The sequence below is a fragment of the Triturus cristatus genome, chromosome 10, assembly GCF_964204655.1.
Source record: "Triturus cristatus chromosome 10, aTriCri1.1, whole genome shotgun sequence".
NCBI classification, from domain to species: Eukaryota; Metazoa; Chordata; class Amphibia; order Caudata; family Salamandridae; genus Triturus; species Triturus cristatus.
In genome coordinates this window covers 1,153,304,552-1,153,376,640 of record NC_140593.1, presented here as the reverse complement: position 1 = coordinate 1,153,376,640, position 72,089 = coordinate 1,153,304,552, and positions in this window count along the sequence as shown.

Here is a 72,089-nt window from a genome sequence, read left to right as displayed (position 1 = left end):
TGCACAATGTCTACCACAGATGAAACAATATTATCTAAGGTATAAATTCTGGAAGACTGGGTGTTAATGCTATTATCTATTACAGCCAATACCTTTTCCATATTGGCTTGGTCAATAGCTCGTAATCTGGATGCAGCTTCAATCTGTGACAGCTTCCAAACTTCGTTGTAAATAGCCTATACCCATATTTTGGACCTGCCAACCGCAGGACCCTTAACAAAATCATTCAAATCTATTTTGTCGTTCAATTGTGATAAATGAAGTTTAACAGATGCTAAGGTGGAATGTTGCAGCCAAGACTGGCATAACTTTCTTACTGAGTAGGTAGTTACAGTGTGAGAAGATTCAAAATGGGGGTCTACACGAACTTGTGTATACCCCGGTGCTAAATCCAGAAACCGATGTTGACAGGAATCTGAGCTTGTTTGCCATACTAACCACCCTTCCGGATTCAATTCAGAAATATTGAAGGATGTGATGGAAATGTATGATTGCAACGTAGCAAGGGACAGATCCGTATGATTATCCCAACTAGGATAAGCACCCAGACCCGGAATGGAGGGAGAATTTAATTTTTTAGAAGTAGCCAATCCAAAACAGGTGGTCTGAAAAATTGACGAATTCAAAAATAACATGTGGTTCGGGATGAGGCAGGCACGATGCAAAGCTTCTGTTCCCTGTACCTGCCACGGTTTAGAACCCCAAACCGATTTTAGATCGATAGTAGCTTTACACAGATCATATCCTCCAATTGCCAACTTGTCCATAAAGGACTTGGAATACAACAATTTGGTGTGTGTCAGTCTAACTTTAGAAGCAGACCCAGCCGCAACCTTAAAATAAAAGGAGGCCGGATTCGACACACTGAAATCAGAAAAATATGTGAATTTGTCCACTAACGTGGTGGAGCTACCCTGCCTAGGGGCCGGACAGTGTTCCCGTTGTGTAAAATGTACAAAATTTCTAAACGTATTTGCTTTGTGTAGGAAATGCGTGCCATAATGTTAATAGCAAAATTGCTCATCATAATTAGCAGTATCTAAATACAAATCTTCAGCATCAAATGCAGCATAATATTTCAAATCAGAAAACAGTGCTTCTATTGCTTGTACATCCCAATCATCCGAGTGGATGTTCTGCTTAACTACATCACCCATAGAAACATGAAATACATTTGGCTCATTGATTACTTCAGTGGGGCCATGAATTCGAAATTTTACAGCATCCCAAGCGATCCCATCACGTACAGGCCAGGCAGTAATGTTCACAAAAGTCTGGTCCCTTTTCATGATATGTGATGAGGAGTGGGGGGCCAAAGTTCCATCAATTAGTCGAATTTCAGGTAGTGTCCATTGATAAGTCTAAAAAACACTACCACAAAGCCAATGGTCATAAACAAAAAAATACATATGAGCACCAGCCAAATGTAAGTCTAAGCGGGAATCAAAAAATGTCTTTTGAACCAGGCAACAAAAATTTAAACTTTTGACGGGGCAATGGAGCTCATGGAATTAGTGTCAAAGGAGTATCGTGACTGGGTAACTGTGGTGGATTGTAAAACAGGCAACGGGACATCCGCAGGATAAGCATACTCAATATCTTCAGGTAGACCACCAAGTGTCGGTGGCAATAAAGGACCAGTTACTGTATGCATCTCGACGGCAACATTAGGCAATGTGTTAGAAGCTGGGGCCACAACAGAATTTCTCAGCATCGAAGGGCAAGAAACTGCTGGTGTCATACTAAGAAGAATCGGCCACTCGCTGTAGCTTGACATTGTCAATAGAGATGTACCTGTTATCCTTGCGACCAGGAGGTGGAGGTAAAATGACTGTACGTGTACCCTGTACTCCAAGCACCGGAACTGGTGCACGATAAGAGGCGCCGAACTCCTTCTTGTTCTCCACCTTCTCACGGACCAGATAACCAACTCGAGGTAGCCAGCCGACTACCGGAATCTGAAGCGCAGCATCAGATGTGGAGGGTACGTGTTCCTTCGCTAGACTGTCTCTGGCTTCTTGAAGATTCTGCAATACAGCACAGTGATCATCTACGTTAAAGGGTGCGGCCGACGCCGACATATCTAGACCATCAAGGTCCGGGACAAACATTCGTATGCCAAAGAGCATCATGTATGGGGTCCGCCCACCCAGAGACCTTCTAGGGAGATTATTAAGTGCACGTTGCACGTCACATAAGTGGGCTAGCCAGTTCCGGCCAGTACCTAAAACCCTGGCTGTCAAAGATTGCTTTAAGTCACGGTTCATTCGCTCCACCACACTATTACCCTCAGGTCGGTATGGAGACAAAAATTTGACTTGGACCCCCAAATTTCTCATGGTTTCTTTGTACGCCTTAGAGGCGAACGCAGGGCCCTGATCAGAATGAAAGGTACCACATGCAAAACTTCCAACAAAAACACACAAATCCTTGATGACAGTACGGGCATCAGCACTCCTTTGTGGCCACACCCACAGAAAACGTGTGCACGAATCTACTGCAACCAAGATGTATTTGTACGCAGTATCAGAGGTAAATAGACCGCAATGATCTAAATAAACACAACCCAGTGGTTTATTGGATATGTACAAATGAGTTTGTGGTGTGCGAGCCACAATTGAAGGTTTTATCTGCTGGCAAATGTCACAATTAAGAACATTAGCGCGAGCTTGTTTATATAAACCGCACCACCAGTAACGTTGTTGCAACAGAGAAACAGTCGCTGCAACGCCGGCATGCGCGGACGCCATGCCCTCGTGAGCTGCTAATATCAAAGATGGTCAGCAGTCCGCGTTGGGAATCAATCTGTCACCAACGTCGTTAATCCTCACTAATGGGACGTTATCAGGACTTAAGCGATAATGGTAACGAGAAGGGAAACCTCTAGGATATTTTGTTCCCTTCTCTGTAGCAGCAATAGCTGCCAAGATGTCATCATCGATCTTACTTTGTGATCTTGTAACTGCTGCTACTAAGTATGTCGCCACTGCTGTTTTTGCTGCCTTCTCAGCTAGGCTGTTGCCGACAGCATGGGCACTAACTCGTTGGTGACCAAGAGTGTGAATAACATTCATGAGAGGCAGATGTTCTTTAAGTTCTGCCACTCAAACCCAAAGTGTTTTATGCTTAATTGTGCTACCTTTGGAGTCATGATAGTCATTTCGAGACCAAAAATGTAGATTGTCGTTGTAAGATTGAACACAATAAAACGAGTCACTCACTCGACTGTGAGGTACAATCACCCAATGACTGCGTATGCACGACATCAGATTGGAATTCACCATTCACGAAAGTACCCACCACAATTGCGCAGGCCGCTGAATAGTCATGCTTCGATCCAGTCGCCGGTTGCGCAGAACCGTCAGTGTAAATGACACAATGGTAATCCTCGAGCGGGCGCAAAGACAGAGGAGGTGGATGAACAAATTCATACTGCAAGAACTCCTGAGTCTGCAGAGCCGCGTCAAAGATATATGTGACGTCGGGCGATGTCAAGGAAGAGGCCCATTGTATCCACCTTGGATGCAAAGCCTTAGAATTAGGTACACTTGCTTTCGTCACCGCCTCAAGGGCAGGATATGGTGTTACCACCAACATGCATTTACCTTGCGATAGCGCTCGTTCTTTCAGAATCGCCATCTGCACTGCCGTCAGAACTTTCTTGACAGCGGAAAATCGCAGTTCAGCCGAAGTGTACAGGTGTGATTTGTAGGCAATGGGGACGGTGTCGCCCTCATTGAACGTTAAGTATGTGAAACCCACTGCGCCCGGCACAATTCTAATGACCAGGTTAGTGTGGTTATCATGCGTCAGTAAGTATTTTGAAGCAAGAAGGTCAGCTTGCAAAGATTGCAATATAGCTGAATGCTCTGGCAGCCAACATGATTTGGAAAAAGTAGGTTGTACCAAGGCATAAAGCGGCTTGATATGCTGGGCATAATCAGGAATGTACGTTCGACCGAAATTCAGAAAGCCCAGCGGAGATTGTAATTTCTTCAGTGTCGTAGGAGCACGCAGGCATGCGCATTTCTCTAGGAAGTGCGGAGCCAATCCTCGACCTTCATTGTTGAGTTCGTATCCCAAAAACAACACTGTATATTCCGCAATGTGAGACTTCGCAAAGTTGAATTTTAAACCGAAGTCTGCAAACAAAACAATAATGCGATCGACGCGACACAGATGCGGTTCTAACTCGTCATCTGTGAGATAAATATCATCCACGTACGAGTACGCATCAGGGTCTATGCTCTCTAACAGAGAGACTACGCGAGCGGCAAAGACACCAGGGCTGTTTTTATAGCCCATCGGTAATCTTTTGAAATGTTTTTGCTTGCCACCCGAGGTAAATGCCGTCCACTCACTACTGAGAGAGGACAGGTTATGGCTGTAAAAGCCGTTGGAAATGTCAAGTGTCGTTTTAAACCGTTTTCTCACGAGACTATCGACGAGAGCCGAACTGTGGGTATTTTGTACTGCGCATGTCCGGCAATATGAGTTTAAATGCCGGTAATCCAAAACCAGGCGGTACGACCCATCAGGCTTCGTCACAGTGAACAAAGGATTATTCATTGGTGACACACATGTTTCAATTACACCTTGATATTCCAATTGTTCAAGGATAGCCGCGACGTGAGGTCTTGCTTCGCGACGCATGGGATATTGGGGTTGTGGCTGGGGCGTGGACCGCAACGGAATTTCATGGCTGGGGAACAATTTATCCCAGTCTACCTGATTACGATACAACGCAGGTGCAAGCACCAGAGCCCACTCCTCGGTGAACGTTTTAGCTTGGTCCTTTGGCACTGTGTGCGCAAAGGACGGGAGGATCACCCCCTCCCCTCTAGGAGCATCTAAAACGAAAGCCGGGGGCCAATCAGCCTCTACCAATAGAATATCATATGAAGAGGTCAGATTATCCCAAAAGATCCCTTTAATCGTGCGCTGTATGTCACCTTCAATTAAAAGGACTATATTATATAGTCTGTCAGGGGGAGCCACTCTAGTGTCAGCACTTCCTACAGTTATGAATGTATCAGTTGCTGTCGCCAGCAGATATGGACGCAGTGCTTGTCGCACTACTGTAACTTCCGCCGCGCTGTCGAGCAGCGTTAGTGCCCATGTCAGGTTCTGAAGCTGCGTCCGCACCATCTGTGGCATACCTCGCTGTTAGCGCAGCAACTTTCTTCTTCTGAAACGGGGGTCTTTGACGTGCAGACTTGTCCTGCTTGCCTTTGCCGTCAGTCTGACGGGGTTGCTCACGACTTTGGGCACCCCTTCCTTTCCCACGGTCTCCGCCACCGGATTGTTAAGCCGATGTTTCCTGTGAAGAACGATGAGAGCGTTGTTCAGAAACCTGTAATCTATCAGGTGACTTAATATGAGATCGATCGCACAGATCATATGTGCGTTCGCTAGATGACTGCACGGGCGAGGCAGGACGAGACCCCTGTTTCTGTTGTTGAAACTTTTTTTATTGTTTTCCAAATCAACAACTCAACAAACATCCCCCTGCCTCCACCCGTCCAAGAAGTACCGCACATTTATCATCAGGACCAATTATCCAGGAGGGGGAACATCCGTCCCACCTAGTCCCCTTCCCCCCCCTCCCCCACCCCATGTCAGTGTGCCCCCGTCCCCTACCCCTCTTCCGATGTGCCCCTCCTCCCTAAGAAATAACATACAGGAGCCCAACCTCTCCCTAAGCAAACAGAGCCTTCCCTCATGCCGAGCCAAGGTGCGGGCGGCCAGGGCCTACCGCCATTCCTCTTCTACTCCCCGCTCCCCGCTACCTCCTGCCTGTCAGATGTGCTCTCCCCTTCCCCAGCATCAGACATCAACCCCTGAAGTTCCACCACCAACGCTTCCCATGCCCGGGCCGTCGCCAGTGCCTTCTCATCGTCCCTCCGAAGGGCCAATTGCACCCGGAGCGTACCCTCAACCCCCGCCCATCGCGCCAACGCCGCCCTCCATCGCAGGAAGCTAGGCCCCCCCGGGATTTCCAGTGCATAGTCAGTTCCCTCTTGGCCATTATCAACCCCAGATCATAAAACTTGCTAGTAACCTTCGTACGGCGAGTGTGGGGAAACCAAAGCAACAAACAAGCCCCCATGTCCGGGGCAATGGAGCGGTCCATCACCTGGTTCAAACAATCCACAACATCACCCCAGTAGTCACCCAACTGCGTACAGGACCAAAACATGTGCCGAAAGTCCGCACCCTCTCCCCCACACCGCGGACACTGAGAGTGTACCCCCCCGAAATAGCGCAAGATCTTGGCCGGCGTCAGATATGCCCTGTGTAACGTAAAAAACTGGACTAACTGAAACCGGGCATTCCTCGTTCCCTTCCAGGCCCTCCGCACCAGCGTGGACCACGTGGACTCGGGGATCGCCTTCTCAAGGTCCGTTTCCCACTTCTCCCTCAGGGCGCCCAGAGGGTGCAAGCCCTCCATCGACAGCCGGCGATAGAGGCAAGTAATGGCCTTAGTCATCCCCACCGCCATCACTACATATTGGCAACCTGCGGCGGTCTGCGGCTCCGAAAGCCCCATATTCCAATGTTTCTGGAGGCTCACCACAAGGGCCGCATGAAGCAGGAAGTCCCCCCGCGGGAGCCCATAAGAGTCCTGCAAGTCCTGGAAAGGCAACAGCACTCCCTCTCTAAATAAGTCCCCCACCATCTGCACGCCCAGCTCCTCCCAAACCGCTAGCCCAGACCAATCTCCCCCATGCGGGAACGCCGTACACATCCCCAGGGGGATCTCCGGGGCATAGGGGTGGACTATGGCGGCCCTCCTCTGACACCTGTTCCAGCACAACCGGAGGGTACGTTCCTCCAAGGTAAGCTGGGCCAGGTCTAACCGCTGGTGGAGGACTATAAAGGCCAGCACATGCCGCGGAATCAACCTGCCCTGTGGGCCCTCCGGGCCTCTATACTCCCTGACCACCGCCTGCGTAAGCCATTGGAGCTGGGCCGCCAAGTAGTACCACTCAAAATCCGGGGCTGCCAGGCCCCCCTCTGCTCTCGGCCGCTGCAACGTGGTCAGCGCCACTCGCCGCCTTCGCGAGCCCCAAATGAAGCCCGTAGACAGTGCTCGCAGCCGCGCGAAAAACGACGCCGGGATCCATATAGGAAGGGTGCGAAAAAAGTAAAGAAGGCGTGGCAGCGCCACCATTTTCAACAGCGCCACCCTCCCGGCACACGAGAGTGGGAGCGTGCTCCAAAACCCCATGCTACCCCGCAAGCCGCGAAGGGCCCTGCCAACATTCCCCTCCAACAAATCAGTCTGGGTATGATAAATGTTAACCCCCAGATACCGTAGGCAGCTGCCTTCCCACCGGATCTGTCCCAACGCCCGCGGGGTCCGACCTCCCCGCGACAACGGGAACAAGCATGTCTTGCCCCAGTTGACCTTAAGCCCGGACAGACGACCATACTCCTCCAAGAGGGCAATCGCTCCGTCCAACGCGCTCTCCGCATCCGCCAAGAACATCAGCAGATCATCTGCATATAGGGAGATATAGTGGGTATCCTCCCGCAGAGAAACTCCAACATAGGCGCACCCTCGTCGGGCATGAGCCGCCAGCGGTTCAATGGCCATAGCGAACAACAGGGGGGAGAGGGAGCAGCCCTGCCTCGTCCCCCTCCGCACGCGGTAGGGGACCGATATGGTAGCCCCCGTCTTCACTCGGGCCGTGACATCGCTATAGAGCAAGGTGGTCCTCCCCCAATCCAAACTCCCGCAGACGAGACCCCTGTTTCTGTTGCTGCTTCCCCTGTTTCTTTGCTCGCCAACTTTGTTTAGGAAAATTTGGGCATTCGTCTTTAGTAGACGAGCTCACCTTAGTTTGCTGTACTATATCAGGAATTACCACGGTTGGTTTAACACCCAAGGCACTACGGCCCACAGTCCTATAGGCTTGCGCAATTATTTTTGCGAACTCCTTAGGCCTGTCGAGTGCATCCACGCGGTCCAGCTTATTAGCTACTTGGAACTGCATGGCATCGCCTTTGAGGTTGCCCATTACCACGGAAGCCACCACATCGAACACTCCGACAAGCCTCATTCCTAATTCAACAGCAGCCTCCGCACCGTGATTCTCTTGAACACATTTAATGACGGAGGGTAGTACAGACATAGACGGAGTGCCGAAGCACTTCGAGTAGGTCGCGGCAAAGACCTTGCCCCAGTTTGTGCAATCAGCCATATCTGGGACCAAGTCTTTCGGCAAACTAATGGTGAGAATCCTGTATTTCTCCACAGGAGTGGTATGCGGAAAAACCGCCTCCAGTTGGTTAAATTTCTCAGCAAGCCAATAAGGAAAATCATCCTTATTTTGGGGGCGCTTGCCCATCACCGAATTAACCATAACAGGACTAATAACCACCGCATGGTGGTCTGTTGGTTGTCCCGCAACAGCAGGTGCACCCACCTGCACTTTGCGTGACACGTACTGCACTAAAGCCCTATGAACTGTAATCAGGGCTGTGTGTAGCACCCGCAACTCAGCCACCGCCACCGTGAGATAGCGGAGATGAGGCGTAAAGCCGGCCAGCACCGGCCATGTGGCCCCTGCAATAGACAACGGGCCCATTCTAGCCGGTGCAACCGCATGGGGAAGGGCACCATTAAACCAAATGGTATGCTGCCAGGCAGAGATAGAAATTTCTTGTGTCCTATAAGGGGTATAGACCGCAGGTAGCTGCGTGGGAGTAAAGGAATTAAACGTATCATCGTCATCCACCGCCGGAAAAGTCACCCAAGAGTAAAACAACTCATATGGGTAAGACGCATCAGCGCTCACCCCAAAAATAACAGCCATCCCATCATCTGGCACCCCCTACATCGTCAAATGACGGCGCAGAGGTGTACGACTATGTGCGGCAATATCAACCGCCATAGGGGCACACTAAAGAGTAACAACGATATCAACAGTAGCACTAGGGTTCAGTAAAAATTAACCTTTTTAATGATCAAGCTTGAAAGAACCTATTAGTCGAAACCCAGGTAGGTTAAACCGTCACTCCTGTTAACCGGAAACCAGAGTGAGGGTGTTGTGGACTAATATAAGCACTACTAAGGCGTTTCAAATCAATAGACCAAACGTTAGGTGCGCCATGTTGCAGGGATTCTGCTTATGCACAGAACTATGCACAGGAAACCAGGACCTCAATGAATTGTGGTGTACCAAAAACTCACCTCAGAACCCAGAACCCCTTATCCGACCAGCATCAGTGTCCCATTCGTTATCCGAGTTTTATCTCGGCGGTCCCAATGTATAGACAACCCAGAACAAGCGACTTAGGGTATTCTCAGGAATGGTGGGAATCAGAAAGACCTGTTCGTAATTATTCTCATATCAGTCCACAACAGAATAAACAGAGACACGGTAAAGTTTAAAGAGTTTATTTTATAAACCTCGTGTCCTAAGACGCAGTACTTTGGCTAACATAAGCAGACAAATGATTAAGATCAAAACCATCAGCATAGTTACAATACTATAGAAAATGAAAGGAGTAATCATACTAAAATGACAGTGGATATCAGCCACCTTCCTTTCGCTAGTAAACTAATATTATTATTATTAGACTAATAAAAGGTCTTTAGGCTTGAATGGGGAACCCCATACCGTAAAGATCATCTTAGTGGAATCACATCACAGGATCAGCTAGACTCTGCTCCTGGGAAAGCTCTTCTTCCGAATGAATAAAAACATGCAGCACTGCAATATTAAAAGCACCGACTTTCAGGTATTTGCAGCTGCGTGCGTGTTATGGCTAAATAGTGGGCCGATCAACCTGAACCCAACAACATGCACCGTCTAGCGACCCAGACTGTTTCTTTACACAATGTTCAGACCAAGGTCGCTACTCACTGTGAACAACAGACAGTTCTCATGTGAAGCAAAATCGAGCAAGCATTTCTCAATTAATAACATGTAACTACAGTGTCGTGTGCAAAAGCAGCAAAAGAGGCAAGGTGGCTCTCTAACATCTAACTCGAATTTGTTAACTTAGCATTGTACGTATATAGATAGCAATCTTCACTACAGTGTCAGACCTGAGCTGTCCGGGAAGAGAATTCCATAATTTGGGAGTAATGCAACTAAATGAGCGACCTCCTCCTCTCGTTCTCTTGATTTTGGGCTCTGCGAGGAGGGAGAGATCATTCAAGTGAAAATGCCAAATGAAGTTTGAAAGATGGTAGCTCAGGGCTTAATTTGAGCCGGAGCTTTCCGGTGCTCAGCCCCTCCACCTAATCTTCGGCACCGGAGCTTATAGCACCAATTAAGGGCACACTCATTTGGAAGGCAGGCGTTTTTCCCCATAATCACAGAATGTTGAGCCACGCAGAGACTCAAACCCGGTTCCCCAGCTCCGAAATCGGCAGCTGTAGCCATTGGGCCAAGTCCTCTCCAGAATAATAAGTGCCGGGGCTCTAATCAGGAGGCAGTTTGCACCATGACATTTCTCCTGTTAGCGCTGCCTCCTAAGGAGAGCCCCAGCACTTTTTATATTACAAATTAACCACTGCGGTACCTGCTTGCAGTCCTTTCTCTATTTCTCATATACTGGAGCCCACTTCCAATACCAGTGGGTCATGAAATCCTGTGAAAAACTGGGAGACGCAGCTTTTGTCCCTGGTGTCAAACAAGTTCACTTTGTCATGTCTGCCCTAGGAGCAGATCATACTGAACATCGCCAGTGATACCAAAAATGATGTGAGATTCAAAGATCTGCGTCAGATGAGTTCCCTCCTTGCTCCCCATGCTTCTAGATGTAAATGACCATCAGAGGTTTGAGACGCTCTCTGTTCAGTATCGTTTTTTCAGTCAATACAGCCAATGAGGGAGCTTTCGTTCCCACTTGCCGATTCACACAGGCCATTGCTACAGTGTCATAAACTGATATCCCAAAGGCCAGACTCTTGTTTCAATATATATGATGATGTAAAACTGAGATCCCATGTCATGTACAGGAACTGCTACCATTTCTAGTTTCCACAGTAATTCTTGCATTTCATTCTGCTCTGCCATTTGTTGCTGAAGTTTTGGGACCAAAATATTAATTCTATGCTTTTATTTATTACGTTTTGTTTAGCGTGAACTAGACCTTGGAAGGGTATCAGAGCGTTTTACAAATGTTACAGCAAGTAGAAAGTAGGATAACCTAGAAACATAAATGTAAGTAAAAAACAAGACAACCAATAAATATAAATGCTGTCAGTACCCGTTACAGATCAGAAGAAGGAGTGAGTTAAACATCAGGACATAGCGGTGACCCTGGTTGGTGAACTGGGCTAGATCAGTACCCGGATAAATGAGTCATTGGGTACAGAGTAGAGTTTTGTTCATTAAAAAGATTTTGACTTCTTTTTTGAAGGATGTGCTTAAAGGGTTCACTAAGACTTCAGGGGGCAAGGAGTTCCAGATTCTACGTGCTAGTCCAGAGAAAGTACGGTTGTAGGTTTTCTTTTTCCGAAATTTCAGTGGCATTGAACCAAATCTATCTGACAAGCTTGCAAGGCAAATTACATCACCCATACATCACTTACTCACTGACCACTAACATGCTGGCTGGAAGAGCTGGGACTGTTAACCTAGTTAAGTTTTCAGTGGACGGGACCCAAGATACTCAAGATGGATGAGATTTTATTTGTTACAGGCATCTGAAAGTGAAGGTTTGTGACTGGTGTTCTTGATGTTGATGTATTTTTCAAAAGGCTAAATGCTTTGAATCTAGCATCGAAGACCTGTGTCTCGTCGATTTTTACGTAGGTATGTGTTGGAAGTGGAGGTCCTTATCGCTTACCGCTGCCACCAAATGCTGGAGGCGGGAGTCCCCGACCCCTCGCTTTAACGTTAGGCTAAGTAAGGACACCGTCTGAGATAGCCCTGCTCACCCCCTTAGTAGCTTGGCACGAGCGGCCAGGCTTATCTCCAAGGCACGAGTGATCAGTATGTGCAACCACGCTCACAGTAACCCCATGATGTCACCATAGATAGACTCCACACAAGTTTTGATAAAATGAGTATGATCTTTATATAAGCAATTACACGATATGACCACACAATACAAAATCAACATATAAGAATTGGTAGTATTCTTTCCGGTGGGTTGGTAGGTTCTGATCCCAACCACCGCTTCTAAGCAACAGTTAAACTCACTTCTAACTGTTTCCAAAAGGGTAGGCAAGTCGTATTGCTAGAATCACACACGTTGCAAAAGGAAACAAATACCGAAATGCATAACGATATTCTCTTACACTGTGCAACAGAGAAACAATGCCATACATAGCGCCACAGTCATGTACTTTGCAATTGAAGGAATAATGCAATGCGTATCACTACCAGCATGCCCTGTACCGGGAAGAAACCAAGCAATGCGTCACGCTACAATCCTGTATGGTGCAATGAAGAAACAATACACTGTGCCACGTTCTACTCAGATACTGTGCACTGAAGCAATGATGCAATGCGCCACGTTATAATCAGGTAATCTGCAAAGGAAAAATAACGCAGTGCGTAGCGCACCAAGCATGTAGTTCGTCAGGCACAAATGAGGTCAGGCATCATACGACAGTTTGAAAGTTCGTTAGCAGCAATAATGCAAAGTGTAATACGACAATTTTACGTGCTCTGTTAACAGTGACCCCGTTATGGATCAAATGATGACACAAAAGTACTGCTTCCCACTCCGGCACCAGCACTGCCCCTCCTTGGGTCAGCACAGGCCGGGATCCGAGCCAAAGTAACAGCTTGCGCAGCTGACTGAAACAGGAGGCCGAGAGAGTGTCCCTCTGGTCCCACACCCCACCCCAGGTGTTGATCCACGTTACCTGGGGGGCGCGACCCCACTCTCCTCCCTGACGTCAGCGACTTGGGCCTTGATCCAGAACTCCGTCACGGGGTGCAGCGGACTCGGGCCGGCGGCTCAGCTCTTCCGTGGCTGTCGGTCCAGGCTGCTTCAGGTGACTCCGAGGGCCCAATGACTTGGCCCTCATGCTGGTGTTCTCAGTCCACACCGAGACCCGCCATCAGCACTGTTGAGACTTTAATTCCAAATCAGTGCACCCCCTACTCAGGCACTCCTCACCAGCGCCTCAGGTTGCACTTCGACATGCACACCGCGCGTCCGAGACTCGCCTCTTCTCTGTGCTCACGACAATCCGGCACTCTTCACCAACGCTCTGCTTGCACCTCAACACGCACCCTGCGCATTCGAGTCTCTCCTTTTCTCCCGGTGCACACGATGTTCCAGGTGCTCTTCACCAACGCCCTGGCTGCACCATGACATGCACTCTGCGTGTCCGAGTCTCACCTCTTCTCTTGGTGCACACGATGTACAGGCGCTCCTCACCAACTCCCTGGCTGCACCACAACACACACTCAGCACGTCCAAGACTCACTTCTTCTTTTGGTGCCTACGAGGCCCGGTGCTCTTCACCAACACCCGGGCTGCACCACGACATGCACCCTGCGCATCCGAGACTCACTTCTTCCGTTGGTGCACACGATGCCCCGACGCTCTTCACCAGCGCCCTGGCTGCACCCCGACACGCACCCAGCGCGTCTGATTCTTGCTCCTTCCTTTGGTGCACACGTGGCCCAGGCGCTCTTCACCAACACCTGGGCTGCACCACCACACGCACACTGCGCGTCGGAGCCTCACATTCTTTCTCCGTGCACACCACAACCAGGCGCTCCTCATCAACGCCTTGGCCTGCACTTTGACATGCTCCCAGCGCGTCCGAGACTTAGCGTGCTTCTGAGTGCCCACAATCACACGGCACAACTTCTTAGGGTCTCAAGAAGATGCAAAAGCACACGCACACCGCTTTGCTTGGGACTTCTCCAGAAACTTTTATGATTCTGTATTTCCAAACAGGGAGCCAGTTCACCTTGGTCCCTTGGGGGTTCAAGACACAGCACAAAGCACAGTCTTCTTCAATCAGGGGGACCCAGCGCCTCCAAGCACAGCCCAACAGCCTCTCCCTTAGTTAGAACAGCAAACTGCAGACCAGCCCCAGATCACGAAGCAAGGATTGGTCTTTCCACCGCAGTCTCTTCGGTTTCTCCTTCTTTAGCAGAGGTTCCTCTTGACCACAGAATGGGTCCAAGCCTTTACAGTCTCATCCATATATGTTTCATTCCCACATTCAGGGGTTTCAACTCTCCTAGTTATACCCCTTAATGTCTTTAAAGTTCATATGTGCTCAGGGGTCCCTGACCCCTTCCTAAATCAGTTCTGGGTGTCTCCCTCCCAGTGTCACCTCTCTCCCTTTGATACTGGGGGTCTGGATCCTTATTCACTCAGCAAGAGATGGGCCAATTGGTTTATAGCACCAGCCCAGGCCTTTTTCACCTCCCGGGCTTCTCCTCTCCATACTCTCCAGATGCAGGGCAGCCTGGTGCCATCTCAACCCCTCCCTGGGTCAAGACCTCTCCCAGCTCCTCTCACCTTTCAGTTCCAGACAGACAATCCACATTTCAGAGACACACAGAAATGCCCACAGCGCAAAACACAGCCACTTTCTAAAAGAGTGGTTTATGAACACACAGTGACAAAACCACCTTCACAGAAAGATGCATTATGACACTGTGAGTTCATACATACTAAACTTCACCTCTCCATTAGAAACTGACAGGAAACTAGGCTAACAAACACAACACCCAGCCTCCCCCATTCTGTCCTATGGGCAGGATGGCGTTTCAGCAGTGGAAAACGAAATGGAGAGTTGTTCACTGTCAGAACATAACACACACCTCAGTATATGTTCTTCCTTTTACCTACACTGCACCCTGCCCAGGGGTCACCTGGGATTTACCACAGGGGTGCCCAATATGTATGTAAAAGGGAAAGTCAGGCCTGACAAGTGGTTGCACTTGTCAGGACAACATGTTAACTTAGCATTTTGCGCGCAGGCCCTACACTGAAGGCCTGAGTTCCCTTCTCTGCGCGCCTTTCCATTATTAGCCCTTGCACACACAGTGCACATCACTAGGGACTTTTACTAGAAAGGCAAACATACCAATCATGGCCAGCCAATCACCATTACATTTTAAACAGGGAACGCTTGTACTTTGACACTGATCAGCAGTGGCAAAGTACCTCAAGCATCTAAATTGGCTATTCTAGGTCAGGAAAACGGTCTAGGGGGAAAGCCAAAAGTTTAGGGAACTTTATCCAAAAAGGCCAAGTCCTACAGGATGATTATGAGCAACCCTCCATTATGTTATGGTTAGGTTTATAGCTATTTTAAGTTTATGGTTAGTATTTGTATGGTGATGTTTACATTATGCTACATTAAGTTATGCATGTTGTGGTTATGATAGATTATGTCTATGGTTATATTATGAATATGTTCATGGTTACAGACAGTCTAAGTTTATGGTTATTTTAAGGTTATGTTTAGTTATTTATTATGTTTATATTTAGTTATGATATGTTTTGGTTAGGTTATTGTTGATTGTATGACACAATATTGAGCAAACAAATACTGTGATCGAATAATATTGTGACAAAAACATTGATAAGCATAATATCGATTTTCTTAACCCCTTGCGTGCGCATGACGGAACCACGCCGTCATGAGCCACGGGCGGCGTGTGCTGATGACGGCATGGTTCCATCATGCTGCGGCCGCTCCGCCCACGCGGCACTAATTCCCCGTCTGTGCAGGCGAAATGAAGAGTGGGCGGAGTCGTGACGGAACCACGCCGTCATGAGCACAGCTCGCCCGTGACTCATGACGGCGTGGTTCCGTCACGAGCATGGCGGCGCCGCGCTCACCCCACACCCCCCCAGCGCCGCGGCGGAATTTGCGCCGCGGCGAAGGGGTTAACCCTTACTGAAATGACAACAATAGCTACTACGAAAACATTGTCAAACATCAGAAAAACAACGTAATAAAAAAATATATAGATATCACATTATAAGAAATGTAAAACAAGAAAAATATCAATCGCCATATGTCAACTAAAACAGTATTATCAGTGGTGGACGGTGACCCTCAACACTGGAGGGGCATCCGGGGGACTGAGAGACAAACCCAGTGGGGGGGCAAAAAGATAACAAATTTTAAAAAAAATCTTCTGACATCAGCACGGCGGCAGGCACCTTAAGGAGCCTCATGCAACCCCCTTCTGAAAATCCCAATACTGCTCTCATGCTGCAGATGAGAAGCATGAGAGCAGCGCCAGGATTGGCTGGAGAAGGCTACCTCGATGCTCCAGCAGCCTGCGCCTGCTCTCCACCCAGCTGTCTGAGACAGTTAGGTGGAGAGGTTTACACTGTGCATGTCAGGCTGGCCGTCGTAAGACAGCCGGCCAAAGTGACTTTGCAGTGTAAACTGGCGGAGTGAGCACCACTCTCCTGCTGCCAGTCAGCAGCAGTGGCCCCGCCCCCAAACACTGCTCGGGCTAGGAGCAGTTAAAAATAAAACTGTAATTAATTTTATAGCGGTTTTTTTTTTCACTTTTGTTCCACTGGTAGCAGGGTGGCAATGCACCTCCACCTTAATGGAGGGCGCCACTGAATATTATAACAAATGTAATAAAATACTGAAACACCTACTACAACACAAAATAAAAATAATTAACACAAAAAGAGGAGGAAGCACACTGCTTGGCATACCAGCACACAATTAGCCCAGATGCATTATGGTAAATGCAGTGCATGATAACACAGTGTATCCCAAAGCTCATCCGCCCAAGAACTCAGCAAGGAGCCAATCACAAAAGGAGGAGGGAGCACAGTGCCTGGCATACCAACACACAATTAGCCCAAAAGGAGGGTGGGAGCATGCTGCCTCACATCCCAGCACTCAGTTCGCCCCAGTGCATTATGGTAAATGCAATGCTTGACAACACAGTGATTTTTTTGAGTTTTTCTCTCTTAGTGCAGGCAGTGATGTTTATCTCTAAACACGCATTTCAGAATATTTATTCTTCATCAGTAGAGAGCATCAAGTCATTTGGGGGTACGGGAAATGCTGTCCAAAGTCTTCTCAAGTCTCTGTACCACTCACTGGGATCAGGTGCATCAAACAGAGCCCGTCAGCTCTTTAGCTCAAGGAAGCCTTTTCAAACAAAAGAGGGTGGGAGCACACTGCCTCGCATACCAGCACTCAGTTTGCCCCAGTGCATTATGGTAAATGCAGTCATGATAACACTTACTTCAATGACAGTTTTTCGTTTTTCACCTTTGTTAGTGCAGCAATAGCTGAGTATCATAACAAAACAGTCAAAACAGAGCGCAACACAAAAACCGCAGTGCAGCAAAACAAAATCTCATTGCAATAATGCAGCACAAAAAACAACAGAACTCACCCACAACACAACTAAATGCTGCACAGTAAATGTGCACAACTGCTCTTTTCATACTTTGCCAGCTCCACACTCCTGTTTTCAGAATATGGAGGTAAGTTTAGGGCAAGCTCTACCTTTATAGCATCAGTTTTGTGATCCGGCCCCAGGTCATCTGTGCATCCTGCCAGCCCTCATATGCTACGTGATAGCTTTTAAAACCATAACAAAATTGGAAATTACACAGGGAGTCTATTTTTCTGTATTCTTATAAGGGCATCAGGCAGTCGTGTTCTCCAGAGCATGAAAATGCCACTAAGAAGCCCGGAGGCTGACAAGGCGCTCCGGACGCGCACGGAGGGCGCATCGCAGTGATATGGTCGCACATGATGAGAGCTCTTTAGATGTTTGCCAGATTTTAAGCAGCAGAAATGCGCATCTGAATGAGGGATTTTGGAAGGTCAGAGACAGAATAAAACAAAAAAGCAAAGTCAGGTGATTGTTTTAGCATGTGAGTGCTTCACTGGACATGATGCGAATAATGTTCTTTTACTATCCCAAGAAGGCGGACATTTGCTCTCTCTATTAGAATTAGTGAAAGTTTATGGATTTTTTAAAAATGTTCAAATAATTGTAGGCTACCTTATGGAAACGTGTTTCAGTGCGTGTTATTATGCGTCAGATTTATACATGTGGACTTTCCACCAGATGCAAATTACAGCACACATATAAATAATGTTAAAGTGCATTTGTACTTTGAATATTTTTGTGTTTCCATTGGAAAACATCTGGGCAACTGAGAAAGCCCTGGCCAGGACCCCACCTTATATAGTCTGCTCACAACGTGCAACTTGCCCCCCCCCCCACTGAAACGACTCCCAAGGAGAAGACAACTGCCATTAATGTGGTTTAACCAATGGCGTAGACTTTTATTCACATAGTCACATTGCATCAGTGGGGAATGATAACCATAGATAATGCATACATTATTGTTATGAGAATACAGTAAGATTGGCCGGATACACTGTTAGTGAAAATACAGGACGTAAGATCAGCGAAACAGCTCAAAGATTGGGCAAGCAATACAACAGTTTGCAACACTTCGAAATGCAAAAGTGCCAGCAGGCCCCTTTTCCATATCCATCGCCCACGCCCTCAACCCAGAGCATCCGGGGCATAACTTTGCTGCAACGTCCCCTCTAACTCTCAGAGGGATAGACAATACACTACCCGCAGTTCCACATACACCAGGGCACTGCATAGCGCTCCGTCGCTGCCGGGGTACCTGTCACCAGGGAAAACGGATACTTGACCTCAGAGCCTTCCACCATGTCAGCTGGCACCTTGATGGCCTTCGGAAAGTGCTCGCCCTGCCTCATGCCACAGCCCAGGCTGGCCAAAACCCCAGCCAGTCAACGTCTGGGTACCATGCTGCCACCCTCCGAGTGAAGTGCGCCTCCCCAATATCGCCAACAGGAAAGCAAAGACAAAATCAAGCCATAAATGTTCGGTACACTACGCAATTGCATTGTAAATTGCCAAGATATTTCCTGCTCTATTTTCCACATTACTGCAGCCTTATCCCAGGCTATGCCAATAGTAGTGCCCCCCACCGCACCCCGCCATCTACTGTGCTCACTTTGTACAGACTCCCTCTACACGGCTAAAGGCTGGGACCTGTATGCTGTGGTATGCTGGTTGGTGGGCGGCAGAGAGAAAAAATAGGTGATCCCTTGCCTTGTGATGCCATATATGCTGTCTGGGTGCCCCAGATGACTGGCGACCCTCTCGTCTTCCTGGCAAAACAGAGGAGAGACTTCCCAGCAGAGCGACTAAGGGCTTCCCGTCGCTCTGCTGGTGCTTCCTTTCCAACCTATTCCTTCCATCGCCAACTGTGTACTTATGAGCATTTTCAGGGGCAGAAAATACCACAAATTGTTAATGAACATCTGCAAACTTGGGAGTTTGTGGGCATTCCCCAGGTTTTATAGGTTTAGTTGCCCGTACATCTACATTTGTTACTGCAGGATATCAACCCTAATAGTGGGGTTTTAGCATGCCCGCCCTGTAGATGCCAGCCACCACTGAAAAGACCTGGGGAGGTTTCAAGCTTCCCCATGCTAAGTATGAGTAAATGAGTCATCCAGTCCTTTCTTTCTTAGTTTGCAATCTGGGCTAATGTTACAGAAATGCCCTGGGGTCGCAACCGACGCTTGCGCCCGCTTTGTGTGCCCCTGGGGCACTTTGGTATTACAGAAGGTGCCACAGACGCCTGAGTGGTCCCTTCTGTAATACAGATAGCACTGGCACCTGTGTTGCCCCAGCACTATCTCAAGAGGGCATTCTCTCATTTACATGGGGGCATGGCCCCTAGCAAATGACGGAAATACTTTATCTCTGCACCCCTGCCATATCATGGACGTGGTCACAGAGGTAAAGAAGATGTGAGGAGGTGCACTGACAGTGCACCATAAAAAGGTGGCGCAAAGTCAGTGCGCCCCTGATGGCAGCCCTCTAGAAGGGGTCAAGAAAGTACCAAAGACACCCCAGACATCCCCCTGCAGGCGGTTTTAGTCACTCACTGCACCTGTTTGCAAGAGTCTCTCTCTCTTCTCTTTAAAGTGTGGAGAAGTGTGGCTCACTGGTTAGAGGAGGCAGACCTGGAAGCAGAGGTCAGCCCAGGACCAGGGTTCAATTCCCGGCTCGGCTGGGTCTTGAGTCCATAAAATGTCCATGGACTCGATAATTCTCGCTCCAGTGCATACTCAATTCATGGGTTCACACTCTGCGACTCTGGGCAATAGCTTGCTTAATCTCCACATGGGCCCCTCGCGGCGGGATGCCTGGCTTTCAACTTGCAGATGCCCTGCCGGGTTATCTCACAGGGGAATACCAGGACGGGTTCCCTAAGCAAGTGCTTAGAGACCGCTTGGTGATTTGCGCTATATAAATTCCTGCACATTTACATTTACATTTAAAGTGCTGGCATGTGCCGCCTGCACAGTGAAAGGAGAGCGGCTTTGAAGCTCCGCATTTCACTTGAATGCGCTGCCCCATGGCAGCACGAGTTTGCAGCTGCCCTGAGGGCAGTGCCTTCAACCTAATCGGATGCACTTTCCCTGTTTGTGTCAGGTGCACATGTTTGAAGGTGTGCCATGGCGCAAACAAGGAAAGTGCACCCTATACATAATAGGGCCCCAGAAGTTCACTATCCTACCTGTAGAAATGGGAAAGAAAAACTGCAGGGTTTAGGACACAAAACAGAAACAGAATTTCTGAAGCCAATAGGTCTCACCGAGCTGACCCATGAGCTTTTCCAATGTTTTCTTCCAATGCTGTGCAGCATCGGAAAAAAGCAAAATGCTTTAACAGATGTGGAGCACCATATGAGTTTTTTGGGAGGAGCAAGAGTTGGGGAAAGGGAGAAGAAAAGTGAAGTGGATAAGAGTGGTGGAATTAAATAACTAATGGCAGGTGGATGAGAGAGTAAAAAACACATGAGGTAGAGCAAAACAGAGTGTGGGGAGAAAAGCACATTAGGGAGAGAACAGCATGAGGCAAGGAGAGAAGCACATAAGGAAAGGGCAACATGGAGTGTGGGTGTGGGGGGGATGAAGGGGAAACTAACGAGTGAGACACAACAACATGCAGAGTAAGGGGAGACAGGTGGAAAAACATGTGCTCTCTTGGAGTGCTTAAACAAAAAGAAAAATAGTTCCTGAAAAATGAGCCGTGGATGGGCACTATTCGGCCTATCAAGGGTATAGACAACAGGCAATGTTCCAGGAGGGACACACACACAGAGAAAGTGAAAAAAGATGAACGAAGAAAGCCATTGAATGAGAAGTAAAGAAGTCAAAGTGATCGTAAAGCCTGATGGGAAGCAATGGTCAGGCGTTAAGCCCACTGTAAGTTACTGGTAAGCCCACAATAGGCCTTTCGTAACAGGACAGCTTAGGCTATCTGGTAGGCGAGACCAAAAAATAACAGGTATGGAAAAACTGTAAGGTTCGGGATGCTAAAAAAAAGAAGATAAAAGGGAAAGAAAAAGTGCAAGGTTCAGAATGCTAAATAAAGCATAAAAAGTTAAAAATTCAGGGTGAATGATCTTTTCACATCTTGCAAGAAACGTCCCCCCTGCGCTGTACTTACTTATTTAAGTATGAATACATTAGCCAGATTAAGCAATACATAAATGAACATTTGCACAGAAATAAAAAGAAATAAAGTTCAATTAGAGTCTGGTGCACATTCCGTACTCCAGGGGGCGCCTTTCCATATTTACTCCTGCGTTTGGCTTTCTATGAATTTCTAATGCTAACTGAAACTAGGCTCAACCAATGGGCACCCAGAATATAGCTCTATATTACTATGCTGAAAATATGTAATCCCGACGAAATTGCATTTATAGACACTTCCCCTCACATGGAGTTTGTACTGGATCATGATGAATCTAGAGTTCAAAACTCTTGGAAGGCAGCAGCGGGATAACTCGTGCAATGCAGCAATAGGTAGCCTCGCTCCAAAATGCTTTTTTTAAGCACGAGCACAGCAGATGACATCATCAGCACGCGACTCTTAGTTATTCACCATTGGTGCAATAAATGCTGCTGATTTCCTTGCAGGTCTTCAGGAACTTTATTAAATCTGGAGCAATGTGTGAATGGATGTTACTTACCCAACAAGTATGTGCAATGTCACTAGATGACTGTACGTGTACTTACAACAGTTACTTGCATGTTTCTGCATTGCTTTAAATGTGCAGGTGCTGTCTGGTACTGAGTACCTGCACTTTAATTTGAAAGGGAGTACCTGCATTTCTCTGCACTGCTACAATACATTTAATGGTAGAGTACTGGCACTTCTCAAGAGAAAACAGGCACTCCAATTACAGAGTACCTGCACTTCTATATTTCCACTTAAAGCATTGTATTTATTCAAAAAATACTCTTTTCACCTGATACTAAATACTTTCAGAGCTACAATATCAGCATTATTCATAATGAAGGTTACTACCACCTGCTCAACACCCATACTTAAATGTAGTGGACCACTAGGGCTTGCAGAAATATCATCACAAATTGTCCTAAATCTGAAAAAATGTCATCCTTCCACTTCTCCTCTTCCTCCCATGAGCTCAAGGGTGGGCCATTCTGGCCAGCACAGCACCCAGAACATTCAAAGCAAGCATGGGACTTCCAACACTTGGTTCATTCCCAGCCAGCAAACTATCCTGGATCACAACATTTTGCTAAAACACCTCTTCTTCGTGCCTTGTGGACATTTGTGGTGAGCAGTCCAGAAACAGTGGCATAACATTAGCCCCCACAGCCCTCATGGTGCAGGGGGGCCCCCTCCGCCATTGTGCACAGGCGGCTGGCCCTTGGCCTGAGAGCTCCTGACCGGGTCCGAGGGGACGTCCCCTCTATGTACTTTGCAGGGGAGCACCCTTACGCCACTGTGCAGAAAGATACTTAGGGCCAAATGTACAAAGAATCGATTTGCAAAAAGTAGTCACAAACTGAGCACCGATTTTTTGTGAATCGAATCTGATTTTGTGAACAGATTTATTTACTAATTAGTCGGTTCACAAAATCACCATTCGGAGTGGGTCACAACTCAAACCTCCTCATCAATATTCATAAGGTAGGTTGCAAACTGTGGCTAGATGCAATTGGATGTATTCACAGGTATGGTGACCATGTCTGTGATCACAGGTAAATAAGGTACATTTGTTTTTAATGCAGTCCATTTTCATTTAAGAAAAAACATCTACTTTAAAAAAAAAAAGTTTAAGAGTTTCACTGCCACTCCCAAACAAACTTTCTTTTTCATTCACAAAGGGGAATGGTCTAACATGGAACACTTCCCCTTTGCGAATGGGTTACCACCTCACTAGGGAAGTCGGTAATCTATCCATGGTTTGCGACTGAAATTGCAATGCAAACCATTGATACATAGCTTGGTGAACCACACTCTTAATATGCCCCTTTCAAATTGCGATTGGGTATGCATTTTCAAACCAGTTTTGCAATTTAATAAATGCTTACCGAATCGTAAATGGATTTAGTACATTTTTAAAAAGCCAGATAACAGTTGCATAACCTGTGATTTATTTAATCGAATCGCAGGCTTTGCAACCACTAAATGGGCTCTTCATTCCACTCTGTTAGTGGAATAGAAAACACTGTAAAACCCCATTAATTCCTACCCAAGATGGAATGATCTTTTCTGCCATATAAGAATTACCTTACATTTTAATATTATCTTAATATATTTGAGAGTATTAAGATGAAACTATTTCTTTAGACACCGAGGGGTAGATTTTCAAACATTTTGCACTAGGTTAGCGTCACAAAAGTGATGCTAACAAGCACAACATATTTTAGGGGAATCTACTTTCCAGCAAAAAACTTGTTTTGTGCTTGAAAGTACTCTAAAAGTAGCGCAAAACACTGCTTTCTGTTACTTACGGCCAAGGGTGCGTTATATGGATGGTACATGGGCGTTCCCATGCAACCACTCATGCCTTTTGATGCAAAACCCTATCTACAAAGAATTGTAGACAAGGTTTAGTGCCAAAAGTTATCACTACTTCGAAGGGGGTGCTAACAGGAGAAATGTTTTTATTTCTCCTTTCTTTTCCGGCTTTGCATGCGTTCTGCACTGTGCAGCACACATACAAAGTGGGAAACACTTTTAAACTTGTCTAGGCAGAGTATACTGTACAGGAAGGGTTCCCTTCCTGCACAAAACCTATGCTAGACTCAGGCACTCACTTTAGCGCTATGGCTCTAAGGTGGGTGTCTGGCGCACGGCCACTGAAATCAGCGCCGGCGCTAGAGAAAGGGGAGGAGAGAGTCACATCTCTGTAGATATGGTGCTCTCCTGCTCCCTCCCTGTCACGCAACGCAGCACAGTCTCTTTGGGGGTGCGCTGCATTGCAGGCCTTCTTTTAAAAATCTGGCCGCAAATATATTTCAATCATTTCATACATTAAATAATTGACATTGGGATCCAAGTTTTAATTCTTTGAAGATTTTTTCATCCGTCTTTCAAGACAACCCCTTTTGGTCAAGTTTCAGCATGACCAGAGTTGAGAGCAGTCTCGCTGGCTTCTCCTTCTTATCCTATCCTCTGTATTTGATTCAAGAGTTCTAGGTTAGAGAGACAGTTCAGACAGTTTGCATAAAAGCAAAGTCAAAGATATTGTGTCTTGGAGAGGAGCTGTTGGTGAGTGATGTACAGTGCCTGGAGTAAGAGGGTGGTGGTCAGTCACAGGTGTGCTAGTGGTCTTTTTAGAGAGATATGTCTTCAGGTCTTTGCAGACCTTGATGTAGTAAAGTTGATCTCTTAGGAGAAGGCCTACTGTTTCCCAAAGACACAGCTCCAATGGTAATCAAAACTCTCTAAAATCATTGTGTACAAGGAAATTATGTAAATAAGAGGTTCAAAAGTACTATTACAGATGAAAGGGACCCACTGCCTTCTTTAGTGTACAAACCTGCAGTATTAGTAGGTGATTCTAGAAAGTGCCTTTGCTCTCCATGGAGTGGGAGTGGGTAGGAAATAGTGCATTCAGGCACCATCGCTCTCTAACATGCGACTGTCACAAACGGATGCAGTTTTGGTCAAACTCCAGGCAACTTCTGTCTGATGAAGGGGAGTTGCACTGTTGGCATGTCTTTAGACGGGTGATATTTTCTAAATAGTAGTATGTGGCTGAAAAATGATTGGGGATGAAGACAAAATATAAAATGACATCTGTACTAAATGACACCCAAACAAATGTGGCACTAGTGCACCGGTGCGTCAAACACTTACAGATCAAGTAGAACACTGGATACTACTGTTTTTTGGAGGGTGGTTGGTGCTCAAACCCCAAATAGACTAATCTCATAATGGGGTAAGTAAAATGGAGGACTGTTTTTGACAAAATTAGCAGGTTCACTTGATTGGACATAATGGGAATATTGGGTCTTGGGCAGCAAATCAGAATACTTCCAATACAGACTTTAGCTACTTTTATAGGCCCGCCCTGGAAGCGTTCTGAGGCTGATTCCCTTCCGGTAGGCTGATGTTCATTTGTTATATTTTTAGGTCGAGCCTAGACAGCGCAGCTGTCTTTTTGAGACATGTTGTATGCACTTTGTGGGCTTAGAGCTAGCCCACTGTATTTAATTAGTTTGTTTGAGTGCCCTTTAAAAACTCCTGCTTCTAAGTGGCTATTTTCCTAATTAGCCCTCCTTTTTTAATTTGTTGTTACCACCCATGGAGCAGGCCCCCATTATTTATAGGCTTCCACTTTCCCTATCTTATTTACTGCTTTTCGGACTCTTTTTTTACATGTTTTGACTAGCTAGCGAGCTTTCCTGTAAACAGGGCTGTAAATTGTTGTCTTATCTTGTCACTTTTGCTGTTTTTTTCTTTAAAGTTTGTTTTTAATTGCTTTCTGTTTAAAATGTCAGTCTGGCTTCCAAATCATATTCAATTGTCTAGTGATTAATGGAACTGTCAGAGCACCTCTTAAAATGGCAACGTCCCTTCCAATAAGGGATTTGGAGGGGGACTTCTCCAAGCAACATGTGACGTACATTGTGTAAAGGATTCCCGGGGGCTTGGAGGGGGGTGCATGTTAGAGGGTTCTTCTTATTGATTCATCTATGTAGTATTCGCTGTTGTGGTTGCCTGGCTCTGTAGCCATCACCCACACCCCTTTTTCGTTTATCATACATTACGTTTCAGTTAGATGTTAACCAGGGACAGGGTTTCGATGGTCTCCGCTCCTTGCAATTGACTGTAAACTTGAGACCCCGCAGCACCTGTGAGGTCCAAAGCCAGTTTAAACTGGTTAGGTCAAGATGACATCAGGGCGGCAGCAGCAGAAGCTAATACAAGCATCAAGGAAAATAGTTTGCCCTCTGCAAGGCAGGGGAGTGTTGCAAGCAAGGAATTCTTTGTGGATTTCATGCATATGTTGGTTGGGTTTAGTGTGTGTTTTGGTGGGGATCTAGTGGAAAAACAGCAGTAAAACACACTTGTAAAACTTCCTCCATGGTTTTAAATCAGCAGCAATGCGAACACGATTTTGTTATTTTCATCATACATGACGCTTCCTGTCGTTATGTTAAAATTAACCCTGGGTGAGGACCTCCCGATCTGCCCGGGGAGTGTGTGGAGATTTGCCTTCTCCACGTTCCGTGGAGAAGGCAAATCTCCGCACACTCTGCAGTTGAGTGGAGTTGGCCAGCCCCCGCCTCCACCCCCATTATAAAAAATAATTAAACATTATAAAACATTTTTTTTAAAACCACTTATCTGGCATGCGGCGTCCCCGGGCTGCCCTCCTCCTCTTCTTCGCCCTATCGGTAATCGTTGTGAACAGTGGCGGCTGGTCCATAGGGGCGCTGGGGCGGAGCCCCACTAAGCATCCCAACACATAAGAAACTCACTGCAGTTTGGGCAACAGAATGTAAACAGACAAATTGCAATTTCCGGCCTGTGCTTCACACAGGTGAAAGTGCGCATGTCAATGCACAGCGCAGGCGAGAGCAGGAGGAGTCCAGAAGAAGGTCTGACTGCGCATGTGAGCGAGGAGTGTTGCTCCTCACTCACATTCCCAAACCATTAGGTATGCTGCGCATGCCTAGTGTAGTGCAGGCGTCTAAAGATAGGATCCTCTCGGGCGGTGACGTGTTTTTCACACAGTCGCCCCATGCCCTGTCAAATGCCAGGATACAGCCGGGTCAGCCGCACCCAGTCGCATAAGTCTTCTGATTTGGCAATATCATTCAGCACGTGATCATTCTCAAAACGCCTCCCGCGATTCTCGCACTGTTTTGCATCGCTCATAGTGGCACAGAGGTCTAAAGAGCACCACTTGATGCATGTGGATTCCTGTAACTCCAAGTTCGCATTTTTATTTCATTTAAACCATCATGAGCCGGCCTCTGGAATGCTGGGGGACCGCGTCCCACCCCAGCAGGGTCGCAACGGGAACCAACAGGCAGGTGACCGTTGCGGGCCTCGGATGGCCCGTTAGAAGTAATTAGTAGTAACAGCCACTAGAAAGTGAGGACAAACACTAATAAGTGTCAAAACGCACAGAAAGGCGATGGAAAGCAATAACAAGCAGTAACAAGCAATAACAAGCAGTAACAAGCAATAACAAGCAATAACAAGTTCTCCTCCTCTGCCGAGCGATGCGCGTTTTAATGCGCGTTTTAATGCTTCTGATGGTGTCTGACAAAGCTGCTGCACTATAAACAAGAGGCGTCAAGGTGTTTCGAGTAGAGTGACTGTGGCACTGACAGGTTCCATCTTCCCGCCTCTGCCCGGTGGGCCTCGCGAGCCTGAGCCTGACTGACACTTCCTCCCTGCCCACCGCCTCACTGTCTGATAACTGTCCAGAGAGAGCCCGTGGTCTATTCCTCAGTACAATGTCAAGAATAATGCATTTCATCTATGCCGTTCACGAATCACGTCTCCACTGCAGTTTGATTTGTCCTTAAATGACCCGGCATTTCACCATGCATGTAACGCTGCCGCACATGCAGCAAATCTAAAAATATGAAGAAAACGCCCGGTGGTAAAAATTGCATAATTCCAGTAGTCCTGTCAGTAGACCACCCTCTCCTGTCCAGTTTAGCTTTGTGAAGGGCTCCCTCTCTATTAACCGGTTAGTGTTTGACACAAAATCTGCCAATGAAAGTGGTCTTGGCTTGAAGTGCTAAAGTGAACGAGAAATGTGACATGATCATGCTCTGACATCAAGCATCCCATCCCGAAAATACACCGACGGGCTGGCCGCAGACTATTTGCAATGAGAGCCTAAATTTGCAGATTAGCGAGACAGCAAAGAAGAGGGGGAGGGCAGCCCGGGGACACAGCATGCCAGGTAAGTGGTTTTAAAATTATTTTTTAATAATGTTTAATTTCCTTTTATAATAGGGGGTGGAGGCAGGTGGTGCAGCGGAGTTCCAGGGAGTTTGTTTTCAACTCCGTGGACCTTCGCGTAGCCCCGCTACGCACACTATGCCCGGGGTTATTTAAAATGGGTCAGAGGGCAGCGATTATGACAACATATAAGGGCTGCTGATGAGTGCAATCACCTAAGGAGAAAAGGGAATCGTAGAAGGTGGAAATATGTATGTAGTAACAATAATCTCACCTCTGAACTGTACAAAATTGTAGACTTCAACTCACGAAACATGATAGTACAAATGTGCGATCCTATGTTTGAGAAAGAGGGCCTTATTTATGAAGCCTTGCGCTGCTGTTGTGTCACCTTCTTGTGACGCTGCGGCAGTGTAAACAATGTGCCACACTGCGCCATATTTACAAAGTGATGCTTCTAGGCAGATGTGTCATTATGTAAACCCCTGCACTACATTATACCTGCATCAGGTATAATGGGTGGTGCAGGGTGGGCGTACCCCCGTAAAAGGCAGGTGGGGTAGTTGCAGATAACTTTAAAAACTGCACCGTTGGGGGGCGTGGCTTGCAGCCGAAGACGATGGCCGCAGCCTAGTGCAGCTCCGGTGCCTAACGCCCGATCCCGCAACTATCCTGTCACAGATCCTGGCTGAAACTGGCAAAATATCCTTGGAGGTAGTCCCTGGGTGCCGAGGGCATCGGCCGGGGGAGACATACGCCTGGCATCGACCGTTGTGGCAGTGAACTGCGAGACAACGTGTATGCGGCCTGCGGGAGGAGGTGGAGCCGGGGACTCGGGTGGCGGCCGGCCTGCCCTGAAGAACCTGGGCGGAGGTGGCTTGGGGCTGCGGAAGCCGGAAGCTACGACATCATGGCCGCTGACGTTGCGGAGTAGAGCGGACTGGCGGTGGGCACCCTGCGACTCTCAGAGGGACCCGTGTGGCGCTTTGGGGGAGATCCCGCACAGTCCGGTACCGCATCTGGCCCGGAGGTGGGGCTCTGGCCGGGCGGCTGGGGGCTTGGCGGTTGGTGTCTCGGAAGGGAGACTACGGCGGCCTTTATCGCCTGCATACGCTGCTTTGGCGCCTTGTCCCTGGCCCCCCCTCCCCCCCCCAGAACTGGGGGCCTGCTTGAGGCGGCGCTTGAGGGGCAGATTGTGCCGCGGGAGCGGAGAGCCGGCAAACCTGGTGTGGCGGTGCCTTCACCGTTCACGGGAGCCCCCGTGGGGCGCTGGAGAGTATCGGAGCGTTGGCGAGCCCCTGACACGGTGACCTGTGAGTGGACTACAGCGGGCTGGTGTGCGGGGCACTCGGGAGAGCTGGCATTGGCCTCAGAGGCGGAGATTGGGCGGTGAGGATCCCGGCTGTGGATCGGGACGCGGTGTCCCAGGAGCTGGTGACTTGAGGCAGGCCCTTGATGCCCTGGGGCAGCGGCGGGACTCCAGTAAAACCGACAGGCCGCACATGGAAGGCCCCATGGCGGGCGGCGGCGACTGCTGGATCCCTGCTGCGCCTCCCCCATTCCTGAAGTCTCGGACCGGTGGGGAGCACTACCGCCCGCATTGGCCGCTATGGGAGGTAAGGGGCAACGTGGAGGGCCGCACACCAAACTCGAGAAATTTGCATACCAGAAGGAGCGAGTGGGATCGCCCCCCCCCGACAAGCCCAAGGAAGTCACCCTCCAAGACGTCATGGCCACACTGACCCAGATGCAGGTCTCGATAGGGACAATCTCGACGGACATAACGCTGTTGAGGGCTGATGTCGCTAAAATGAATACGAGACTGACGGAGGTGGAAACGGCTGCGGCGACCCTTACCAGCGATGCGGCGGAGTGTAAACAGAAGATACAGACGCTGGAACTTGTTCAAAAGCAGCTGCTGGAAAAGCTTGATGATCAGGAAGGACGGTTTAGAAGGAATAATGTGCGCTTCGTGGGTGTGCCGGAGAGCGAACGGGGGCCTGCTTTAGACCTCTTCATAGAAAACTCATCACGGACCAGCTGCGGCCACGTGGGCTGTCAAAATTTTTCTCAGTGGAAAGAGCGCATCGGGTGCCGGAGGAAGGCCTCGACCGGGGGCTCCCCCGCGACCGATCCTGGCACGTATATTTAACTTCCGAGATAGGGACGCTATCCTGCAGGCGGCGCGTGCCGCCCCGCCGCTGAAGGTGAATAATTGTACGGTAACCCTATATCCGGACTACACCACAGCAGTGATGAAGCAGCGTCGCGATTTCCTGACCGTAAAAAGGGAATTGCGCGCCCGTGAACTCAAACTCAAATACGCGATGCTCTATCCAGCAAAACTGAGAGTGGAGGCGGAGGGACGGGCATGGTTCTTCACCACGCCGATGGAGGCCGCGGAGTGGCTGGAGGGATGGCGCCCGACGAGAGACGGTGGCCGCGCGGGGCGGGAACATAAACAGCGATCTAGATCCCCCGGAGCTCCGGGGAACGCCTGCTCAGCAGCCATGGAGCACACGCCACTGGGATGAAATGGAAGATGACAGACTGGACTGTTGATTGTTATGTGGGGCGGAGTGCTTGGGGGATTCCCCCGGTCGAAGGTGATGTGGCCGCTATCGAGACGCCGGCTGATTGAACTCTAATGTCCTCAATAACTGGTTACTCGCATTGACCTATGATGGGTGAAGGGTGAGGGCGAAGGGCAGGGAGCAGCTCCTCCCCCACACGCAAGTACCAAGTTATGGGAACTAAGCACTCTGCTAAGTTGGGGAGGCGGGTAGTTCAAAATCTGCTGGGCAGGGAGGCAGGGAGGGGAGTGGAGGGACGGGGGCCCTAATGTGGCAGATGTTTTCTGTTTTCGTTTTTGGTTTGGAGTTTACACATTGGCGATTGATGCAAGCTATGTCTGTTTTGGAACGGAGGATGGGTGTACATTTCATGCAACTTCATACTACCCTACATATTACCCTACATGACGGACAGAGCGCAAAGGCCCACCTTAGCGGCAAGCACTAGCTCAACTGTAGGGAATCCGCAGTCGCCCAGCCCCTTGTTTAGAATACTGTCCTGGAATGTGAATGGCTTGGGAGATAAAATGAAGCGGGGGCTGGTCTTACAATATCTCAAGCGCAAGGGGCCAGCGGTGGCACTCCTACAGGAAACGCATTTAGTGGGCACGACTACAAAGGCACTGGATAGATGGGGGTTCAAAATGGTGGTGCATTCCGAATTTACGTCGGGGTCCTGTGGGGTGGGCATACTAGTTAACAAGCGATTCCCACTGATCATTGCTGACTCCCGTAGGGAGGATCATGGTAGTTTTGCGGCGTTGACCTGCCAATGGGAAGGGAAAATGTATAACTTGGTGACAGTGTACGTCCCCCCGACACTCCATCAGGACACTTTCCAGGCGTTGGGAGAGTTTCTGCTGTCGCTACCGCATGGGGAACTGATAATAGGCGGGGACTTTAATGCGGTGATGGATCCACTAAAGGACAGATTGTCCACTAGAGATCACGGTAGCGCTACTCCCAAACTGCGTGAATTTACGGAGGCACTTGGCCTCATAGACACCTGGAGAACCCCTTGTCCGGAGGAACAGCAATACACATTTTACTCAGGGGTTCATAACAGTCTCTCACGCATAGACTACATCTTTGCACCGGCAACGGGACTTAGGGGGCTGACAGACGTAATACATTTGCCCAGGGGCATTTCAGACCACTCTCCAGTCCTCATCACATTTGCAACCTTTACCCCACAGAGGCATAGGGTGTTCCCAATTCACCCTGGTTACCTTAAAGTACCCAAAATTAATAAAGCTCTTCTGGTAACAACCAGACAGTATTTCGCAGAAAATAAGGACTCAGTGACAAGCCCAACGACTTTGTGGGAGGCATACAAAACGGTCCTTCGGGGGCAGGCAATTTCGATGGTGACTGATCACAAGAAAAACCAACGAACACAGGTGCATGACCTTGAACAAGGGGTGGCGAGGGCAGAGGCTGACCATGCAACACACATAGATGAAGACACTACACATAGAATGCTCATGGCGCAACAAGAATATAAGTCCTACGTTTGGGAGGCGGCAAGGGCTAGACACGCTACAACTCAGCATACGATCTACGAACTAGGGGATAAAGCGGGTAGGCTGTTAGCCTGGCTTGAGAAAAAGGAGCGTGCAGATAGATGGATGGCGCAGATCCAGTTAGACACGGGTGATTTTACGTCGGAACCTCGGCAAATTGCGGAGGCCCTGTCGACGCACTACGAAAAGATTTATCCTCCGGAGGCCACGTCCACCGTTGTGGACAATCTGACGTTCCTTAGAGACATCGCAATGCCCACACTGACCCAGTCCAAGGTGGCGGCCCTAGAAAAAGACCTGACCGCGGAGGAAATTACACTTGCGATAGCCGCCCTCCGCACGGGGAAGGCGCTGGGACCCAATGGAATTCCGGTGGAATTCTACAAGAAAGCCACAACTCATATTGTTCCGCACCTATTGGGTATGTACACGGACAGTTTGGAGAAAGGGATTCTACCCCGGGATCAGAGACTGGCCACCATAGTAGTCATCCCCAAGCCTAACAAACCACCGCACGAGTGCACCTCCTATCGCCCAATCTCACTGCTGAACGCCGAGGCCAAAATTCTTGCAAAAGTCTTGGCAACAAGGATGCAGCCGTACCTTGCTACCGTAATACACCCGGACCAATCTGGATTCATGCCTAATCGCAATACCGCCCTGAACATACGGCGGTTGCATGGAGTCCTCGCACATCGCTCCTCGATAGAAGAGGACGCAGTCATTCTCTCGCTGGACGCACGTATGGCATTCGATTTGGTTGAGTGGCCCTTTCTCTTTGCTGTTCTCCGCCACCTGGGATTTGGCCCCAAGATATGCGCCTGGATCCAGCTTTTATATACCAAGCCTCTGGCGCAGGTAGTCGTAAATGGGCATATCTCGAACGCCTTTCCGTTGGGACGGGGTACGCGACAGGGCTGCCCCCTCTCCCCACTCTTATTTGCGCTGGCGCTAGAGCCGCTCGCGGACTGGGTGCGTCAGGACCCAGTTATCCGTGTCCTAAAGTGGACGAGGGACTGGGAGGACCGCATCTCTCTATATGCGGACGATGTCCTACTGTACTTGGCCTCGCCGGCGCGCTCGATACGCTGTCTCCTGGACATCTGCGCGTCGTACGGGAGGGTGTCGGGATACACGATAAACTGGGAAAAATCCTATCTCTATGTACTCCAGGGCTCTCCGCCGAGGCTCCCTGAGGGGTGTGACATTCGGGTGGTAGAGGACGGTTTTAAATACTTAGGCATATATGTGACAGCAGACAGAGCGAAATTTGTCACGGAAAACCTGACACGCCCCTTGGTTCGGTTTCGAAGCGACGTTAGGCACTGGCGTTCCCTGCCACTGACGCTGCTGGGGAGGGCCGCCCTTTTGAAAATGATGGCGCTTCCTAGATTTCTCTATCTGCTTCAGAATACACCCTTCCCGATTGCTCCTACATACTTTACCGCCATAAACGCAGAAGTGACCAGTTTATTGTGGGAAGATAAGACGCCACGGATAGCGCTCCATAAGCTTACTAGAGGCTGGTACGATGGGGGTATCGCCCTCCCTAATATTAAGATATACTACTGGGCATCACAGTTTATGGTAATCAACCAGTGGCTTCAGGTGCCAGGGGACGACCCAGCTTACCGTATGGACCGTCAACTGTTGGGGACTGGAGGGGTATGGGAGCGCTCTACAATCCCACTAAGACATGCTGCTTAATGGGCCCAACGGTGCATACTCTGCGGGTATGGTTCGAGGCGTAGCGTGCTCTTGGCTGGGAGGGTAAGATAACTCAGGCCACACCACTATGGGATGCGAAGCAGTTGGGAGTGCTGCGCACTACCAAGGGATTTCTAGAATGGGATCTAATTGGAATATCGAGGGTCGGTGATCTCTGGAAGAAAGGTGACATAGTCACGCTTGCCCATTTGCAAGCTGAATATGACCTGGCAGCCACTGAACGATTTCGCTACCTACAGATCAGATATGCACTCCGGGCGGCAGTCCAGCTTGGGACTCGACTGGCGGAGTCCTCGCCATTGGAGGATAGACTCCTCATGGAGCATCTGACTAAGAGAGCTATGTCCCTGACATACCGGAAGGTGATTAACAATCAGCCAGATCCATTTTCAGCTCTTAAGGCTAAATGGGAGACAGAACTGGGAGCATTTGATGAAACGGAATGGCAGGCGGCACTTTCCTCACCTAAGGAGGTGGGGATATCGTCCAAACTAAAGCTGGTACAATTAAAACATTTCCACCGCACATACTATACCGGCACACTTCTATATAAACTTAAACGGGCCGACTCACCGCTCTGTCTTAGGCAGTGTGGTGCGGATGGCGGTCTCTTCCATACCCTCTGGGACTGCCCCGTAATTGCCCAGTATTGGAGGGCGATCATGCGCACACTCTCCCAGGTGACAAAAGTCCTGACTCTCCCAGAACCGAGGAGGTGTCTCCTCAACGTGTGGGAGCCTACGGACCTTGGCCGTGTGGCACAACTCTGGGTGACACTGGAACTCCTACTGGCAAAGCGCAACATAGCCCAAAGATGGGTGATCTGCGGACCGTCTGCCTGGGCGGCAACGGGGCGCACTGGAGGTCGGAGCACTTCCAGGAGTCGAGCGGAGAGCCCGGACGCTGCCGGAGAAGGCGGAAGAGCTTCGGAGCACGCAACGGATTCTTTTCCTCGTGCAGACTTCAGGCTTCGGAGCGCGAGCCTGCCAGCTCGTTCGGGGAGGTTGCGGGGGGCAGGCGAGTGAATCGTCCGCCTTAAGGTACTGAGAGAACTTGCCCTACACCCCCCCCCCCCCTTTTTCCCTTTTGGTTCACAAGTTTCGTTCGGAACATCCCTTCCCTCATCTCACACTTGCAGCGCGGAGCGGATGTCTTTTTGCACCTTCGGGATGTAAACTCCATGATAGGGAAAGTCTTTTTGGTTATTTTGGCAAAACTTCACAAAATGGCCACTAATAATCCGCATAGAAAAAGGACTGCCTCCACCTCAACCCCTCAACAGTAATAGAAAGAGGACCCTCATGCCAGCAATCACTTATCTCAAAATGGCCAAAACTAGTTAATACTGAAAAAGGACTACTGCCATGGAGTCACTTACACAGAAATAGAAAGAGGACTTTTTTGCCTACCCTACAGCTAACACATATTGTTCACCCCAGACTTCTCAGTACGTTAACTCCTCCCGGTCTATTCCTTAAGCGAAACTAAATTAGGCCTTTAGCTGAATCAGACTAGTCCTTCCTTGCTAGCCCCCTGCAATCTGCTCACACCTTAGCAATTCGTGGCCAAACTTTTCCCCCACACTTGACTGTCTCTCTCTTCCCTTATAGGACAGAAACGCTCTCAACTGGTCACCCTCCGCCCCTCTAGGTCCACGTTTTCTCTGCCACCCCCCGTCCGCCTTTCCTGTGTGGCTCCGACATGATGGAACACTCCGGTAACTTCACCTACGCAATCATTTACCCCCCTAACCTATCAAAAAAAGCAGCGAAAAGCTTCAAACACAACTTTTTAAAAACCCATCCTGAAACCCCTATAACTGACCCTTACTTCTCAATGAACAATGGGCTCATTAAGAACGATATCATTCTCTACACCAAAAGAAGAGCTCAATGGAGAAAGGCCGTTCTCGCTCTCTTCAGGGTTTCGCGCATAAAGAAAACCGCGCACGGATTCACCATATCCATCCTCCCCTCCCCATTCTTTAACGCGGTAGCCACTATCAACATCTATCATAACGGTATCATCCTTATCCAAGCTTCAGACCACAACCTCAACCTGTTTGACCACATTTTCCCTCGCATCAAGGAGAGAGTCACTCTTTCGCTCCCCTCCTTTCCTTCCAATCGCTCCGATCATGTCAGCCCCCAGCGGGATCCCGAGACTAGACAGAATGCCCACCCGTCCACATCAGCGCCCACTTTAGGTCCAGATCACAATGACTCACCATCTAACGACGCAATCCTACCTTTAACCCCCTCTCAACTCATCTCCATTTACCCCCTCACCAACCCTCAGCTCCCCACTACACCTCCCCCTCCAGGCCACCCCACACCCAATTCCTGTTATCACCCTGTCAGCCCCTCCCTTACTCTGACTGCTCTTAGCCCTACCATCTCTCTCCCCCCCGCCCATCGCATCATCTCCCCCATCTCCACCCCTCACCATCAACTCCAGCTCCTCCACTCAGTCCATCAGCCCCTCCTACACTATCATAGACTCCGGCACGGCCATTTCTCAAAATCCACCCCCCACGCCATCTTTCCCCCACTCTCCCCTCTCTGATACTTCCAAGACTCTCCTTTTGCACGTCAGCCCCACCTCTTCGCCGACAGATCAATGCGTAACCATCCCTCTCGCCCCCCATCTTAAGACCCCCTCACCCTTCCTTCCCGCCTCTCAAGACACTGCTGAGGTCACTGCCCAGTTTTCCGTCATGGCACTCCCCTCCAATAAGGAAACTTTCTCACCTGTCCTGAATCCTGACAAACTACTCTCAGCCCTCCTACAAATCAAATCTGACATTCGTACATTGCACGACCTTTTGGTACAACAACCTAGACCCTTTCGTTATTCTCAGGATCTCAGTTCCTCCTCACCCCCCAAGACCGTTAGACGCACACACCATCTGCGCGCATTCTCCCAGGCTAGGGGACCTCCAAGTTGGAGCACTGTCCCGTTCCCGAATGACATCTCACGCCCATGCAGGATGCTTAACCATCTATCGGACTCAGAATTAAAAGCGCTCCTTCACTATTATGAGCCACCGCACCCTTCACATAATGCTGGACCTCCAGCTACGGCTCACACCGACTCCAGAATACCTGCTATACCTACCAACTCACACCGACCCAGCAGACACAACCCCAGAGGTATTGATGCAAATAACCTTACTAGAATTCCCCTCAGAGGCGAACCATCCACAGCCTCCACCAAGCAAAATCTCAGCTGTATCCTGCTGAACTGCAGATCTGCGTCTAGACACGCTGCTGATATAGCTGACCTACTTATTGCTAACGAACCAGACATTCTGATCCTGACTGAAACTTGGCTAAAGGAAACGTCTACCCCCATCATGGACATCCTGCTTCCCCCTAACTATGACATCACCAGACTAGACAGAGCTGACAGACAAGGAGGGGGGTTAGCCTGCATTCACCAGATCAGCCTCTCAGTTTCCACCTCTAATGCCCCCTCGGTACCCTCATGCGAATATCTTTGCTTAAACATAGCCAATAACAACAAACAAATTTGCTCTTTACACACCTTCTACCACCCTCCTGGTGACAACCTAACATTCATGGAACACCTCATGGAATTGCTAACATCTAATGACAATCAACAATATAAGCAAATCTTCTTGGGTGACTTCAACCTACACTGGGATGACGAGAACGACCCTGGGGTAAACAGCCTCAAAGCCTTCCTTGCTGACCTCAATCTTGTCCAAATATGTAACAGCCCGACACACGACAAAGGTGCCACTCTAGACCTAATAATTTCCAAAGCTGGCACCACACAACTTGTCTCAATTCTCCCCTGCGACTGGTCTGACCATCATGTCATTTCTTTCCAAATCTTGGAAATGACTAAACGACGCCCAACTCAACCCTTGAGATCTAAGACCTGGAAGAGAAACCTGAAACTCGCTGGCTCAAACCTCTTATCATTAGTTAATCCCAACCATCTCCACCCCCCTGAAGACCTCAAGGATGTTCAGGAGTTGACCAATCACTACTTCCGTTCCATGAACAATCTACTTGACAATATTGCCCCGCTTCAGCTAAAAAGTACTTCTACTAAAGATTCAAAACCCTGGTACGATGGGAGACTAAATGATGACAGACGCACTCTCAGACTACTGGAACGTCGTTGGAGAGCTGACCCCTCTACTCATCACCTCAAGCTTCTCAGATGCTCCAGAAATGCTTACTTTAGGAAGATCAGAAAAGCGAAAACCGTCTTCTTCAGATCACAACTAGACGGGGCCAGGAACCGCCCCAAAAAGCTCTTCGATCTTATCAAAGCTCAGACCAATAACCCTCCCAATCTCCCTAACCTGACACCACCCTCCCATCCCAATTGTGACGAATTTGCCACCTTCTTCGCGACCAAGATGGAATCCATTAAATCAGACCTAAGAAAAGACCTCTTAGACACTGCAGAACAGAGTAAAAACCCAGCTCTGCCCTTGGCAGTGGCTCAAGAAAATGACCTCCCAAAATTTAAACTAAAAAACAACGCAACATGGTACCACTTCAACACTTACAGTGAAGAGCACATATTAAAGACGCTAACTTCTCTGAAACCCTCCAATCACTTCTTAGACCCGCTACCGGCCAATTACCTTAAAGACTTGATTCCCCTAGTCCTACCCCTCTGGACTAAGATCATCAACTCGTCCCTTCTTCAAGGATCCATCCCGGACAGCCTGAAAACAGGGCAGGTCTCTCCGATCCTTAAGAAACCTACAGCTGACCCTTCGGACCCAAACAACTATCGCCCGATCTCCAACATCCCAATGCTGGCCAAACTTCTGGAAAAATGTGTTAATTCACAGCTGAACAACCACATTGCTCAATTCAACCTTCTTAACCAGTTTCAATCTGGCTTCCGAGCAGATCATAGCACTGAATCGGCCATGACACATATTCTTGACGACGCGCTAAAAATCCTAGACCAAAACGAAGCTTGTTTACTAATTCTACTCGATCTATCCTCAGCTTTTGACACCGTCAAACATGACAACCTGCTCACCCTCCTGAACAATAGAATGGGAATTTCGGGTTCTGTTTTAACTGGTTCACCTCCTTCCTGCAAAATAGATCCCAAAGCTTCAAGGTCAACCAATCTCTGTCCAACCCCATGCCTGTCACGCTAGGAGTTCCACAAGGCTCTTCTCTCTCTCCCACCCTTTTCAACCTCTTTATGGAACCACTAACCGATCTTCTCAGCCTTGCCAAAATTCACTTTCACATGTACGCGGACGATACCCAAATTTACATCAAGATTCATTCTCTGGAAGACATCAAATCACTCAACTCCACACTTCAAAAAACCCAAACCTGGCTGGCCGAAAACCACTTGAAACTAAACTCCCTCAAAACTGTATTCCTCCTTATCGCCCCCCCTAACAAATCTCCAATCATACTGGAATGGATGAAACACCTTACAGCTCTTAATGGTCATCCGCTAGTCGTGGACTCAGCAAAATCTCTGGGGGTCACGCTTGACAGTAACCTAAAGATGCAGAAACATATCAGCGCCGCCACAAAAGGAGCTAACTTCCATCTGAAGACTCTTCGTAATCTTAAACCCTTTTTACCGTCCCAAGATCTCAAACTAGCGGTCCAAGCACTAGTAATCCCTCCGGTGGAATACGGGGCAGTTACACTTTGCGGCCTTCCGAGGACATCGACAGCCCCACTAAGAGCCACGATCAACTCTGCAGCGAGACTCATCACGGGCGCAAAGAGAAACTCCCACATTTCACCAGACTTGAGAGCACTCAACTGGCTTCCGTTTGAAGCCAGAATCCATCTGAAAATCGCTTGTATGACCCACAAGGCCCTCCACCACAATGCCCCCCATTACCTAGCTCAGAAATTGGTGCGCTCTTCGGGCAACAGAGCCTCCAGGAGTGCCAAGACTCTTCTATTGAAACCACAAAGATTTGCCACAAAAAAAACCTATAACCGATCCTTCTCGGGCATGGCTCCTAGGATCTGGAATGCCTTACTCAGTGAAAGAAGAATGAACCCTTCGTCTGCCGTATTCAAAAAAGAAGTGAAAGCTAAATTCACTTGATCTTTGTTACGGTTTTCTGTATTTTATGTCTGATGATTGTTTGTTTGATACTCTTTAGTTTGTCCCTATGTATAGCTTAATCTTTATGACTTTCAGAACTGCACCTATAACATGTTAAGCGCTCTGTTACTCGCAAGAGTCTTGTTCGCGCTATACAAAACTTTCAAAATAATTTTTTTTTAAATGGGGATCCAGGCAGCCCCCTACCCTTGCCCAATGGTGTAGAGACATGGACACCGCAATGATTGTTGAAAAAACGGTGTACATACATAGAGGCTGCCTCAAAAAGTGGACCCAGGTGTGGGGAGGTTGGAATGCTTACAGAGGGAATATATGTGACCCCCCCACGTATGACCTCAGAGTCAGAGTTGAGTGATTGAGATCCTATGGCTGATCAATAAGTAGATTAAGAACTGCTATGCTACTCCATGACACAGCTTTGGGTATATGGGGTGCTTTACATCACTATTATGTCAATTTATTGTGAAAGTGCTTGTTGCATGCATGTGCACGGTCCAATGGTATTCTTGCTGATTTACTCAATGCCAATGTACGTTATTTTTGTGTTTGAATCTATCAATAAAAATATTCTAAAAAAAAAAAACTTCACCGTTTACCTGGAATGTCCCAGCCCCGAGTGCACCTTGTGTCTCTACCAGATGAAGAGATGACAAAGCTTGATTCGTTTTTTCTGTGTAAATAGCACGAGACAGGGCAAAGCGGTGATGCCTTTTGGTGTGAGACATGTCCATAGAAGACACTAAGGGGCAGATTTGTAAGAAACTGGCGGAGCGTGGTGTTATGCCAAAATTGGTAACTCTGTGCTTTAACAGTTTCAAAATGTAGGGATGCGCCGTTTTCACAAGAATGCAGCACACCCCTGAGTTACCCCTATTGCTGGCGCAAAAAAAGCTGCCTAGGGCAGCGCAGGCACCCTAGTGCCATTTTGCTAGGGTGCCTGCACTGCAGGGGCAATTGTTTATGTGCAAGAAAGGAACGCCTTCCTGCACATAAACAGTCTATACAGGCGTTTTGCTCTATCTATGTGTGGAAAGAACAAAATACAAGGAGAAATAAAACATTTCTACCTGTATCGCCTGCTTAAGACCATGTATTCACTGGCTGTATTTTTGGCGCTGCCCCATACCTTGTAAATATGGGGTAGCATAAAAAAACAATGGGTGTTGCGGCGAAACGCCCACTGCAACACCCATTGCACGCCCCTTTCACGCTAAGTGCTGCGTGAATAGGAGCATTATTTACAAGGTGAAGAAATTAACGCCACCAGAACATTGAAAAAAGTGAGGTTCTGGTGGCATTAACTCCTTGTAAATATGCCCCATATATTCTGTGAGGCAGCCCGCAGACCCCAGTACTGACCCATCAGAAGCCACTGGTGTTCTTAGTTCCGCACCCTGCAAATCCCTATAGACATGAGGAATCAAAGGGTTCTATAGTGAAATAATGAAAAGAGAAAAAAGCTGTGAAAGTTTGAAGTAGGTGTTCTAGCTTTAACTAGGCCCTGCTGGTGGGAGGGCACGCTCCCTAGGAGTCTAGACCTGGTGGAGTCATTAGTAATGATAACGCACTGATAGAGTTCTCTGCTGCTGAGTAGGCCCTGCGCTTGGTCAGTGACGCGATCTGATCTCCTAAAGTACTGAGGAGACATTATTGGATGAATGATGTGTTGGAGCAAAAGTAACTTTTTTTAGTTTTTGCTTTTTTTTATATAGTGTGAACTCATCCCAAAGGTATTGGAGCACTTTACATAAATGCCAGTAACATTACACAAGGATATATTCATTTTTTGTAGGCAGGGGTAAGATTAAGTGATTTGCCCAGGATCACAGAATGTTGAGCCAACGTCGAGACTGGAGCCTGGTTCCCCCGCTCCAAAATCTGCAGCTCTGTCTGTCATGCCACATCCCCTCTCTTTGTCTCACACAGTATGTGCGCTGAATCCCCCTTTGGAGCTTAAAGCGGAGGTACAGTTTACAGTTCTCACATGCCTGCATTGCAAGTGTGAGAGTGGTGCGTAGCCCTGGTTTGCAGTTCTTTAGCTCTGTTCTGGGCTGTGCTATAGCACTCTGACTCACACACCTGTGTTTGATCTGAGAAAGTGCAGGTTTGAATTCTAGATGACTTCAGCCTTTCAACATTGCTAACTCAGTACAAACAAAATGTATTGAGTGGCTTGCCAGAAACACCATGGGGCGGATTCACAGAGCTAATCTGAGATAAAATCCTAAACTTACTACTATTGGTATTCACTATTGGTATTCACAGAAGGCATTTAGTGGTAGTAAAGTTAGGAGTTCTAACTTTACTACTACTAAATGGCTTCTGGGAATACCAAAAGTAGTACTTTTAGGATTTTATCTCAGTCTAGCAGTAGTAAAGTTTCCTTCTGTGAATACCAAAAGTAGTACTTTATCTCAGTTTAGTAGTAGTGAAGTTAGGAGTCCTAACTTTACTACTACTACTAAATGCCTTCTGTGAATATGAAAAGTAGTACTTTTAGGATTTTATCTCAGTTTAGTAGTAGTGAAGTTAGGAGTCCTAACTTTACTACTACTTAATTCCTTCTGTGGATAGCAAAAGTAGTACTTTTAGGATTTTATCTCAGATTAGTTCTGTGAATCGGCCCCCATATTATTAAAGCGCCGACAGATACAATTTAGTATGTGGTGGCGCAGCTCTCTGACCAGCATACGTGCCCCACAATTTGGACCGCAGCTGTAGCACTGTTACTGGCAGACATTATAGCTCGAAGTTACTTAGAGCGAGTCTTCAACAAGACCTCGAAAGGAAAAAACAAGAGCAGAGACCCGCAGCCTGACATACACAGAGGCCCTTTCGGCACACCTTTGATGTGAGGTAAAAGGCCACACAATTGTTTGCCAGAAGGATCTAGTCCAGGGTTTATTTTTCATTACTACCAAGGGGGTAATGACACTTGGCAGACAGTGGGCTGGCGGGGCTGGAGCAGGGTCAAACAGTAGCTTTAGACACCCACCCCACCCTCCTCCTCATACTGGTTGCTTTTTAAATCCCCAATTTCTAACTCGTAACATTTCTGCGATCATTTGCATAACTTTAGCCATACCGAGTTTCCCATTGCCACAGTTTATGTTAGGGTTGTAACTAGTGATTGTGTTTACTGTTTTGAATGACTGCTTCTCGAGCGCACGTCCAAGACTCATTCGCAACCCCTCATTGCCTTGTTTACCTTGTTTGCGTTCTTTCCTTCTAATGGTGTATTTATAGGGCCCGGGTCAAGCCATCTAATCTTTATGGCCGTTGCCAAGGGAAATCTAAGTGCTGGTGGTGTGTGCTTGCTCAGTGAGCGCCTCCCCACATCTGCTGTTGCATTAAGGAGATTGTGTGTGCTGATCTATTTTTGGAGGACTGAATAACAAAGATCCTGGCAAACCCTCCAAATTCTTTAATATTGAAGGGGTCCACAGGGCATTGGCCCCTCCGCCGCGACCTGGGGGCGCCGCCACGGGCCATTATAGCCCGCTTTTTTAACAATCGGGACTGAGGCCTGCTCTTACAGTCAAGTCTACACTTTGAGGGACACCATATTGCTATCTTCCCTGACTAAACGCAGAGGGTACAGGACCAACGACGCACATTTCTGGCAGTGAAAAGATGCATGAGAGGAGCAGGGCTGAAATGCAGCCTTCTCTATCCGGCCAAGCTCCGGGTGGAGCAAAAGCGCAAGGCCCTGTTCTTCGGATCAGCAGAGGAGGCCTCTGGCTGGATGGACTGCACGGGAAAACCGGAAGAAGCCGCAGACGCAGTCGGGCCAATGCACAAACTGTATGGACCGGACAGCGACGCCGAATGTCCGGAGGAATGAGACTAGGGGACACGGTAGACTCTGGGAGAATTCAGGTGTGCACAGATCGGCCTCTGCAGGTGGTGGAAGGTTCGCCGGACTCTGAACTTGCCTCATCGGAGGTCATTCCGGACATGAATGTTGGCTGAATACTTGGAGGGTACGAGGAAGCTGGTTTGGGGCTCTGGACAAGCAGATAAGTGTCTGCACCTTACTGTTATGATACCACCTGTTGTATGGCGCACTTCTCATGTTTATGGGTGAGGACCACTGTATGTGCATGCCGCGGGGGTGGGACGCACCCCTCATCAGCAGTTGAGTCCCATTACAGGAGCTGGAGGCCTAGACCTTGCACCCGGTTTGGGAGCCAGATGCTTGCTTGGCACTGATGTGACCGGCCTGATTTAGAGTATGACCCAACGGGACATGCTCCGTGTTTTGAGTGGGGGGTGGCTTTGTAAGGAGTCTCAATGTTTTCTTGGAAAAGCCTGAGCGGGGTGGTATAGGGCGGGGGATAGCGCTGCTCACCCGCTATGTTGGCAGGGGAGGGTCTTGTCGCACAGCCCATCGGGTGGGGGGGACCGCGGTGTTCATTCTGTTCTACTTGTTGTTCATGGTTATTGGGGAAGATGGGGGGAACCATGTGTGGGTCGAGATTCACCACAGAATGCCTAGTTAGACAATCTACTGGTGGGATGGGAACGAATCGGGCCGCCAGTTGTATGAGCTTATGGCTCCCTCCTTGATGAAGCTACTCATGTGGAATATACAGGGAATGGCCTCGCAAGAAAAACACAGAGGGGTGCACTCTTTCTTGAGAAGATATAAAATAGCCACAGCAGGGTTGCAGGACACGCATGTTTGGGGGGAGGTGCTGCCATTCATCAGGCGTAGGTGGCAGGGACAGCTCTAAGCCACCTGATTCTCGGGATTTGCACAGGGGCACTGATCAGGGTGGCTCCCGGAACCCCTTTCCAACACCTACACCACACGCTGGACCCTGAGGGACGTTATGTAGTACAATATGGTAGGTTGGATGGCCAGGAGATATGCCTGATCAATGTGTATGCCCCCAACTTGGATGCCCCCACTTTTTTCTATGAAGTGCTGAAGATAGCGTCTTCATACATGGGTGGAGACATTATCCTTTTAGGGGACGTTAATTGTGTCCCGGATGGGACGATGGACCGTGAGCCCCCCCCGTGAATACCAAGCCTGGCATGACGGGGCACTGTTGGATGTGATGAGGGCGGTGGGCCTACGATGCATGGCGGGTTAGGCACCCGGAATCTCAGGTGTTCTCCTGTCATACCCCTGCGTCCAATACATTCAGTAGGTTGGATCAGAACTTAGTATCGCAGACTCCCGAGACATATATCGGATCACTTCCCGTTACTTTTGACGCTGAGTATGGCCCGACCTAGAGAGGCAATCCCTACAAGGCGACTCCAATCGGAGGCATTCACGGATCCGCCCTTTGTCAGGAAGCTAGAGGAGGAACTCACGTCTTATTTTTGGACTAACTGGGGCTCGGCGTCATCGAGGGGTGTGGAGTGGGAAGCAATGAAGGTGGTTGTCCAGGGGGTTTTGCCTCAGCACGACCTATGGGGCTCAGAAACAACTCAATCAAGATATTCAGGTCACTGAGAGACGGCTGGCTGAACAGGAAGAGGTACTGCCGACAGCGTCAGGCCGCTGGAATATGTAGCGGGAGGCGCAGGAGGAACTACTAGCGGCGCTGTGCCACCTTGAGAAGTTCCATTACTCCGCATACTGGCAACACATGCATACGGTAGGAGACCGCTCCGGGGCACTACTAGCAAGACTGATCCGTAATGAGATGCAGACCTCGCCTATAGTGCAGATGAGGCCTGCGGATGGGCACATGGTAAATAGCCGGCATAGTATTTTGAATTCTTTGACAGACTATTTTGCCGGAGTATACGCGGGGCGCCATCTCCCCAGCACGGGAGGAGTTGGGGGAATTCTTCACTACTCCAAAGCTCCCTTGTCTGGAGGTTGAGTCCAGCCAAATACTGGACGCTCCAATCTCAAAGGGGGAACTACTGGGAGGGATTGAATCCCTGAAGTCAGCCAAGAGTCTGGGTAGTGATGGCCTCCCGGCTGAATTGTATATGAAATTTGCGTATTTTTTGGTTGATCACCTCCTTGAGGTATATAATGAAGCCTTCCAGTTCCGGGCACTCCCGCCGTCCATCAATGAAGCAGTGGTGGTAATGCTCCCTGAGGCAGACCGGGACGATCAACTCCTAGGGTCATATGGGCCCATATCCCTGCTGAATATGTACATGAAGGTCCTTAGCAGGATCATGGCAGCACGCCTGCAACCGAACATGCAGCGCCTCATTCACTCGGACCAGGCGGGCTTCATCCCTAAACGTAGCGCGGCTCTGAATCTACGGCGTTTATCTCACGTCTGGCACGCACCTGTGCTCCATCCGGAGGAGTGCGCACTAGCACTTTTAGACATCGAACAAGCGTTCGACTCAGTAGGGTGGGCAGATCTCTGAGAGATCTTGCTGGCAATGGGAGTGGGAAGCCGGCTTAAGCAATGGGTGCAGCTTCTGTACTCTGCACCATGCGTCAGGATCAGAGTGGGGCGGCTGGTGTCCCGGGCCTTCTGACTGCAAAGGGGCACCAGGCAGGGGTGCCCGCTATCGATGCTACTTTTCGCCGTGGCAATGGAGCCACTGACGGTAGGTCTATGAACAAGGATGGCACCATATGGGATCACGCTTGGCGAGACCAACCACGTGGTGTCCATGTAGGCGAATGACACCTTGGTGTACGACAGGGACCCAAGCATAGAGATGCCGGTGCTGCTGGACACCCTGGAGGGATTTGGGCACAGTTCGGGCCTACGAATCAATCTGGGGAAATCCAAGGACGAGGAGCTACCAGAGGTGGGACTTCCATGGGTAAGGACCGCACCCCAATATTTGGGGGTCACACTAGCGGACACTGCTGGTCAATATCTGGCGGATAACATTGGCAGGGTTATGGAGGGTCTGCAAGGTTCGATGCATTTCAGGGTGGGAGCCTCCATTGTCACTCATGGGGAGGATCGCGCTGATCAAAATGGTGGTCCTTCCTCTGTGTTTGTACGCGATGCCGCATTCTTTCTATCGGATCCCCTGATCCTTTTTTATTGAACTGGATAGGCTTATCGTTGACCTGCTATGGGGACCCAAATGCAAACGGGTTAGTATGGCCACTCTGCAACAAACATGTCAGGCTGGGAGGTTAGAGGTCCCATGCCTGGAATACTACTACATAGCCTCTCAGCTCCAACACGCAGTACATTGGCTAGACGGGTACTAAAATTGGGAATAGACCCTGCTGGCAGGGACCTTTGGAGAAAGGGAGCTGCCTGCATTGCTCATGATGGGGGCAAGGGTGCCCCCGACATACCCATACATTGTGCGCCATGTTGCGGAGATGTGGGAAGTGGTGGTCCGGAAAGTATTGAAGAGGGCCCCATATGCTCCAGACATGCCCCTATGGGTAGTCCAGCCGCTCCGGCGCCACATCTATGTCAGTGTGGAGATGGCGGGGGGGATTGTCTGACCATGGGCGACCTGTATGATAGCTCGAGGTACATCACACGCGAGCAGGCACGGGAGATGTTCGAGCTGGGTCCTAGACAATTCGTACAGTATGAAAAGATTGCGCAGATGACGAGAGACTTACGAACCACGTTCCCGGATGAACCCCCGGTTTCCCGGGTATTGCAGACTTTGTTAATGATGGGCAGAGGCCGCAGGCTGATTTCACATTTATAATAGGCGATACGGGATGATGGAGTGACAGGAGTGCTACCAATCCAAGCAAAATGGGAGGCACTGACAGGTGACTGTATCACTGACAAGGACTGGGCCAAGAGCCATGAGGGGGTTAAACAAGTGAGTGCAAACACGAGGTTTAAATTAATCCAATTTAATTATGTCCATCAGATGTATCTGACCCTGGAAATGGGTCACAAGATCTACCCGGACCGATCGGGGCAATGTCCTCGGTGCAGAGAGACAGAGGCTGCATTCGTACACATGGCTTGGACATGCCCTGCGCTTCAGGGGCATTGGACTGAAGTTCTGGCGGCATTGAAGGGGGCGACAGGGTGGGAGATAGCGGGAGAGATCCGGGTGATGCTGCTGGGATTGCTGCCCTGACCTACGAATAAGAACCTTAGTAGAAAGCTTGTCCTCTTGGGGCTGGTGATTGCAAAGTGGCGGATAGCCATTTTGTGGATGGGTCGCCGTCCGCCCAGTATGTCACAGTGGGTGCGGGATATGCAGGAATGGGCGTCTGCCGAGGTGATTCGGATGCAGCAGACTAGATGCGATGAGAAGCTAGAAGATGACGTACAGGCCTGGAGGGCAATAGTGGCAGGGCTGGTAAACGGGAGAGCTGACGGAGCAGGCTGCGAGGTAGGCAAGGGGAACATACGCTCAGGAAGGAGGCCAGACAGTACCTAGGAGGTGAGGGAGGAAGCGTAACATGGCTCTACTGGTCAGGGATCAGAATGGGCAGAGGAGCTCGGTGCACCAAGATACATCATACAGGATCGTACACCAGACATGGCGGGGGCGGGGCTTTGTTGGGGAAGGGGGGATGGGAGAGGGGATAGTTGGCTGCTCCGTTGCGCAGATATTTGGGGGCATGGGCCATAGTAGGAATCCGCTGGATTGTCCATGTATGAGGCACCATGCATAAAGATACATGTGGGGGAGAATTTAGTTTAAAAACTGAACTTACTTTTGCTGTACTTGGGCTAAGGCCTGTTGTATATGTTGTTTGGACAATCAGTAATGTATGCACACGATATGGTACATGTCGATATTTGTGATGTTTGTTTGGAAAAAAGTCATTAAAGATATATTTTTAAAAAAAAGAAAATGGTGTCTATTAGTGTCAAAACCTGTTTGTTAACGAAATACACTTTTTAAAATTTTGAAGTGACTTTATCATATTTTCATTAAATAGCACGGAAGCTTATCCGTGGATGTGTGTGGCCATTCATCACTGGCACGTGAAGCTACAGTACATGTTGTAGCATCCAGGATAATGTGCTACGTAGCTAAATAATTATAAGGTCCCAAAGGCCAGACCTATTTACAATACCAATGCTTGTTTCACCTTCGAAGACAGACCTTAATAATTTTCTGGCTCTGTTCTCTGCCCCACAGCGCCCGCTTCTGGTTAAATAAAGCATCTCACCATTTGAAGTGCTCTACTTTAGCTTATCTCACACCAGCCAAAGTGCCACAAAAATGGGAGAAAATAATTAGCATGTGCTATTGCCTGCAAAAGCAGACAATAATACCTAAAGAGAACACTAGAATGTTGGATGTTTCTGTACAGAAATGAAGTGGTAGAGGCCATTAATGGAGGGTCTAGTCCTTTGCTCTATCATTCCAATGCTTGTTTTTTTTGTTTCTCTACTTGGGGGCAGATTTACAAGCCTCTTGCGCCACTTTTGCGTCACATTTAACATGGGAAAAGTGATGCAAAAGTGGCTCAAGGGGCTCGTAAAGCTGCCTCTTAATATGGAGCATTCTACCCTCAGTGGGTGGAATGTTCTACCAGCATTACTGCCCTTCTGCCTTGGTCTATACCAAACATTAAAGGCCCTCTCCCTCCTCTTATGTACCTCAGGTAGACTGTGGCAGGTACAGCCCTCTGTAGTGGGCTATAATTGCTACAGTGGAATTTGCAAGTTTCCTGGAAGCAGTACTGTGACCTCGAACCTGAGTTGTGGTAAGATATACATTTAGGGGAAATGCACCCATGTCACTTGAAGCAGCTTCAATGAGGGGACCCGCTGCATAGATATTCCTAAGCAGAAACCCAATATTTGTCTATGGGGTGTCAGCGTTTAGATACTACGGTCCACACAACATGAAGTAGAGAAATAACCTGGGGGCATATTATCAAGAAACGGCGTTAAAATTATCGTCACTTTAGCGGCAGAAAACTGCCGCTAAAGCAGCGATAATGGGCTTGATAATATGCCCTTGAGAATTCCAATAGAAGCCAATGTTCTGGTGTCAACATAGGCTTCTATTGGAATTCTCTGTGGCATATTATCAAGCCCATTATCGCCGCTTTAGCGGCAGTTTTCTGCCGCTAAAGCAGCAATAACTTTAATGCCGTTTCTTGATAATATGCCCCCTGGCTCCGAGGCATTAGGCAGTCAACGCATGCACTTGGCCGCGAAGGTTACGCTTCATTATTGTGCAGTGAGTAATATAATTAAACATGATTTGTATGTAAATTATGAAAAGGTTTGAGCATGTAAATTAGGTTTTTAATATATATTGAATTGAATATGAACTATTTGGTATTCTTGGATGCCTATGTTACATGGAGCTTTTTCTCCAGGGCTTTCACCAGCGTTCAGTGTTTGTGAATCTCTGTGGCATGTATGAAATCTCAGGGACTCTCATTGCCGATAATGCAGTCTAATCTAGATTAATATTCTTATTTTTTCTAAATTTGATAGTTTTTCTTAAAATTACCCGAACGAATGAATGGGGTTTCTAAAGTCTTCCTAGTACTTTTTCCACCGGATGCACAGTTCCAGGAATGATGCGATAATTAAGAGTGCCAATTCAAATAATGAAGGGGCATATCAGCAAGGAACGGCGATGAATAACGCAAAGCGCGCTTATTGCTTTGTTATTCATCGCTGTCTATCTCTGGAATTTATCGCCCTGGTAGCGCGTTATCACCAACGTGTTGCTCCAGGGCGATAAAAATTCCAGAGGTAGAAGGAGAAATCGCCGTTTTGCAGGGAACATAGCTGGTTTTCCAGCGATGTTCCCTGCAAAAGGGCGATAACCTTGCTGATACGACCCTGTGGTCGTAGCAGCATAATCCACCCCCCTATGTCTATGTTAGGGATGGGTAAGTCAGGATTTTAGCAGATGTTAGTTTTTGGAGAAAACAGCGGTTTTCTCCAAAAACTAATGTCTGCTAAAATGCAGGGGTAGACCTGTAAATATTGCGATGTGCACATCAGCGATATTTGCAAGGCTGTACTGCACAGTGACGCCCACTTTGCATCTCATTAGAGATGCAAAGGGAGGCGTCGGGAAAAAGGGTGCTAACATGCGATTATGCATGTTAGCACCCTCTTGTAAATAGGGCGATAGTTTTATCTCCACTATTTTGGCGGAGATAAAGCCCTTGTAAATATGCCACCAATTTATTAGGTCTGGCATTAGCCAAGACCATACAATTTGACCAAAATTATGAATATGTTATACTTACTTGTAGGAGCTTTCAGCCAGCTCATCTATTGATTTAGTGTTGTGCCAGTCACATTTTTGTCTGCTCACTTCAGCATATAGCATTTGCCAGTGGATCGTCCCACTTTAGTGATTGGTTAACTTCACTGTGAGTGACAGCATTCTGCCCTTTCACAAAAAACCAATCCACACACAAAGTTGTTCCTTCAGTGCTCGGGAGCACCATGGCAATGGGTGCTTTTAGAGACCAAAATAAAATATATTTTTACTTTTAGCTATTTTATTGCAGAAACCTAGACAAAAAAGCAGCGAGAAAGCCAAACGGCTGGCAGCTATCACCAGAACTATTAGCTTTGTGAATTGTTGTTGCCTTTGGGGCTTCCTCCTCCTCACCACCCAGTCAAACATCATCTTTGCAGCTCCCAGCCTGGTCTCTTTGCTGCTCTCTAATGTTAGTGCCATATCTCACCTTATGGATGAACTGGCTCTAAAAAGACCATCCCAATAAGTTGTAGAAATGTGTCGTTTAGAAAGACCCAGCACATCTCTGTCATCTTTACATTGTTGTGATGTCAACTTTGATGCTGTGTGTTTCTGAACAGGTTATTGTATGGTTATTTTTACATAATATGTTTTCAATAAACTGAAACACCCTAATGAATTTGTCAGTAAATCATTTGGGATCTTGGTTTAATGAACAGTGACCTTCCTGGACCTGAAGAAGACAGTGGTTGCTGACTGTAGCATGTGGTGTAGCATGTGTGTGTACATTTGCATTTAAGAGTGTACATACAATTCCATTTTTTGGCTGTTGATATACATTTCCACCATACAAACACACACACACATGCATGCATGCATGCACATACATGCACACACGCATGCATGCACTCAAACACACACATAATCACCCACACACACAGTGCCCCTACTTTGCTTAGGAAATTCGTCTTCAATTTCTCTTACTCTTAGATTACCTAGGATACATGTCTGGAGAGATCCACAGTAAATCATGGGCTACTGATGGAGCGGATAAGCAGGATTGGGGTGACTGACACTGCTTGGAGACTGTTAAACTTTTCTCAGCGGATGTGAACAATCGGTCCATATGGGCGAGTTCTCCTCTCACAAATACTCCTTGCCGAGCAGGGTCGCTCATGGATCTGCAGACAGCCCCACACTTTTTAATGTTTACGTCACTCCACTGGAGGAGATGAGCATATCCTTCGGTTTCACCCTTACTTCTTATGTCGACGACACACAGATAATCGTTGCGCGGGATAGTGAAGCTGCTGCAGTAGGGTCAAGGTTCTATGAGTGCATGCAGGCTGTCAGCTCCTGGATGGCCAGGAACTGCCTTACATTGAACTCAGGAAAGACAGAGGTTCTCATTTTTGGCTCTCAGACATCTTTTTGGTCCCCTGACTGGTGTCCCTCTGATTTAGGCCCATTTCCCTCACCAGTGAGCAAAACGAAAAACCTAGGTGTCCTTATTAATGACACCTTGTCTTACCATGGCCAGGCGAACGCAGTCACGTCGGCTGCTTATTACACCCTGAGATTAATCAAGAAGATTCTTCCGTTCATTCCAATAAATTTGCAGAAAACAGTAGTTACCTCTTTGGTGCCGTCTAGGATTGACTATGCTAATGGTCTGTATCTTAATGCCCATCAGCATGTCCTCAATAAGTTACAAACTTTACAAAACGCAGCTGCCGCATACTCTTTTAAAAATTCCCAAATACCGATCGGTCTCCAAATCCATCAGAAAGCTTCTCTGGCTCCCTGTGAGGCAGAGGGATCTATTCAAGGCACTTTGTATTGGATACAAAGCACTGCATAACCAAGGGCTTAATTTTCTTAAAGAAAAGTTTTTCATGGTACTCGCCACCTAGATCATTGCGTTCTGCCTCTGCTAACTTGTCAGTACCCAGCTTTACGCATTCCAACTGGGGCAGTAGAGGCTTTGTGCTGGGAGCTGCAAAAGCCTGGAACAGCCTACCACTGCATATCAAATCAATGCCAACTCTTTTGGCTTTCAGGAAATCTTTGAAAACATGGCATTTCTCTGCTTACTAAAAACCTTCTAAGATCACTTTTTTCAGTATCATCTAGTGCCAAGCAGTGCTTAATTTGAGCTGGTGCTTTCCGGTGCTGAGCACCGGCACTTAATTGGTTTTCGGTGCTCGGCACCGGCACCTAATTGTCAACACCGCAGTTAGGGCAGTCTGCCACAAGGTGGCGCTGCTCATGTAATTTAGAGATGAGCAGTATAACAGTTGTTTAGGAAAACAATATACATAAAAAATTCCTAATACCTACCTACCCAGCCATTCCTTTAGCTTTGGGGACCTGGAATAATCTGAACTGTCGCATTCACATGCGAGAGAGATGGGTAGTAGTTGTTTTGGCGGCAATAACAAGGGTGATGGGTGGTGCAGCTGCAGTGGCCTCCTGGTCAGAGCCCTGGCACTTAATATTTTACAAATTAAGCACTGGCGCCAAGGTACCTGAGGGCATTTGAGCGCACAATAAGACAATGTAGCACAACACAACATAACATAACCTTTACATGTTTATGTGAGGCTCAATTGTGAATTTCGCTGAAGGATCTGGGTTTATGAAACAGACACAGAGCGCATAAAGATCCATTTTTAATTTGTCATGTTTAGAGGAAATCTGGGAGTGTGTGGCAGCCCGGGTACCCCGGGGTATCAGATTTTGCTAGGTGTGATAGTTGTCATAAGTACTCTCTCTGGGACACCCACAATATCGGCAATTAAAACCCCTGCAGACAACAAAGAAAGGCCGAAAGGGTTTGGTACCAAAATATCATTGTCAGAATATTGCTTAACCTAAATTTCTTGTCCTAAATATCGTTGACACGAATATCACCCCGCTGAGAATAACAAAAGGAAATCTACACCCAATGGAAAGGTATTTATGTAAATGATATTCAGGGCACAATATGCGAGACAATATTTGTGTTGAATATTCTGACAAAAAGCTAGCAATAGGCATATGCAAGAACTAAACAGAATGGAAAACAGTAAAGAATTACTACTAGGATAAACATACTTGCACCCGGTAGAGCTGCCTACAGAATAGTTCAGTATTTCCCAAGCTGGCCAAGCAAACTCCTTGTCATTTTAAGAAGGCATCTCGCTTGTGCACAGGGGCAACAGGGTTGGGCTTCAGGTCTATGCCTTAAGGAAAAGAAGTTTAAAAATAATGGCCGGGTCAGTTGCAGCACCAAGGGACCGTTGTGGTGTTAGTAATATAACATAACATAACATAGCCTAATACAGCCTAACCCTACCTAACATAACATAACATGACATAACATAGCCGAATACAGCCTAACACTACCTAACATAACATAATATAGTCTAATACAGCCTAACACTACCTAACACAACATAGCCTAATACAGCCTAACCCTACCTAACATAACATAACATGACATAACATAGCCTAATACAGCCTAACACTACCTAACATAACATAACATAGCCTAATACAGCCTAATATTACCTAACATAACATAACATGACATAACATAGCCTAATACAGCCTAACACTACCTAACATAACATAATATAGCCTAATACAGCCTAACACTACCTAACATAACATAGCCTAATACAGCCTAACACTACATAACATAACATAACATAGCCTAATACAGCCTAACATTACCTAACATAACATAACATGACATAACATAGCCTAATACAGCCTAACACTTCCTAAAATTACATGACATAACATGGCCTAATACAGCCTAACACTACCTAACTTAACAGAACATAACATAACGTAACATAATATAACATAACATAATGTAACATAATGTAACGTAACATATTGTAACATAACACTCATTAGAGACAAACCTCTGTGGGTCAAGCAGAAGAGAGTTGATGGCTTACCGTCGACAGCCACAGTACACTGTTGACTAAATGGGCATAAAAGACTAATAAGGAGGGGATATTCCTTACCATAAAAATCTAGGAGGCAGCTGGTGAATAAAAGGGCTTGCAGTCAGCAGGAATTAGAATACAGGAGGAACACATTTGCACAGAAAATCTGCCATGTGAAAAGGGAAGGCGGCAGCAGTTATTGGTTGAAGGTGGAATATAATGCTGAAGAAAAGAGACGGCAGTTTAAGAACTAATGCAATGGAAACACACAAGGATGGGAATTTAGCACAGACAACGGGGCAGAGGAAAGAATTATAAAGTACCTAAAATACAAATGGGTGAATCCCAATGTTAGACTTGGCATCCTTGGCGTGTCTTCCCTCTAACTTTTTGCCTTCAGATCTCCTGTTTTTGCTGGCATTAGATATTAAGTTTGCTGATATTGTGTATATCAGTCCCGGGATGCAACCACCACATTGTTGGATGAAAAAATCATCGTAAGTCAAAGAGTAATCAGTTTTAATCCACTTTCATCATTTTCTTTATAGGTTTTATTGTCCATTTAATTGAATGGGTGAAACATGATAATTCCAATGTACAAATGCATGTGTAATGCCACAGCCTTTAATACAGCATGTCGGATTCTCACGTTTCAAGTTTATATTTGACCCAATGCATTCCGGCCGTTCGGCCTTCGTCAGGGGTAACTCTGAAGTAAAGAAAAACATTGTATCGTGAATAGTTTCTTGTATCGTGAATAGTTTCTCAAAACTTAAATACTTTCCTAATAAACTTCACGTGTAAACTTAAAAACACTCTCCAATAAATAATCCCCCGTTTCTTATGAATAAGTAAAATCCGCTATTTGTTCAAAACCCATAACGTTAAAAAAACAACCGCATTAAATCAAAATCCTCATTTGTTGTTAAACCCTTATGTTGCTCAACACGTGCGCTACATTGTATCCCAATCCTACCTTCAATGTGCAACGATCAAGTTCAAACCCATTCATAATATGCTCCCGCTAACACGGATTGCAAAAAGTTCTGACGTAGCTGAACCCAACTAAGGCTTATATCCCCAATACCACGCCTTCCGTTACCATGTGTATCTCCACTGTGTGTGTACATCGACATAAACAAAATACTTGAAAACAAAAATCAACCGTTATTGCCTCTATACATTTCAACAATACTTATCCGTGAAAGAACACGCTTAATTAAATGTGACAAAAAACACAAAACAGTTCAGGATGTCAATCATTTTCTTCAATAAGTTAATATCAATTAAAATTATAATCAAGTTCATTTAATCCTCGGGTGCTGGGTCGGTTAGGACATCGTGTACACAAAACAATTATAGATACGTCCCGCACTCCCATTTCTTCAAAGTTCATCGAGTATAGTGATTTTGGGGTGCTATCCTGGTAAGAGCTATGTCCTAGAGCACTGTGAAAATACATGTTAAGTTTGCTGATATTGTGTATATCAGTCCCGGGATGCAACCACCACATTGTTGGATGAAAAAATCATCGTAAGTCAAAAAGTAATCAGTTTTAATCCACTTTCATCATTTTCTTTATAGGTTTTATTGTCCATTTAATTGAATGGGTGAAACATGATAATTCCAATGTACAAATGCATGTATAATGCCACAGCCTTTAAAACAGCATGTCGGATTCTCACGTTTCAAGTTTATATTTGACCCAATGCATTTCGGCCGTTCGGCCTTCGTCAGGCATTAGGACTCTGTGCACTTTATCACTGCTAACCACTGCTAAAGTGCTTATGCTCTCTACTTAAAACAGGGTAACATTGGCTTATACCCAACTGGCATATTTAATTTACTTATAAGTCCATAGTAAAGTGCACTACATGTACCCAGGGAATGTAAATTAAATTATTATAGTGGATCTGCAGCACTGTTCACCCACTTAAGTACCCTTTAGACATGTCCCAGGTCTGCCAATGCAGGCTGCCATGTCGACCTGGAAAAATAAACCTTTTGGCAGGCCTAAGCCTTCGTTTTTAATACATATAAGTCACCCCTATGGTAGGCCCTGAAAAGCCCAGAGAACAGGGTGCAATATATTCAAAAAGTAGGACATGCACTTTTAAATTTTACATGTCCTGGTAGTGAGAAACTTGTAAATTAGATTTTTACTACTGCAAGGCCTACCTCTCCCATTGGATAACATTGTAGTCACCTTATTACAGTTTATAAGTGTAATTTCCAAATGGGTGGAGGTAACCATCATGTTTGGTGTCTTTGGAATTGGAATTAAAAATCCTAATTTATGGTGAAGTCGCAATTTGAATTACAATTTTGAAAAAAAAACTTTTAGAAAGTTGGCATTTTCTTGCCTAAAGGCACATTTGGTGCCTTCAGCTGGACTCTGGGTCACATGACTGGATGTAGCTGACGATTGGCTTTGTGTATTTCTCCTAGACAGCCACAGGCAATGGGGAGCTTAGGTGTGACTGGATGTGCCATCACTAGCAGGATGGGAGTGAGGAGCTGGGCCCAACCCCCTTACACTTCAATAGGTTGAGTTCTCTTTCTACACAAAGGGCTTCTTAACCCCAGTAGTTAGTCTGGAGTCAGTGCTAGGAAGGCACGGCACCTGTCCTCTTCAAAGGCACGCCTCTTGAAGCTTCTCCCCATTTCAAATGAACAAATGGGTATAAATGCTGAACTCTAGACACCAACTCCTCAGTACTCTTCTGGACTTGTGAATACTCTGCCAGGAAGAAGCAGTGCTGCTGAAAGGACTGCCACTCTGCTGGACTGCTGCTCAGAAGGAACTGCTGCCCTGCTGTGCTTACCTGCTGCCTGCTACCCTATTGCCTAGGGAGGAAGATTGGACCTGCAACTTCATCTTGAAAGCAGGGCTTCCAGGGTGACTTCAAGGGATAGCCTGCAGGCCTCATGATCCAAGCCTCAGGGACATAAAAGTCTCCCCAACATCCTGCACCAGCACCTGGATCAAGCTACTCCCCCTAGTGGTTCGCTCAGGTCCTGCACCCTTATAGTAGCTCAGTGAGCTGAAATAAAGCTGTTGGGCTGTCTATGACCATGAACTGACCCAGTCGCACGGAGACTTTGCCAGTTGCACCGCAATCCAGTTTGAAGCTCCATCTGCCTGACTCTTCACGCTCCAGCATTGACAACTCAGAGGGACCCCCAGCACAATGCTCCAGCAATGCCCACCCTCAACGGCGGTCGTTTCTTCGCGCTACGCCGACAGGCCCCCATGACGCTCTCCCTGCTCCTCGTAGCCCTCTTCAACGCTAATGAGACTCTTGAATGGACTTGAGAAGGTAAACTTCAGCGGGCCTAACCAGGTGACTGTATCCGACCTGCATTCCATCACGGTCGGCCTGAAAGTGTTACTTTGACCCAGTCCAGCAAGACCAAATATCCTGAGTTGACTCTTAGTGTTTTTTGGCCCTATTCTCACTAAAATCTTCAATAATTAATAACTACAGTTCTACTGATTTGATTTTTGACGTTTAGGTCTTGTCTTATTTATTAACATTTGCTCTATTTTTCCAACTTGATGCAGGATCCTTTTTGTGTGGTGTTGTTCACTTTATTACTATTTGAAGTGCTGCACAAATACTTTACACATTGCCTGTAAGTTAAGCCTGACTGACGTGTGCCAAGGTACTAGGGGATTGAGCACAGGTTAATCTGGGGTTTGCTTGTACCATACCCTGACAGGAATTGTGGTTGCTGCTTGATAAAACTCACACCTCAGTGGTTCAGTAACCCAATATCTCCCACCCCATAGGTTTTTTTAATTTTTAAATTATAAATGCATACATTTTTTTACTTTAAAAACTCTGTTAAAGTGCAGTGGTGTCCATGAATTAAATCTGAGCAACCCTTACAACTCTAAAGTTAGGGTTAGGCCTGCATTTCATAAGTCGCACAACAGTTTTGCATGCTGTAAGTTGCCACCAAATACAATACTCAGGTCCTCACGCTTGATGTGGCTGGTGCAAATACAAATGTTGTAAATAATCATACAGATTTGATGTATGTCTATGAGATAAACCACCAAGAAGAAGAGAGTAACGGCTGTCGGAGGACGGAAATAAAGTTCAGTTTTCACTGTTTGTCACTGCCGGGAAAATCTTGGGGGTATGGGGAACTGAAGCTGCTAAATGCTCCCCTCTCCATGGGAGTTTACTCCCATAGCGAGGGGAGCATTTTCTTCTTTTTTTTCAAAAAGAAAATCCCGCTTTGGGATTTTCTTTTTGAAAATAAAAAAGAAACAGTTTGGTGTTGGACTCCATCATGTTGACACCAAACTGTAAACAGCACTGAAAGGAACCAGGGCAATGATGGTTCCTGACAATGCTTTAGAACTGACTGCCAGCTTGGCGATCATTCTGAATTTGGCATTACGGAGTAGTTTCGGCCTGGCAAACATTAAGTTCTCCGCTAGGCCAGTGGAGATTACTCCGTCTGCCAACAATTAAATAGGGCCAATTATACTTAAAAACGCTGCACTTTACTATCAGAGACAACCACACACGTGAAGCACATGCACTTGTGCATATTTTATCTGCATGCAGAAATTTGCAGACTAGCATAAATGCAAAAGCACACAAAATGTCATCACAAACATATATTAAATGTACAACACTTCCTGCCCTTAATGAATAATACACTCCAAAGCAAGGCCAATACTACACCCACCACGCCGCTTAAAGCAATAAATGTACCTCCATACAAACCACAAGCAGGATTTGTAATACATGTAATTTATATGCTGGTCTTCTACAACACACCAGCATATTACAAAGGGGTTAGGGAGGAATTTAAAATGTTATCTGGAAGTGCAGTTGACATCAGAGTTCTGCAGGTGTTAGAAAGACATTGCAAGAGTTACCTGTTCCCAAAGACATTTCTAGGGCACAAGGGCTTCCCTGGAATATGTGATGCAGGAAAGAGAGTGCTTTACATACATTAATGCAGATTGGATGGTTTACAAGGGATTTACACCGGACTCGGCACGAGCATCCACACAGGGCTTTAGACGAATTTTATTTATCAAGCAATCATATTGCCAGAGAATATGCATATACATGTGATTTGAAATTCCTATACAAGTGGCAGTCAGGAAATGGTGGAAGAGATGCATTACACATGTTATTTAGATTATGGGTAAAGAGATACCCAGCCATTTCACAAATCATAGGTCCACCCACCTGTCCATTGGAAAGAAACCTCAGAGCTCCTTCTTCACTTCAAATCACTTGTGCACACATAACTCACAAACGTATACACACAGGGGCATATTCTCAAGGACGTATTGCCGATTTAGTGGAACTTCATCATAGCCAAATTGGCGGTAAAGTTTTCGCCCCATTCACAAGCTGGTGCTAACAGTCCATATCACCAGTTTACCTGCGATAGGAGCCGCTAAAAACATTGCCACAGATGACACCGCCAACGAACGCTAATGAGATGCAGAGTAGGCGTTCCCATGCAAAAAGCAGCAAACACACCACTTTGCAACATTCTCAATGACCAGCCAGATCAGCGATAAGATCACAAAACAAGCTATAAGTTGCGTTAGCAGCAGGAATTTAACACCTGCTCTGACCTGGTGCAAAGTCAGACGACAACGGGCACCAGAAAAGGGAGCCCAGCCCAGAGCCACACCTGAAGAACTACAGATGCCATGCAGCTACTCATCATGCAGCTCGGAGCCCCAAGAGGGCCACAACAACCACCGCCACAACCCCCAGGCTCACCACCCCCAGGCCCGCCACCGCCCCCTCCTCCACCTCCCCCTCCCCCGACCACTACAGAGGCAGCGCAGACAAAGACAGCGGACCTTCAGGAAACAAACACACCAGCCTCCCAGACTTACCACCAGAGAATGTCATTGCCCACTACAGACTCAAAAGAACAACCATCCTCCGCATCCTGAACATCATTGCCCACAGGCTGACGGTACCAACACAGCAGACAATCAACATCACACCTCAGACAAATCTGCTGGCTTTGCTGCACCTGTTGGCCTCTGGGACATTCCAACCAACAACCACCAGAGTCTGAGGAGTCTCACAGCCAGCCCTATCCAAGTTCCTCACACTTGTCCTGGATGTCATCATCAGCTTGGTACCCCAGTACCTATACTTCCCCCACACTGTGCAGGAACAGCTGGAGTCCAAGCAAGGCTTCTACACCATAGCTGGATTTCCGCACGTGTTGGGGGAAATTGACTGCACACATTTCCTACTTGTGCCCCCTGCCTACACTGCACACAATTACCGCAACAGAAAGCACATGCATTCCATCAATGTGCAGGCAAAAGTGGACCACGAGGGACTCTTCACCAATGTCGTTGCCAACTACCCAGGCAGTGTGCATGACTCATACATCTTTCGACAGACCACTCTCAACCCGCGTTTCCAGGATGGCACTTACGGAAATGCAGTGCTCGTTGGTAAGTACCAAATGAACACACTACACACCTCAACTCCACAATCATAAAACCCACAACTCTGGGAATGCACACGTTACAAACTCACATACAACATGCCAAACAACATGCACACCCACCATACACGACAGCACAACGTACTGCGGTAACCTGTGCTAGCCATGTACATGAGCCATCAATGGCATGGCACCTCAGCCACACAATAGCAGAATGCAGGGAGAGGTGGGAACCAGGCATGTGAGAAGGAGGCAAGTGACCCATGAATGAGAATGCACACAATGTCAAGTGTGGCGTGGATGTGCTGGACAGACTGCAGTATGCAGACCACAGACATATCCATGTCGACATATACTGCTGGTGGTGGTAGTGTTGTGGACAGTGGACACAACCATGTCACCCCAGCCAGTGGGGAAGATCTCGGAGATGTAGCCTATTATGTCCCCCCTGTAAGCGTGAGTGGAGTGTGCTGGCCCGGGGTACGCCAGGCCAGCGTAGGGGTGTGAATAAAAAGCACGGAGCCCTGGGTGTAGTTCTCTTCCGGAATGCCCAATGTGTCTGCCAGGGTCGGCGCCTCTCCCCCCGCCACAAGGCCAATGCCGTGAGCGGTGTTGCCTGCGATCCTGTGTGCCTGCTGCAGCCCTGGTCGCTGGTCCCCAGACCTCGTCTTGCCCGCCCCTGTGTATCCAGGCCTCACTGCTCACCTTCCGACACCTGCGTGTCTCCAAGAGGGCTCACCATGTTCCAGTGCAAGCTCCAAGCCAAGGGCCCGCGACCTTGGCAGCCTCCTCAGACCATCACGGCCTCCGCGAGCAAGCCCTGCAGTACTCCTTTCTCATTGATGTACTCCACCGGCATACCCAGCGGACAAGTAGGTCACACATTTGGAACTGAGTCTTGATTACACAATGGCAGAGTACATATTTCATGGCTGTGTTTATGTCACTATACTCCCTCCTTCGATGTGGTGCCACCAATTCTGTGCATAGCATTCCGACCACATGTGTCTGTGGGCCCTTGCTGACTTCTGCCTCCGGCCTACACTGCGGTCGAGTAGGTCACACATTTGGAACTGAGTCTTGAATATGCAATGGCAGAGTACACATCGTTGTACGCAAGGAGATGAGTAAGAGGAAGACGTGGTTCAGTCCTGAGGAAAAAAGTATCCTCGTTACAGAGGTGATTGAACATTACCAACCACTGCTCTGGTGCCACTAACTCTGTGCATCGCAAGCCAATGACACGCGACTGTGGGCCCCTGCTCACCACTGCCTCTGGCCCACACTGCGGTCCTGTAGGTCACACAATTGGAACTGAGTCTTGATTTATTTATGTCCCACTTGATATCATTGTACAGGCCTCATCGCAGACTGCATCCCCTTCCAGCTCTGGTGCCACTGACTCTGTGCCACAGGAGCCAGGGACACTCTCTGGATGAACTTTGGTGGCATCTGAGTCTATGGCATGGGTGTTTTCATCATCATCATCATGTAGCTGATACTGAAATGGTGGGAAAAAGTTGACTGTAGCATTCAACTCCTCCATATTGCCTGTTTCTGCTTGCTTATGCCGTCTGCATCATGCCCTGGATGGACACCTTCCACTGTCCCCCATAACACTCCACGACATTCTCCTTGGACATCAACGAGGGCCCGCTCAGCTTGCGTGGGCCTATATCAGTACACCGCAAGTCACTGTCCCTTGCGGGTGTGCCTATGCCTGCCACAGTGAATCTGGGACCACTCACTCTGTGCAGCTCAAGTCATGGACCCTTGCTGTTTGTACTTTGAATTTCTGATTGCCTGATCACTGTTGTGGTTGTTGCCAGCACCAACCAACCCCTGAGGGGTGGCTTACACTACCCAACACCCATCCAGCACAGGCATCTCTGGACGTGTGACCCTGGCAATAAAAGGTGCCAGGCGCACGTGCCCGTAGCCAGTTCCACAAATGATCTCAGTGTGTCCGTGTGGTCATTATGTATGCATGAGGGCCCCGGGCCATACCACATTACATTGTGCTTTGTACAGCAGGCGCTACCTTGTCACCTTAGGCAGTGGGGTAAACCTGGGGCATGTAGCTGTGTCAGACCCTCCTGTGAGCATAAGGGAGTGGACCGGCGCACAGCAGTATGGCGTAGGGGTGTGGTCATTCAACACATGGCTCTGGGCGTGGATGGGTTTAGGCATTGCCAAGGAAGTTGCTAATGTGTGTGTCTCTGGTGTAGTGTCGGCGCCACCTGTCACGCAATATACAATGTTGCAATGTAGCATGCCCCCGGAGTGTGGGCTAGGCCAAAGGGGTTAATGAAGGAGCGCCAGCCCGCTCGGGTTCCGGGATCAGACATGCCAACTGTTGTGTGTGTGGCTATTTCCGCAGCATAGGCCAAAGGTCTACCCTCAACCGCATGGCCAGTTCAGTCAGGCATGGACTCCACATCTGTGTCCGCCCTGTCCTTAACATAGGCTTACACACACGTGGCCGCCCACCTTCAGCGCACAACCTCGCTGTGTCGTTGTCAGGCTTGTGGACATGCGCAGACAGGCATGACAATGGTGTCCCGTAGGGGTGCAAGTGATGCAACCGCGCTGCGCACACTAGTGAATAGGCTCGGGGGAGGGAGGAGCAGCATTGAGGCTACGTAATACACATTATGCCGCTCATTTGCAACAAGCAGTACATGTCATACAGGAATCACAAAGTCACACATATCACACACCAATGAACCAGTGAGCCTGCCAACACATCATGCAGAACCAACTATTGACTCATGTCTCTCTGCACTGTCACAGGTGACCAAGGATATGCACTCTGAGCTTGAATGATGACACCCCTCCGAGCACCAAACACACAGGTTCAGAGGCAGTACAATGCGGCCCACAAACGCACCAAGAGCATTGTGGAACACACATTTGGCGTGTTGAAGTCACGTTTCAGTTGCCTGGACGTCACAGGTGTAAGTCTCCTGTACAGCCCAGGCATCATGTGCAAGATGATCGGTGCATGTTGTGTGTTGCACAACATGTGTGTACGCAGCAATGCCCCATGGATACGAATCACTGATACAATATCGAAAGTCAAAAAATCGACCTACAAATATATCGATACAAAATTATCGATCACATTATTATCGACATCACATACTTATTTAAAACATTACAAAAATATCGAACACACAATATCGAACTACATAAATATAGGTACACAAAATATCGCAAACACATTTATCGAAATCCTGAAATATCGACGCTCAGTAATATACATATACTTCATTACAAAATATCGTAAACTAAAATATCGACCACTAAAATATCTCCATTTTACTAATATCGACTATATAACATTAAATTAAACACTAAAATCTAACAACATAAACACCAAATAATGTCTTTTAACTCTACACAAAATTAATATTAAACAATTATATATTTACTACATTTAAAAATCGATTAAAAAACTTAACTATTTACTAAAACATTATTCACAACCTTCCTACATTAAACAACTATATTATTAAATTATACTTTATCAATTCATGCATACAATACATAATATAATTATAGAAAAATACATATAGAATAATACACCACTAAACCACTAATTAGCGTTTTCCTTATTAGGAAACTAACTACCAGAATAAAAAAAAAACAAATTCGAACTAACCAATAAAAACACTCCTAATTCAAACTAACCAATAAAACACAGATTACAACATCCAAAGCACTATAAAAGGAAGTTCAACTTCATTCACAGTCCAGAACCAAAAAAACGAAATTGAATGAAGAAGAAAATCTACTGGATTGCAACTGCAGATATAAGGAAATCAACATAGAGCAAATATTTAAAACTATCAAAAGTAAGTTAACTATATTATACTCATTAAGACTCAAATCTAATAAATTGTAATTACAATATACATACACTATAAATAAATAAACGTCTTCTTTCTATTTCATGTTTTCACTACAGGAAACTCCAAAAGAAACTAAGAAAATACAGAACAGCACCAAAAAAGATACAACTAAAAAGTAAGTATTTCACAACCAAAAATCAACTAATAGATTAAAATACCACCCTAATTAAATCCCAATTACAAATCCCCTAACCATTCCCTATAAAAATATAGAAACAATTAATAAAACAAATTTACTTTTATTTTCCAGAGAAAGAAAATACTAGAAGAAAATTCCACAAATAAAGAATAAAAAGCATTCTACTCAAACACATCAAAACCAACTTTGTAAGTATATAGTAACTAAATCTTGTTTTTTTTCTACTGAAAAGTAATACAACAGCATATATAATAACTATAATATATATTTTTCATAGATAAAGCTACATCAAAATGACTGAAGGAGCAGAATTCATAACAAGCCAGAAGGGAAAAATGTTACTATGCTATATGGGATACACTTACACACAGGAAAAAGTGTATGGTTTAAAAGTTAACTGGAAATGCACTAAATACTACTCTAATAAATGCTATGGGCGTGCTACAGCACGACAAACAACAGTACTGTACACTAGAGAACATAACTATCCACCAAACATTACTGAAATAGAAGTCAGATCTGCTTTAGAAACTATAAAGGAAGCTAGCACAAGTTCTCAAAAACCTACAAGTGTAATTTTAAAAGAGCAGCTTCCCAAAATTCCTAAAACTGCTACTACACAAATGCCATCTGTAACTTCACTCAAAAGAACTATAGCACGTACTAAAAAAAACACTACTACTTCAACCCCAATTCCTCACACATATAGTGAAGTTATTCTAAGTCCAGAACAAAGTATAACTTTAAGCAAAGAACCATTTGTCATTTTTGATAATAAAAACAATGACAAAAGAATAATAATATTTGGAACAGCTAATAATCTCTGTAAACTACAAGAATCACAGAACTGGATGATGGATGGGACTTTTACCATATGTCCCAAACCATTTTTCCAACTATATACAATACATGTCCTATATCACAATTGCAATATACCATTAATTTACACATTATTACCAAACAAACATAACTCCACATACACTGAACTATTAAATACAATCAAACAAAAAACAAATAACTTTTCCCCACAAAAAATAATCCTAGATTTTGAACATGCAATGATTAATACTATATTAAAAACACACCCCCATACCTCCATACAAGGCTGTTACTATCATTTTAATCAATGCCTATGGAGACACATGCAAAAATCAGCCCTAAGCATTGAATATGCAACTAATTCAGCTTTTGCATATCAAATAAAAAAACTCATAGCACTAGCTTATGTACCTGACACAGACGTAACAGAACATTACAACATTTTAATAGACAGCGCCTTCTACAAACAAAATGAAGAAAAACTAAGTTCACTATTGGACTATTTCGAAGATACATGGGTGGGCAGACTACATAGATCTGGCCACAGAAGAAACCCTAAATTCTTAATTCCCTGGTGGAACGTATACAGAAGCACATTAAATGGAGAATCCAAAACTAATAACGCAGTTGAAGGATGGCATAACGCCTTCCTACAATCAACAGGCAGAACAAAACCAACACTAGAAAGATTTATATCATGCCTACAAAAAGAACAGAGTTATCAAGAGTTCGGAATGGAACAATCCATAACTCAGCTAACTCCAAAAACCTCAAAACAAACTAAACAAATGTACCCTACTACCAAAGGCCTAGAATACCTAAACATCATAGCTAAAACACTTCTTTAAAAGACCAATACAAATAAATGACTAATTGCTCATTTTCAATAATATCAAACACATAAAATATATTTATCTTATTACAAAAATAATTACTGTGTGTAACATATTTATACATATTGTCAAAAATATATTAACACACATTAATAATATTTGTGATAAAATAAAAATAAACAATAATATTAAACAATACCCACCCACAAGAAATATTAATAAATTAACTTACCAAGTTGATTCCAAACTCTGAAAAATCCATTTCCTGCTTACACAATCCAAACATAAAATAAAAAAGGTCCCAAAAAAAAAATGCAAAAATACAACTGTCGATTAAATCCATAATCCATTCACCAAATATCCTTCGAAAAACCATGAAAAACCCGAAAATAGTTAAAAATATTAAAAAACCATCCATGAAAACCGAAAAATTTAAAGAAGTGTAAAAAACATATTGTTCAATAAAACGAACACACACTTCTTTAAAAAAAAAAACGACTCCATCCGAAACGAAGAACCTAGGAAAGAAAGTATAAAAACAAAGCAACATACATTCCCACCCACATAAAAAAACACATAAACACTTACTAACAATAGTACTAGATTTAAAACAGTTCTAAATATACATTAAACACCTTAAACCTAACTCTCAAAACATCCCTACACAACGTTAAAAACACGTAAAAACACAACACGCAACTCTAACACATAACATTTCCAAATATAACTAATATATATACAGCTACACTAAACAGTATCTAACTAGGCTCAAAATAAAGTTTTAAACCATCTAAAACATATAAAACAAACCTTACCTTTCACGACGCGAAGTAACTCCCAACCGCGAGCTTCCCTTCAAACCAAATGACCCAAAACAACATTACCGGGTTACAAAATAGAGTGCCCAAAACATAATAAAACATTTAACTATACCAAAAAACCCTCATTAAATCAGCTAACAAGTAAATTCACACACAAATATTTTATATTATTTTGCAAAAATAGACCTATTTTTTTCATGTGCCTACAAATTGTCAACAAATGTTCCTAATGTGTAAAATTATAAAAATAAATATTACAAAATTTAAAATATTTATTATTATAATTTCTAAAAAGAAAAAACTACAAAACAATGTATTAAAAATTGTTACAAATATTTTGCATGAATGCTAAAATTTTATTTATGTTAAAAATATATTTGTTTTTAAAACATTGTAAAAAAAAATATTAATATTTTACATATTAATATTAATAAAAAACGTATAACATGTTTGTACTACAAATATTACAATGTTTATATATGAAAATATTTGCCAAAAGTTTTGTATAAAGATTTACAAAACCTATTGCTATGTTAAATTTAATTTAAAACACTAAGGTGCCAATACCGATCCGGTAAAAACCTGGTACGAACCGTCGGACGGAGCCTTTTCTCCGTCCGACTCGTACCCGGTGCGAAATCCATCCTAAAATGCAAGTACGATTCGCACGGAAACACCATTTCCGTACGAATCGAACAAAACACCGACCGAACAGAATCCAAACACAATTCCGATCCTGAAAGGCGCCGACTTGACGTCGGTACGCATCCAGCCTACGTTACACGAACCAGGAAGTACGAATCGAACCGACGTCATCCCGCACGGAAAATATTTACCGGCTGCCAAAAACTGCCGGGAAATCAGGACGACACACGCAAGGAGCAGCTGGACGCGACGAACAGACATGGACCCGAACCTACGTGCCATCCCTGCCCTCCTAGCAGTCCACCTGGCGTACAGGAACCGACGCAGACGCCGCAGAAGGTCAGCACAACAACCAGGGGCAAAGGGGGGGGCAGGGGCAGGACACACAACAACAACACATGGTACCAAATCACACATGGCCTGGACATACCTGACCATCAGGGCCTGGTCACTTCCAGGGGGTGGGGGCGAGGCCAGCAACACAAGCGTCCGCCACAACGGAAGTGGATGGTCACGCGAACCGGTACGTACCCTACCCAGGCCGCAAGAGCGTGGGTACGGAACGTACCACGCGTCCCCCTACGTCACTCCAACAATGGCGGTACGGCCCGTACCCACGTCAGAAAGGCCTTGGTACGGCTCGTAACAGCATTGCTGGGCTCATGTAGGGGTACGCGTGGTACGACCCGTAGCCACGCCCCCAAGGCCTGTGTACGGTGCGGACCCCACGGCACCGCAACAATGGGGGGACGCACCGTTCCCACCCACCAAAGGCATGGGTACGGTCCGTACCCAGGCACGCAGAGCGTGGGTAGGGGTATGTACGGACCGCACCCCCACCCGTGGAAGTACGGCCCGTACCCCCACCCGTGTATGTACGCACCGAACCACCACCCCAGCAGTGTATGTACACCCCGAACCCCCACCCGTGTATGTACGCACCGAACCCCCCCCCAGCCGTGTATGTACGCACCGAACCCCCACCCCAGCAGTGTATGTACGCACCGAATCCCCACCCGTGTATGTACGGCCGTACCCACACCCCACCAGGGAATGTACGGACCGTACCCCCACCAGTGCATGTACGGACCGTACACGCGCTTGTAGGGTCCGGATCACAATATGGGCGCTGGCGTATGCGTACGCCACAGTAGTACGGACCATACAAGCGCTTGTACGGTCCGTACTACTGTGGCGTACGCATACGCCAGCGCCCATATTGTGATCCGGACCCTACAAGCGCGTGTACGGTCCGTACATGCACTGGTGGGGGTACGGTCCGTACATTCCCTGGTGGGGTGTGGGTACGGCCGTACATACACGGGTGGGGATTCGGTGCGTACATACACTGCTGGGGTGGGGGTTCGGTGCATACATACACGGCTGGGGGGGGGTTCGGTGCATACATACACGGGTGGGGGTTGGGTGCGAACATATACGGGTGGGGGTTCGGGGTGTACATACACGGGTGGGGGTTCGGGGCGTACATACACGGGTGGGGGTTCGGGGCGTACATACACGGGTGGGGTGGGGGTTGGGTGCGTACATACACGGGTGGGGGTTCGGTGCGTACATACACGGGTGGTGGTTGGGTGCGTACATACACGGGTGGGGGTTCGGTGCGTCCATACACGGGCGGGGGGGGGGTGGTGGGGTGTTCGGCGCGTATGCGGGCACATGTCTCCATGGTTGCTATGGGAGTTCGGTTCGGACGGTGTTTTTTGCGTACGGTTGTGAAATGGGGAGGACAGGAGGGATCGTACTTGCGCTGTCGGACTTTATTTTTCCGCAGGGTGGGTTTTTCGACCGGGGACGTGTCGGTGACTTTTCCCGACCCGAGGACGTGTGGGGAAATCTTCCCAATGCGATTCGTATGGACTTTTTTCAGTTCGAATCGTACTTGGCAGTTTGTACGCTACTTTGTCGATTCGGACGGAAAAAAATCCGGATACGAGTCGGACGGGGAGTTTTTTTACCGGATCGGAATTGGCACCTAATTGTACAACATTATTAATAATAATTTTAATTTACTAAAAAATGGTAGAAAATATAGTAAATGTACATAACATTTGTTCTGACCTATATTCAATATGTTTGAATTTAATTACAATGTAAATAATGATATTTCTGAATGATCTTACTCAAATGAATAAACAATAACAAATTTGAAAAACTACAATAAAAACCATGTTCTTGTCTTATTAATTGTGGTTCTCTGATTATTAATATTTACCTTCTATTATCAATATTTAACATATAGACAAAATTGTTTTTACAAAAATAAAAATCAATAAATATTATAAAATTACAGAATGCCATTACCCATTATTCCAATACAAAATATTCATATTTTTTTCCTACTAATAACATTAAATATATCAATAAACATATCACATTAAAACTTTTAATCTATTTATTATCCTAAACTATAAATATTGAATTAATTAGTACAAATCCAATATATAATAATAAAATACAATTCATATACACTAAAATATATTTTTACTATTGCTATATCAATGTAATTTAATTTCATGAAATACCAGACAGTAAACCTCAAAATATACTATAACCACTGCACTTAACAATAATCACAGTACATGTTCCAAATTAAAAATAACTAATTCTACACTTTCAATTATATTTAAATTAATTAAATCAATAATAACAAATATACACAATTTATATACTATTATAACTACTAACTATAACAAAACATTATAAATACTTAAAATACTAAACATAAACTATTACCTATTTCCACTCTAATCTACAATAAATTCTAGTAGATAGATGCTGGACAGTAAACATGAATAATTTCCTATTACCACTCCACTGTACAATAGGATACAGTAGCTGCTGCTCAGTAAACATAAACAATTTACTATTCCCACTCCCATCTATAATAAATTAAAGTAGGTGCTGGACAGTGACCAAAAATAATTTACTATTCCCACTCCAGTCTATTATAAATTAGAGTAGGTGCTGGACAGTGACCATAAATAATTTACTATTCCCACTCCAGTCTATATTAAACTAGAGTAGGTGCTGGACAGTGACCATAAATCATTTACTATTTCCACTCCAGTCTATTATAAATTAGAGTAGGTGCTGGACAGTGACCATAACTAATTTACTAGTCCCACTCCAATCTATAATAAATTAGAGTAGGTGCTGGACAGTGACCATAAATAATTTACTATTCCCACTCCAGTCTATAATAAATTAGAGTAGATGCTTGACACTGACCATAAATAATTTACTATTCCCACTCCATTCTACAATAAATTAGAGTAGGTGCTGGACAC